A 72089-nucleotide genomic window follows, 5' to 3' on the forward strand; every position below is an offset into this window, starting at 1 on the left:
TATTCGCTGGCTATTGTTTTTTTGGTTTCCTTCTTGTCTCTCATGATTCCTAAGGTTATTAGCCTAATCAGATTTATGTGTGGCTAAACCTCTTAGCTAGGGCTAAGAGGTGAAGCTTGTAGTGAGATGGGAGACTTTATTTTTATGCCTTTGATTTAATTTGTTGAACTACTTTGAGTATGGTTCAGTCAGGGGAATGCTTTTAGTTTTTAATGGTTTGTTGTGACTAAAATTACAATAGATCTGCGATGGCTTTGAGTTTTTCTTTCTCCTTTTCATGTTTATGAAGTCAGGAAGCCCTGTTGTTCATCATTGTTCCATGGGCATGGTCGGATGACAGTACCCTCCCTAATCTTCATACATTGATTGATCGGTTGGTAATTAGTTTAATTCTGTTGATTGCTTTGTCTCCTGGGCATGGTTTGGTGATGGAATCCATTCTAATTCATATACCTTTTATCTCGTGAAAACTAATTCAAGTAAGTTCAGTTTAATTTCCATGATTTTTGATGCAGGCATAAGATCTCCCTGATCTCTACAAGTGGATCCTCTGAATCCCTAGTTTCCTTCCTCTGAATTCATTAAGTGTTAGAGTAGTATTTCACTATTTTTCCTCAAATTACAACTCAAATCAGATTTCATCTCATTCTAGTTATAGTTCTAGTTATTTTCAGAGAACGTACAGATATCAGTCCCTTGGGATTCGACTTCGGTCTTACCGAGTTTATTACTACATCACAACCCTATACTTGGGGAGTGAACATACTGCAACCCCGTCACTTTATCTACTAATCCCTATTACTTAGTGTTGCAATCCCGTCACTTTGTCTAGTGAACCCCATCACTTTGTGCTGCAACCCCGTCGCTTTGTCTACTGAACCCCGTCACTTTGTACTGCAACTCCATTACTTTGTCTACTGAACTCCATCACTTTGTACTGCAACATCATCACTTTGTCTACTATACCCCGTCACTTTGTACGCAACATCGTCACTTTGTCTACTGTACTCTGTCACTTTGTGCTACAACCTCATCACTTTGTCTACTGCTCCCCATCACTTTGTACTGCAACCTCGTCACTTTGTCTAGTGAACCCCGTTACTTTGTACTGCAACCCCGCCACTTTGTCTACTGAACCCCGTCACCTTGTACTACAACCCCGTCACTTTGTCTATTGCACCTAGGGGTGTGCACGAGTCGATCTGAGTCGAACTGGGCTCAACTCGGCCCAGCCCGGTCACCAGTCACACCCAGCCCGGTCACCGGGCCAACATGTCTAGCCCGAACCCGGCCCGGTCAGCAATCGGGCGAGTTCGGGCTAGTTTCGAACCTTCGAGTTCGGGCCAGTTTCGGGATGAGTCGGGCCAAGTCGGGAAAACCTATAAAACCGAAAATAGCTGAAAACCTACAACAATAACATAAGAGTAAGAAAAAAAATTAAATCCCTCTTTAAAACGTCCACAATTTAAAGTTGAAAATGGGATCGTACGTCCAAGATTGGATCCAACGCCATCACCAATTAGTTTGAAAATAAAAAAAAACAGCTTGAGATGTCATCCATGGCTAGATCTGATTCAGAAGTCGCAAAAAGAAATAACCAAAACCCCTTAAAATAGTAGGTCCGCTCGAACCACAAAAATAACTGAAAATCAGATCGTAAAGTTAGCATCAGTAGATCGCATATCTCTACACAGATCTAACCTCAACAAAAACTGCTCGAAAGTCGATCGTAGATACAAGATTCAATACAATAACATGAAAAAAACCACAAACTTTGCTGCAAGTCCAATCATAGATTCAAGATCAAATACAATAAAATAAAACCTTGTCGTAGATTAAAGATCCACAACAATAACATAAGAAAAATAATAAAATTCACAATAAATAAATAAACAACTCAAAAGACTACATATAAAAGCTGAAATCTCGATCGTAGGTTCAAGATCATATTCAATAACGCCACGACATAACAAGAAAATCAGAAACAGATAACGGAAATCTCATCCACAGTAAGATCTACATCGTAAATAAAAGATAAAAATACCTAAAATCCCCTTAAAATAGTAGATCTATTGATGTAACAACATCTATCTAGATCTAGGTCGTGAAAAGAAAATGAAGAAAAATAAAATTTCCGAATTTGAAATCACAGAAAGGAAAGAAAGAAAACGGACATACCTTGAGAGAGAAGGGTTTCAGAAGCTTTTTCTTTTTCTTTTTCCTTAAAACAAGGTATATATACCCTAAAGGGCGAGTCGAGTCGGGTTTCGGGCCGAGTCGGGCCGAAGTGGGACCTATCTGAGCTCGACCCGAACTCAGTTTCGGGCCGAAGAAAATGGCCCGTCCCGACCCGAACTCAGTTCCGGGTCGGGCCGAGTCGAGTGAGTTAACCGGGCTAGCCCGGTTCGTGTACACCCCTAATTGTACCCCGTCACTTTGTACTGCAACCCCGTCACTTTGTCTACTGTACCCCGTCACTTTGTACTGCAACCCCGTCACTTTGTCTATTGTACCCCGTCACTTTGTACCGCAACCCTGTCACTTTGTCTACTGAACCCCGTCACTTTGTACTGCAACCCCGTCACTTTGTACTACAACCCCGTCACTTTGTCTACTGAATCCCGTCACTTTGTACTGCAACATCATCACTTTGTCTACTGTACCCCGTCACTTTGTACTGCAACCCTGTCACTTTGTCTACTGAACCCCGTCACTTTGTACTGCAACCCCGTCACTTTGTCTACTGCAGTACAAAGTGACGGGGTTCAGTAGACAAAGTGACGGGGTTGTAGTACAAAGTGACGGGGTTCACTAGACAAAGTGACGGGGTTGCAGTACAAAGTAATGGGGTTCAGTAGACAAAGTGATAGAGTTGCAGTACAAAGTGACAGGGTACAGTAGACAAAGTGACGGGGTTGCAGTACAAAGTAACGGGGTTCAGTAGACAAAGTGACGGGGTTGCAGTACAAAGTGACGGGGTTCACTAGACAAAGTGACGAGGTTGCAGCATAAAGTGACGGGGTATAGTAGACAAAGTGACGAGGTTGTAGCACAAAGTGATGGGGTATGGTAGATAAAGTGACGATGTTACATACAAAGTAACAGAGTTCAGTAGACAAAGTAACGGGGTTGCAGTACAAAGTGACGGGGTTCAGTAGACAAAGTGACGGGGTTCACTAGACAAAGTGACGAGGTTGTAACACTAAGTGATAGGGTTCAGTAGATAAAGTGATGGGGTCGCAGTACAAAGTGATGGGGTTCAGTAGACAAAGTGACGAGGTTTGGATTGGATTCAGTCGTAATAAATGGTAGGCGTGACTCTCTCTACTATTTTCTGTGGTGGGGTCCACTCGAGTTTTGGATCTGATTCATTCTTTGGCTCATGCCCTAAAATGATCTCTCCAAATGGATGGACGGTATGGATACAAAACATACATCATAGTGGGACCCATATAAATAGGTGACATCACTTCAGTAGCGAGTCTCACTAGTCAATGTTTCACTGAATCCCAAATGGAAATGAAAGCGGATTGGCTACTCCCCCCACCACCAGCCCGGTGGTGGTGGTGGTGGTCGATACTCTATGGGCCCCACCATGATGTATATGTTTCATCTATTCCGTTAATCTATTTTTACATATAATTTTAGGGGTTGATCCCAAAAATGAGAGGAATATAAATCTCATATGGACCACACCACAGGAAAACAATGGTGATTGGATATCCATCATTAAAGTCCTCTTAGGGCCCACCGTACTGTTTATTTGACATCCAATCTGTTGGTTTGGTCATAAAGACCCAAATGAAGGGAAAAGCTTGATCCAAAACTTTTATGGCCCCCCAAAAAGTTGTTAATGGTCAACATTCATTCAACACTATTTCATGTAATGTGTTCCACTTGAGATTGGGTTATACCTCATTTTTGGTCTTAGACCATAAAATGATCTAGAAAAATAAATGGACGGCATGGATGAAACACATACATCATGGTGGGCTCACATAGTACCAAGTGGCAGGGGAGTAGCTAGTCCGTTTCTAATGGAAACCATGGATGCGAATTCATCGGAGAAAGCCTCTTGCATGAAGTTCCAGCACCGGGATGTATAATGGGGTCCACCATGATGTTTGTAAGAATTTCAATCCATTCATCCATTTTTAGAGCTCATTTTAAGACATGTAACCAAAAAATAGGATGATCAAAAACTCAACTACGCCAAACAAGATGAAACATTGGAGAAAGAAATTCCTACAATTGAAACCTTCTTAGGCGTCTTGATGTTTATATGCCATCCAGACTATTTATAAGGTCATTTTTACTAAGATGAAGTGAAAATACCAAAATATTAGACCGATGCAAAACTTTTGTGGCCATATAAATATTTCAACAGTGGACACTAAATCCCCATTGTTTCCTCTTGTGTGGCCCATTTGAGTTTTGTATACACCTTAGTTTTTGTATTATGTCCTAAAATGATACCTAAAAATGGATGAACGGGTTGGATTTACCATGAACATCGCAGTGGGCCCATCCGGAATCCTTGTGCAGGATCTTACTACAAAAGGCTTTGGCTTGGAAATCCGCATCCCCCGTTCAAATTGGATTGCGTACGAGTCTTATCGCACTGAGTAAACTCTGTTGGACCCACTGTGAATTCTTGTGGTTTATCCATGCCCTCTATCCATTTTTTCAAATCATTCTAGGGGTTGAGCCCAAAACTGAAGTATATCAAAAGCTCAAGTAGACCATACCAAAGGAAACAGTGGAAGTATTGATTTTCACCATTGAAATGTTTCTAAGCCCCCAATGATAATTATTTTTCATCTAAACTATTTGTAAGATCACAAAGACATGGATGAATGGAAAAAAACAAATATCATCATGATATAAAACGTCTGTGGGCCCCCAACAACTTTTCAATGGTAGAATTCAATTCACACTGTTTTAGGTGGTGTGGTCCACTTGATCTTTGGATATGATTAATTTTTGTTGTAAAACCCTAAAATTAGATGATAAAAGAGATGGATAGAGTTGATGCAATGCACGAATGACGACGGTTTACTCTCGGTACGCTTACCGTGTTGAGTTACTCAGCACGCAAACCGCTTCAATTTAACGTCCATTATACTTCTTATTAAATGTATTTTTTTAATATATTTAAAAAATCTGATGACATGGCACTTATAGTGACGTTGACCAATAAAAACGCAGGAGGCAGGGAGTTCCTGCCTCCAGGAGGCAGAGGATCCACACTCCTTGCACGCGAGCTGCCAAGGTCCCCTTATGGCCTGAAATGGCTAAACAAGGCCAACTGAGGTTTCCTTTTCTAGGTTGGGGAGGGCGGCGACGCAGCCGCTGTCTCCTGGCTGCATTGAAGACCCACCGCCAAGCCTCCTCTCTCTCTGCCTATATAAGGAGAGGCCCAGCCCTCTCAAACCTCACATAGAAAGAAAAGTAAGGGAGGAAATAGGGAGAGAAAAGTGAAGAAGAAAAACAGAGGGAAGAAAGGGCATTTTCGGTGAGCCTGGCACTCACTGCCCCAACTCAGTCCATGAAGAACGGACCGAGCTGAGTCAGTGAGTGTACACAGCAACACCATTTGAGAAAGGAAGAAAAGAAGGGTAAGAAGTAGGTGAGACTGGTGAGTGTGTGCGTGACAAACTAAGACCGGGTCGGACCCAACTGCACCAGGTAAAACTTCTTTCTCTAGGAGCTCTAAAAATGAACTTGAACTAAGCTCCCCCATGCCCCTCCTGCACCTCAAACAAACCACCAAACAGAGCCCTATTCGTAGCTGAAGAACACCTATAGCAGGAACCATACATAGAGCCGAAACAGGCTCTATTTTAAAGCTCAAAATGGCCTGCGTGTAGGCACTGTGTTAGGACCGAACGTGGCCGGGGTTTCAGGCCCTGCTTAAGGTCAAATAACGTCATGCAGATGGTCCCAGCTAGGGGCTGAAACTCCATCCAGAACCAGCTCACAAACGACTCTGTTTGAGCTGCAATGAGTCTCAGGGAGCGGACTGATATCAGTTCAGAAACTCGGCTAAAAACGCCCCTGCTTCAGGCCGCTCTTTAACGGAGAAAGTGGCAGCCACCATACCTCCGTTTGGGCGCTGGTATGAGTTGAAAAATGGCCCAGAAAAGTGACACGGTTGAGCTAGAAATCAGAGCCGGGAATGGTCTCCAAAACGGCTGAAGCAGGGACCGTTTTCACGTTAGGAAGGGTGTTGTACACCAAATACAACTGGGCCTTGCCAAATGCAGGTGGCCCTCACCCAAAACAGATGAGCTAATGCAGGCGGGCCACACACAGTGTCAGCAGGTGGACCCCACCCCACCACAGTTGGTAGGCCCCATAAGTGGACCCCACCTTGGTGAGGCGTTCCATCTGGGCTGTTCATCAGTGGACGTAAGTCCCCGGATGTTTTGTTTTTGTCAGAAAAAAAATAAAATAAAATAATAAGTAAAATAAAATATACAATATGTATCCGTGTATACATGCACCACGCCAGGGTGCTGTCATCCAATATCCAAACCGTCCATAAATGGACGATCCTGATCGTCCAGTGCTAAACGTTGCCACATCGAAGAAGAGAAATACACACACACACACACACACACACACGCACACACGCATCTGGACGTGCATGCAAATTGTAAGATATCAAGTACCCCAGATGCATGAGATAGGGAATACGTGGATTATGTCCAAGACCGTCCATCCGTTCCAACTTCAGCTGGTGGGCCGCACCGTCGAGCCATGGCGGGCTGCACCAAAAATCAAATCGTCCACCCATCTCGTCAGACCCTGCACACTTTAAGAAAAGAAAAAGAAAAAGAAAAGGAGGAGTATATATGTGTATACATAACACATGCACTTAAAAATTTATGATAATAAGTGATATCATACCACTATAAATGGTGGGTCCCACAGTGTGGACCCACCTGTGGTGTGGATGGCTGGAGTACTCTCCAGCAAGTATAGTATATATAGTAATATATATTAAATGGGCCCCACATCCACGTGGGACCCACCTGTTGCATGAACGGCTGGAATACCCTCCAGTACAAGTTAATATAACAAAATGCCATATGGGCCCCACATGCACGTGGGATCCGTCAGGTATAAATGTGCTTACATAAACACATAATATATGTGTGTGCCACATCACGTGGGAAAGCATCAATGGCGGGCGTGCTCCATCCCAGCCGTCTGTCCATTTGATGAGCTCGTCCATACAGCGGTGGGCCACGAAGGGACCTCACCCTGATACATATGATTCATCCAAGCCATCCATCAACACAGTAGGTCCCACCATTGTAGAGTGCTTCATCTACACCGGTTGTACTGTATATCCCAGCCTAATGTAAGTATTCACGCCACTCATATGACGGTTACACCTACCATTAACCCATGTGCCCTTCATCCACACCGTCCAATAGGTGCTGAACAATGTCTAGAACAGTGTCTAACTGCATTTGAGCAGCACTGAACTACCTGCACTGCCATTGGGCAGTGCCAATTCACATAAACAACATTTAAACAACACTGGTTTACATGTGACAACGCTAATCATCATTAATAAGCCCTGTGCCCCAAAAGGGTGATAGAGCACAGTGCCACACATGGAAACCTCTCTTTATGTAAACCAACCCTCACCTGAACCCAACCATGGGACCCACCAAGTACATATGGGGTCCATTTGGGAGGACCAATCCAACCCCTGGTAAGGATGAGCTGGAATCCTGTTAGATCACCTTGTTGAAATACATGGCATGCCTAACACAAGCCTAGAAGGCCTTGTGATGTACCCCTTTGAACTTTGTTAGATGTACAAAGCCATACCTGACAAAGATAAATTACAATCTTAGGAGATTCCTTGAGCAACTGCAAGCCACAAGAAGACCCGGACCGAGTACGTGGACACTACCATACAGGTGATGATTCTTCCCCTTGAGCTTTCCATTTTCCCGTTAGCTTAAGTCATAGTTTTTATTTTAACTTGTAATTGATATCTCCATTTCTTAGTCACATGTGTTAATTATTGGAATTAAATTTCTATATTACATGCTTAATGTTTATCCTGCATATTTATTCATACTTGTGGATTGCTTATGGAACTTGAATTGGTACACCAGTGGGAAACCCCCACCTATATGTGTACACCCATACTTGGGATGTAACCCGACTGGTTGTGATAGTAATGGACCTTCGGCTTAGTGGTTATTGAATGGTGGTTTAAATTAACCAGTGATGTGAGCCTACCATCTAGGGTTGTTGTGTCTAACGGTTTTCAAGGATGGTCTTTTATCGCATGATTTTGATACTCGCCCTATGTGGCTTATTTTGATATTTGCCTTATGTGTCTTGCTTTGATATCGCCGTATGTGTCCTTGTCTTGGTATTTTCTCTATATGGGCTCGATGTTTTTATATGGTGCAACCATGCAATAGCAAGCCCCATATGTTGTAATATGATTGACCACTAGTCGATGATTTTTCATTAAACATCCTAAGGTGGTAGCCTCATGAGCCGGGGATGGTGGTAATGGGACACTATGCTTGAGCTGTCAGCCTACGCTGGGCTATACGCTCCCCGTAGTGACCTTGAGCTTACTTAAATTGGCTGATTGTAACTGGACTAATAACGGTTTGGCTAATCATGCATCCATAGCATGTTGGTGATGACGGGTGGCTAATCTGGATGCTGTAGCACGTGCCCTTAGGATCTTCGGGGTATCGTTTCGCTAGCTCCCAAACCACTAACTATCGACCCCTGTCCGACTGGATGATTTTTTCAGGTCGATGATTTGCATGGGTGACGAGCCCAAGTCCGGCTGGATGTGCATCCCCAGGCCGATGTGCATTCATGCATCCATGCATTTAAAAAGATTGCATCATATATTATTTTGATTGCTTTGTTGTTTTATAACTATGCTTACCTAATGTGGCGGTGTGTAATCTTGAGGGAAATTCACACTGAGCTGGCCACTCATCCATCAAATATACAACCGTACAGGTAGAATAGGTGGCCTAGATGATGTATATGATCAGACTTGATGAGGAGTTGTGCAGATGCCATGAACGCACGACCGTATTACTAAGAGGAGCTGCGTGGTCATGTGGCTTACATTTATATGCTTTCTGTTATTTCTTATGTATGCAAATCTTGTAATCGTTAATGTTGAGACATTGGGTTGTATAAGTCATTATGTGTTGCTTGTATAATTGAATGATAATGAAATTTCCCTTATGTTGATTTATCCACTCTACGCTCATCTGCTTACTCTGATAAAGAAAAAAATACGTGAATTTGACCATCCTTTAAGGTTAACACTCGTGTTTTTGGGAAACGAGTCATATACTCGAGTCCTGAAAACACGGGGCGTTACAACATATGACTGGAAAACTGGACAGGGCTTGGCCGGCTAGCAACTGGGTAGTTCAGCCAATTCTAGACGATTTGCTCCACTTGTCCATCAACGACCTGATCTCCCCCGAAGGTACCAATCCTTGGTCGTCGATTATAGAGTTGCTCCCGGTGGGGGTGAAGGAATATATCATTCAAGTAGGGCTATGTACGTCAGATCATCCAGACTAGTACCGTATCTGGCCGTATGATCAATCAAGTTGTTACTCAGTTAAATCCAGGTGGGCTGTGAGCAAATCTACAGGGCAGGAAATTGCTTGGGCTAAGAGTATCTGGCATCCTTAGATCCCTATCAAGATTTCCTTATTTCTTTGGAGGCTTTTCCAAGGGGTCATCCCTATGGACGACAGGATCCAGTTGCATGGGATACCCCTTGCTTCAAGATGCCAATGTTGTGACAGCGATCAAAAATTTTCCCTCAACTTGAAATGTTGGAACACCATCTCATTAGAGGGGCTATTGTGACCAAAGTCTGGAAAGAGTTCAGCGATATTTTTGATATTCAGCCCATCTCTCTATCTTCAATTGGAAATCGTTTCTTCCTCTGGTGGAATTCCAATCATCCTGGTGGAGGGCCATCTCTTCTTCGCCGCATTACTCCGTGTCTGATAATATAGGAAATCTGGAAAGCGAGGAACTCAATCAAATATGATGGGATCAGCCCAAACAACAACAAGGTAATTAGTCGCGTTAAGTGATTACTTGGAAATTTATTTCATGGTTTCCATACTTCAAATCCGATCTTCCTCCGCCTTGGTTTGCCACCTAGTCCCCCTCCGCCCAAATCATGTCAGTTTGTTAAATGGTCCAGACCTCCAGTGGGATGGGTGAAAATTAATATAGACAGGGCTGCAGTTGGGAACCCTGGCCTGTCTGGGGGTGGTGGCATTTGCAGAAATGCTAACGGTGAGCTAATTTTCACTTTTTACTTGGGATATGGCCATGACTCGAATAACAGGGCCGAACTTTGGGCCCTTCATGATGTTATGCATTTCAGTATATAACAGGGTTTTCATGAGGTGCTCATTGAGTCAGACTCTTCATTTGTGGTGGAAGCAATAAAGGGGTCCTCGCATTTTCATTGGAAGTGGGATTATTGGTTATTGAGAATCAAAAGTCTTTAGATGAAAGGGAACTTTTCCATATCCCTCATTCCTCGTGAAATTAATGGGCCAGCGGATGGGCTCGTAAGAGCGGGAATGGCCAATCAAGGTATTTTCTGGACGGACATGATGGCCGCCCTCCCTAATAAAGGGTCTTTGCTTTCTTGACAAAGCGGGAATAGGAGCGTTAAGGGAGTCTTGATTTTCCTGGTTTTGTCTTTTCTGTCTAGCTATCTGCTCTCTGTATAGTGATATGATAGGCGGCCGGGCCCCTTTTTGTTTGCCCGTGTCCGCCCGAAAGTTGTTTTTGTAAGTTTGTTGATGGAATGAATAGATTCACAACTTTTTTTTAAAAAAAAGAGATATAATAGACACAGGTTTTGGACATAAAGATATATCTGTTAACAAATTTCTAAGAAATTCACTTCTGATCCTGCATTTTCTAAGGTGACAAACTCGAATTTCATAGTAGATCGAGCAATACAAGTTTGTTTAGAAGACTTCTAAGATACTACACATCTGCCAAATGTGAAAACATATCCACTTGTGGATTTTAATTTCTTTCATCTGAATCAGTGATCCAATTGGCATCACTGTATACTTCTAACATAGGAAGATAACTGTTCACTCCTTAAGTATAGGTTTGTGATGTAGTAATAAACTCGGTGAGGCCAAGGTCGAATCCCAAGGAACTGATACCTATATGTTATCTGAAACTAAGTAGAACTAGAACTAGGCTAAGACGAAATCTAAATCAAATAAATTTAAGAAATAATGGTGAGATAATTATCTAAAACTTAAAGAATCCAGGAAAAGGAAACTAGGGATTCAGAGGATCCACTTGTAGAGATCAGAGAGATCTTATGCCTGCGTCAAGAACTCAACTGGACTTAGAGTCCCATCTTCATCCAGTTGAAGAATGTAACCATGGAAATCAAGACTGAACTTCCTTTGATATAGTTTTCAAGAGATGAAAGGTGTATGAATTAGAATGGATTCCATCACCAAACCATGCCCAGGAGACAAAGTAAACAACAGAATTAAACTAATTACCAACCAATCAATAATGTATGAAGGTTAGGAAGGGTAGCGTCATCCGACCATGCCCAGGAGACGATGGTGAATAATAGGGCTTCCTGACGTCATAAACATAATAAGGAAAGGAACATACTCAAAGCTATCGCAGACGCATTGTAATTTTAGTCACAACAGACCATTAAAAACTAAAAACATTCCCTTAATTAAACCAAAATCAACATCAGTTCAATCTAAACAAAAGGCACAAGCTTCACCTCTTAGCCCTAGCTAAGAGGTTTAGCCCAACATGATTGGACTAGATCTCACAAAATTAATAAAAAAGAAAAACAACAAATAAAAACTCTAAAAAAATACTCTCCCTGTTTGTCTCTCTCTTACTGACATCCCCCAAAACTTGGATGTCCTCTCTCTCATCTCTTCTTCTAGTTTATAGCCAGCAAGGGAGATGTCGGTGCTGCTGAAGTTGGTTTTGTAGCCTTTACGCATCACCATGCGCATGCGGAAAAACAACGCAAATCAACTTGCGTTTGGCTTGAATTTTTGGACTGTTGACGTCCCATCTTTGGTTCTGACTACATTGTCATGGCATTGGCCACCTGTTGCAACGTGTGGACGGTCTGGATCAGATATCCGACCGTGATCTCGTTCACAAAATGATCGTCAAAACTGGACAGCGTCCGGACGTGCGTAGTGCGTAAGAAGTGCGAAATTTTGGATTTTCGGCGTCAGTGGGGCCCATGATTGATGTCATCATCGAGATCCTATCCGTCCATTGAATTCCTCTCGTAATTTCAGTCGGGAAGGTGTATTTTTGGCCTTCTTTTGATGTGGACCACAGGATCTTTTATTCCGCCGTCCATCCTGCATTTAATGGTTAGGATCTTATAATCACTTGAATGGTGTCAAAAGGTTACCTAGTTGAGGTTAATAAACCCCCTCTGTACACAATGGACGGTCCAGATTGATTATTTGGATGAGGAGTGGGCCCCACTTAGAGAAATCGGCGGACGCTGGTGCGTTCGCAGTTGTTGGTGTAGAAGGAGTCGGGTCAACCGACTTTGACCCGTTCTTGGTTACTGATGCACGGCTGGTGCACTTGCACCCTGTTTACACTCGATGTGCATATGGGGTCCACTGTGATGTATGTGAGCAATCTGCTCCGTCCATCCTCTTTGTCGTCTAATATGAGGGTTGAGACCAAAATTTAAGCATATCTAGATCTTAGGTGGGCCCTGAATCGGAGATTCCTGGCCTAATCTGTCCATTGGGCCACTTCCACAATAATCCAATGGCTGATTTTTAATGTGTACTGGTCCTCAGGCCATTTATGAAGTTTCTAGCCGAAGCCATTTGAGCTTCGGTTTCTCGATTTTCTTGGATCTCTGTGTAAGTTCGTCGATCTTGGTCCCCTGGAGTCCATCGCTTACCTTGGTGATATCAGAGCATTAAATCTCAGCTTTTAACACCCTTTTCAGTCCAAGCTCGTAAATGTACCTTACATCACAAACATGATTAAATTGGACCGTTAAACAGTACCATGTTCGTAAATCCAAGCAATAACTGAGGTATGATATGCAATATTTGACCCTCAACAATAACATGTATACTGAATAACATATGTAATAGTACCTTTCAAGTATTTCAATATTCTATTCAATGCATTCTAACGATCATATATAGAATTATGTATATCTACTTAACTTACCTACTGCAAATGTAATATTTAACTGTTTTAGTTTTAGATTGTATTGGGCAATCAAAGCTAATACGAATCTGATAAATACTTTGCTTCACCACTGATGTAAATATCTCACCGATCGATACTCTCTTTTTAAGCAAAATCATTTGTAACCAATCTATCCGTGTACCTATCCAGTTTCTTTTGGTAAATCCACTTACAATCAATCACTTTCTGCCCAACAGGCAGCTCTACTAGCTCTCATGTTTGAATTTTGTATAGAGCGAGAGTCAATCTCATCATGCATCACTAACATCCACTTCTCTGCATCTCTTTCTTCTAGTGCTTCCTGAAATTTCTCTTAACAGGTGGCTGCTCCATCTTTACCTGTACCTTTAATTGTGGCTCAGATTCTTCAAGTGTTTCACCTTTATCTGTTTCGACATCAATAACTAGCTTTTTCATTTTATTGTGCCTATCCTTCCAAAATAAGAAACCTTTATCAAACTTGACGTGCAGGCTAAATATGATTTTATGTGAAACCTGGTCATACAATTTGTAACATTCACCCATTACCATAGCCGATAAAAGTACACTTCTTAGCCCTATGTTCTAACATACGTCTCTAACTGATGGTACATGAGGGTAAGCATTACAATCAAATATCTGCGTCCCCAAGTAATCAACTACTTGACCACTTCATACTTCTTATGAAATTTTACAATTAATAGCTATAGATAGAGATTGATTTACTAAATAACAATCCGTAAAGATGGCTTCAACCCATAGCTCCTTGGCCAAGCCAGAATTACTTAACATACTATGGGCTCTTTATAAAAGAGTTTGATTCATACTTTTAGCACCACCATTCTGCTATGGTGTATGTCTCACTATTTTGTACCTTACTACCCCTTCACTCTTACAGTATTGGTTAAATTCCTTTAAAGTAAATTCACCACTGTTATCTGTCATCAGAATTTTCACTTTTCGCCTTGTTTGATTTTCAATCATTACCTTCAAAGTCTTAAAAGTGGAGAAAACACCGGATTTATGCTTCAGAAAATAACACAAACCTTCTTAGAGAAATTGTCAATGAATGTACCAAAGTACGATGACCCTCTTGCAAAAACAATAGGTGATAACCTCAACACATCAGAATGCACAAAGTCTAATTGACCTTTACTAACATGTATCCCAATTTTAAAGCACAACCGTGATTGTTTTCCATATATGCAATGCTCACATATATTTAAATAAAAAATTTCAAGACTAGGAACTAAACAATGGTTGAGAAATACCTTCATGCCTCGCTCGCTCATGTGGCCTAGGCGCATGTGCCACAAATGTATTGACGTGGACTCCACTATAGACGTTGAAGATCCATTTGATATAGTATTTCCGATCAACTTATAAAGATTTTCGCTCTTCTATACTTTTGTAACTATGAGTGCCCCTTTTAAAATCTTCAGGACACCATAATCGACGAACTTACACCCAAGTGTATCTATAGCTCCCAAAGAGATTAAAATCTTCCTCCAATCCAAAATGTGCCTTATATCAGTCAAAGTACGCTCTAACCCATCAAACATCCCGATGCGAATCGAACCAATTCCGACTATCTTACAAGCATGATCATTACCCATAAGAACTAAGTCACCATCATATTCGCAATATGTGGTGAACGAACTCCGATGAGGACACATATGGCACGATGCCCTCGTATTCAAAATCCACTCTTGATAGAAGTAATCGGTCTTGGACAGTGACAACAAATCACAGCCATTCAATCCTTCACCAGATTCTACTGAATTAGCTTCCTTCGATGAATCATTTATTATTTTCTCATTCCAGATTTTGGGATATTGATAGTCCTTCATCTCCTATCCTCTGACAATTCTAGTACTTCAACTTGTCTTTACTTTTCGACTTAGATGTATATTGCGACTTCTTCTTCTTTCACTTATGCACTCTTCTCTGAGCAAATAATGCATCCATAAAAGTAGTATCTTCGACTCCGCTCTCCTTTCTCACATTATGTCAAATTTGTGAATTTGTGATAGATTTTGTCCGTTGCGCCAAACTTTTTAATGGAAACTGGCGGTAAGTGGTGGAATTTAGCGACGGATTAAGTCCATCACTAAAATAAGATTTGCGACGGATTTGGTCCATTGCAAATTAAGATTTTGTGATGGATTTTGGTCCATTGCAAAGTACTACCCAAAAACCAACTTAAAAACAATTAGCGACGGATTTTACTTACTTTTGTGATGATTTATGGTTCGTTGTAAATTCGCTTTTGCCCCAGCCTATACACACACACACACACACACACACACACACACACACACACACACACACACACACACACATATATATAATTTGTAGAATTTAGTTGTTTGATTGTATTTATTTGTCTAAGATTATTTTTGAATCAATTGATTGAATGCATTGATTTTTATTTATATATCAATTGAGTGGAAATTATTAATAATTTTTTTCTTTAAAACTGATATTTAAATGCTTTGCAATATCACATGAAAAATCCCAATATACATCTTTAGTATTTTATTTGAAATCAATATTTTAGAAAATGAAGTTTTAAAAAAATTGATATTAAAAAAAATGAGATTTGGCTAAACAATTGACTTTTTGAAAAAGAAAATTGAGAAGTTTAAAAAAAATATGATTTTGAAAAAAATAGTTGAGAAGTTTAAAAAAGCAATTAACAATGTTTGAAAAAAATTGAGATTTTGAAAAAAAAAAAAACAATGTATTTAATAAAAATCTAGATTTTGAAAAAAAATTAAGAAGTTTGAATAAAATTGATAATTGTGAAAAAAATAGATTTCGAAAAAAAAATGATATTTTGAAAAAGAAAATTGAAAAGATTAAAAAAATTGAGAAAAATTTGACAACTTTTTTTTAAAAAATATATTTGTTGAAAAATAAATTGATATTTTATATTTTGAAAAGAACATTGAAAAGTTCGAAAAAAAAAAAATTTAAAATTGAAATTGGAGAAGTTCAAAAGAATAGAAAATTTGAAGAAAAAATGAGATTTACAAATTAAGATTTTAACAAAAAAATTGACATTTGAAAAGAAAAATTGAGAAGTTGAAAAAATTGTGATTTTGAGAAAAAAATAATGATTTAAAAAAAAAAAAAACCAAGATTTTGACCAAAAAAAAAATTTCATTTTGAAAAAGAAAATTGAAAAGTCGAAAACAAAATGGTGATTTTGGAAAAAATAAAAATAAAAATTGGCGTCTTGAAATTATTGAGAAGTTTGAAAAAAAAAAAAAGATTTTGGGAAATTTTTAAGATTTTGAAAAAAAAATATAATTTGTATTTTGAAAATTTTTTTATTATAATATTTGATAACAAAAATGATATTTTGTTAAAAATTTTGAAAAAAAAAAGTAAGATTAAAAAATGGACATTTTGACAAAAAATTAACATTTTGAAAAAGAAATTTTGGTTATTTTTTTTTAAATGATTAAAAAAATGAGATTTAAAAAACACTGAGAACTTGATGAAAATTTAACATTTTGAAAAACAAATTCAATAAGTTAAAAAAATGATTTTGAAAAAAAATTCGAAGGTTTGGAAAAAATGACAATGTTTGGGAAAATTTGAGATTTTAAAAAATTTTGAGAAAAAAAAAGAAGAGATTATGAAAAAGAAAGTTATATAGTTTGAAAAAAAAACAATGTTTGAGGTAAATTGAGGTTTTGAAAAGAATTGAGATTTTTTTAAACGGCAGAGATGTTGAAAAACTGATATTATAGCCCAAGTATAATGTAATGTAATTACAAGAATAACTTATAATGATGGTATTGATCAAATTCTATGATCAGGCCATCCTAAAGTCGATTTGAATGGTCAAATATGTTTGGAATGTGCTAAGTAGAATAAAGAACAAAATTAGCCTAATCTAACATGAAACAACTCAGATCCATTCAAAACACTTTTTAAATGGGTATGATTAGTTTGTCTAGATGTTAACAGATTTTAGGAACAGATGAACGGAATTGATATACATAAAATACAACAATTTGGCTCACGGTTATTTATCACTATTTTTATTAGTATGGCCCACTTGTGATTTGGAGCTTCACAATTTTTCAGATCACTTCCTAAAATAAGATCGTAAAACATATGGACGACGATGTGGATTTACAAAAAAATACAACAAGGTGGGCCCTACACAGTTTCGTAACACCCATTAAGAGAGACCGGATTAGGTGCGGCCCAGACCTCACCCAATACAGTGCAGACCTAACTGTGGGGCCCACCTTGATGATGTGTAGTATATCCATGCTGCCCATCTGTTTCTCTAGCCCATTTTTGGGCAGTGTATCAAAAATTATGCATATTTAAATCTTAAGTGGACCACACCACTGGAAAGAGTGGTAATATAGCTTCTCACCATTAAAAATTATAAAGGGCCCGTTGTAAGGTTTTAATAGTGTTTATTCACAATCCAACTTGTTAATAGTGTCAAGAAAATCTTGATGAAGGTAAAATACAAAGATCAAATTGATCCAAAACTTTTGTGGCCTGCAAATTTTTTAATAGTTATTCATCACTGTTTTGATTGGTATGGCCCACTTGAGATTTGGATCTTCTTATGATCTGAAATCACATCCTAAAATGTGATGAAAAATATATGGACGGTGTGGATATACAAAAAATACATCAAGGTAGGCCCTATACGGTTAGGATAACACCCATGAAGGAGTTACTTAAGTAATAGCTAACATGGATCCTTACTCTTGCTCGGGTGGTAGACTCCCAGGGGTTTCAACACCCAGTCAAGGGTTCGAGTATCCATAGGTGGTGAAATTCCACTAGCGTAAGAGAAATGAAGTAATAGCTAATCCGACCCATACACGGATTAGCTACCGACCCCAACAATGTTTATACGTTAATACAGACATGTTTAAGGGAAAACATAAATATTAGCTTGATGGAAAACTTCTATGGCCCAAAAATTTTTAATGGTAGGCGTTCAATCCTCACTATTTTCTGTGGTGGGGTCCACTCAAACTTTGGATCTGACTTATACTTTAGATCATGCTATAAAATTATCTCTTCAAATGGATGGATGGCATGGATACAATACATACATCATGGTGTGGCCCAGAGAATGTGGTGACATCACATCACTAGCAGCTTAATTTCAAATTGCATATTACTCGGCACATTCTTACTATACTGAGTAAACTCTGTTGGGCCCACCATGAATGCATGTGCTTTATCCATTCCTGCCATATATTTTTTTTAAGATCATTTTTGTGGTTGAGCCCAAAATTGAAGCATATCCAAAGCTCAAGTGGACCACACCAAAGGAAATAATGGAAGTATTGATTTCCACAGTCGAAACCTTTCCAAAGCCTGATCTAGTGATGTTTATTTGTCATCCAACCTGTTCATAAGATCACACAGACATGGATGAAGTGAAAACACAAATATCATCTTGATCTAAAACTTCTGTAGCCTCCAAGAACTTTTCAATGTTAGACGTTCAATTTACACTATTTCTGGTGGTGTGGTCCACTTGAGCTCGGTATGTTTCATTTTTGGGTTAAAGATCTAAAATTATCTGATAAAATGGATGGACGAAGTGGATAAACCACATGCATTCACGGTGCCCCCCCCCCAATCCTCTCCTCTCTTTGTCTCTCTCTTGCCCTCATCCCCTCCCTCTCCTTTCTCTTCCTCTTGATTTCTCTTCCTTCTCTCTCTCTCTCTCTCTCTCTCTCTCTCTCTCTCTCTCCACCCACGATTCCACTCTCTCTCTCTCATAGCACACCCCTAACCTCTGTGTGTGTATGTGTGTGTGTGTGTTTGATCCATCTCTGTGTGTGTGTTTGATTCGTCTCCAAATGAAGCTGAAACCCTAACCATTGATCTAGACTGTTAATGAATGCCCTACCCACACACACCCTCTCTCTCTCTCTCTCTGAAGCTCGGTTGAAGACTCATTCACGAACATGCGGTATCTCTCTCTCTCTCTCTCTCAATCTCTCAATCTCAATGTTGATTTAGGAATTTGTGGATTTAGTAATTTGTGGATTCCCGATTCGATGTGGGACCCTCATTTAGGGATTTGGGGATTTTAAGACTTACGGATTTGAATGTGGACCCCGAATTGGAATTTTTCTGATTTTATAAATTAGGGATTTGGGGATTTTAGATCTGTAGTTTTTTGGAATTAGGGCTTTCACCTTGTCTTTTATTTGTTTATTTCTCTTTACTTTCTTAACAGTCAAAAGTCCAATCCATTGATCTAGCCTATTCATTAGGTCTATGACACATTTCATGGGGTTGCCATGTAAACTGTTGGTCATAGGCCTGTGGGCCCACTAGTAAGCAATCACTAGTAGGTGGGTCCCACGAGTTTAGGCCTCTTCTGGCTTCTTCCGTTTGAAGATGATTTTCAAATATAAATTTGAATGAGGATGAAGAGATAGATATAAGACCGAATAACTTCTGGTCTCATCGAAACTCCCATCCTTTCCTCTAAAAAGGATGAGGCTCTCTCATAAAAAAAAAATCATCAAGAAATATCAAGTAAAAAGAGGAATAGTGGTTAGTATATAGAAATTTGTCCGTTTAGCTTGTCCTTGGGACGATCTAAGCCATAGATCGTAATCCAGGGCCATCTATACCGTTGAATCAGATGGGTGATTAGACCCATCTGCTCAAGTAGTGAATAGGCGGGCTACTGGATCTGGACCGTTCATCTTCAGCTTTATGAAGGTTCCATATCGTGTAGACCTTCAAATCTTGAGGGCTCACACTTCCACACATTCTATTATAAACATCATACCAATCTGACAAATATCAACCATTTGATTAATGGCCTTTAATACAGACAGTCAAGATCATTTACGCACAAATATGCCTAATAAAATTTTTTTGATCCATCTATTTACTGGGGCTAATAATGGATTGAGCATGATTCTAAAGAACTATTTTTGTTATGAAGTTGTAACCAACCCATCCATGGCTTGGAAAAAAGGATGGCTATAAAAGATAAGGTTGAACTAATCTAATTAGTGTAATGTTTGCATAGTAGTGCATGAAATGTATTCTGAACTTAATAGGCAGTTTAGATTATATTGGTTGATTAAATTGTCCAAGTAAATTGATGGAACTAGGAGCGCTATAACTTATAGTGCTTTGATCAGAGATAGGCTCCAAGGAAATAAGGAATTTTTTGTGGAGGTTCTCATTGAAAGACCATCTTCATGGTAAGATGGCAATGTGTCCACACTTCAATTTAGGATATTTATATATATTAGTTTAGTTTTCTATTCATGCCAACTGAGCATCCAAACACACCCAAAATGATATTTAATCATGTTTATGTTTATGTCTAATTCCTTCCTCTTTGTTGAACCTATAAATCTTTAACGAATTGTAAGTTCTCAAAACCTTGAATTAATATTGATTAATTTATATTTTGTCGTGGAAGTCCAACTTGTAACTCCTCAGAACTTACTCTACTGTAAGACATTACGGTGCATGATGGTTCCCAACTGTTTAAGTTGCAAATTATTATAAAGAGTTAGTTGGATATCTTTTGGGGACATGATATTCTTGTAGCTTATGGTATGGTGCCCCAATATTGGTTATATAGTACTAGTATGTAATAGATAATATTAGGTCCAATATTGCTTGTATGAGGCTAAATATGTAGTATATATTACTAGGTTAATTATTTGTTTCTACATGGTCAGATTTTGAATTGTGTTTCTTTAGTTTACACATTTTGATGTGTTTATGTATGTATGTGTTTGTGTATGTACGGTTGTTTATCCTCTCGCTGTTGAAACTTCGGAGACTAGGGTTTTGAGAGAGCGGGAGAGGGAAGAGCTGATAAGATGGTGGAGAAGATGGCCAAAGGGAGAAAGGAGGAGGTAGTGACAAGAGAATACACTATCAATCTCCACAGGCGTCTCCATGGATGCACCCACTGTTGTCATGTGCGGTCGCATATGCAAATATGCGATCGTATATGCACATATATTTGGCCCGATCGCATATGCGATCCTTGCACATATGCGATCGCATAAGCCACATGTGCCAACATATGCGATCGCATATGCGATGTATGCGATCGCATACTGCATATGCGATCACATACTAGCCAACGGTCAGATTTCTAATAATTTTTTAACCATTTTTTAAAAAAAATTTAAAATCCGGATTTTTACTCTATATATATATAAGCATTCCTACTTACAAAAAAAGCTCAAACTCTCTCTCTATTCTCTATTTCTCTTACTACATCCTCTCTTACTAAGCACTTAACATTTTACAATCTACATTCTACATTCCATCCACTCCTCTCCATCCATATCCATTTTCATATTTCTTTTCTTTTCTTTCAACTTTCAAGAATCAAGAGGGTACAACAAGAATCAAGAATTAAGATTCAAGAATCCAAGATACATGATACATGATACATGATACATGATATATCATTCATACCATCCATATTCAAGATTCAAGATTCAAGATCAAGAGTCAAGACAAGAGTCAAGAGACTCCTCACTCATCTAGCCCTCTCCAATCTTCATCCACTAAGTTTTCTAAGTTCTAATTTTGAAGTTCTAAGTTTCTAATTCTAAGTTTCTAACAACTTCTTTCTATCTTTATATATATATATATATTGTTTGTTAATTGATTTGTTAGTTGTTGCAACTTACAACAAGTTACAACAAGATTTCAAGATTACAAGTACAAGACTACAAGTTATAACAAGATTTGAAGTTAGGAACCTCTTTTAGATTTGTTAGTTGTTATATTTGTAATTTTTCTTTTATTTGTGTAAATCTCTCTCTCTCTCTCTCTCTCTCTCTCTCTCTCTCTCTCTCTCCTCTTTCTACAAGTGTAAGTGTGTAACTCAACTCTCTCTCTTTTTCTCATTTTCTTTTCCCTCTTATTCTCCCTTTCTACAAATGTATGTGTGTAAGTGTAACTCAACTCTCTCTCTCCCTCTTCTTCTCCCTTTCTAGTTTCTACAAGTGTAAGTGTGTAAGTGTGTGTGTAACAGTGTAAGTGTGAGTGTGTATGTGTAACTCTCTCTCTCTCTCTCTCTCTCTCTCTCTCTCTCTCTCTCTCTCTCTCCCTCCCTCCCTCCCTCCCTCCCAAGTCCCATCTCTTTAGGCTCTTTAGTCTTTACTCCTACTTACACTCTTAGTCTATTAGATCTACTTCTTTCTTACTTCTTAGTTCTTCTTCTTATACTTCTTAGTCTCTTACTTTACTTTTCTTTTTATTTGTAGTTTACTTTCTAGTTTCTAGTTAGTAGCTAGCTAGTTACTTTTTAGTGCTAATAATACACACACACTACCACTATCCACCATCATAATGTCTTCTTTCCAATCTTCCTCTTTGAAGCCCAAGTCGAATGACCCGGATTGGAAGTATGGGCACTACCATAGTGCTACTGAAAAGACTCACATAATATGTGAGTTATGTGGGTTTGTGAGTTTCGATGGCATTGCAAGGCACAGGCGACATCTTGCACATTTATCGGGGTCAAATGTAAAAGCACGCGAGAAAATTACTCCAAAAATCTGAAGAGAGATCATGGAGTATATGGAAAAATAATCAAGAAAGAAATGCGATAGTGCCCTACGTCAGGAGGAATATTTGGAACAAGATGCATATGAAGATATAAATGTAGTTAATGTAGATGAAGCTAGTCCCACTCTCCCTACTTCAACAGGCCGGTTTAGACCACAAGTACAACCACCGAAAAGAGCCCAAGGGCATGGGCCCATAGATAGATGGTGTAGACCACACCCCGAGGATGTGGTCGACCAAAGGGGTAAAGGGAAAGGGCCAGCTCAAATAACTTTAGAGAATCGGTATAAACAAAAAGATAGGAAAACCACAATTTAATATATTACTAAGTGGTTTTACCAAACCGGCGTTGCTTTCAACGCCGTTAAATCGAAAAGCTTCAAGGTAATGATTGAGGCTATAGGTCAGTTTGGACCTGGGCTTAAACCTCCTTCATATCATGAAATGAGAGAGATGTACCTAAAAACTGAAGTTGAATATACACAATCCTTCATAGCTAAATATAGGGAATCATAGAAAATATATGGTTGTTCACTAATGGCCGATGGATGGACCGATAGATCCGGTCGGTCTCTCATTAACTTTTTGGTAAATTATCCAGCTAGGACAATGTTTTTGAAGTCAGTGGATGTGTCGGGCCATTCACACACAGGAGTATTTGTTTAACTTACTAGATAGTGTAGTTGAAGAAATAGGTGAGGACTACATTGTACAAGTAATTACAGTTAATGCAGCCTCATATGAAATGGTTGGTCGTCTTCTTATGGAGAAGAGGTGACGTTTATTTTGGACTCCCTATGCGGCCCATTGTATTGATCTTATGTTAGAAGATATAGGTATATTATTTATAAACGTGATTGCGATGACTAAAAGAATTACGGTCTTTATGTACAAACATGCCATTTTTCTCAGTTGAATGAGAAAACACATTGGGGGTAACTTACTACGTCCAGCAGTCACCCGTTTTGCTACAGCCTTTTTAACACTACAAAGGCTACATGCAAAGAAATTAGAACTTAGAAGCTTTGTCGTGTCAGCCGATTTTACAAGTGGGCCTTGGTCAAAGAAGACTGACAGAAAACGGGTTTAACAAACAATTCTTTCTCAAAGTTTTTGGACTCAGGTGGTAAAGGCGCTAAAATCATCCGAGCCCTTAGTCTCTGTGTTGCGATTGGTGGACGGGGATGAGAAGCTCGCAATGGCTACATATATGACGCGATGGAAAGGGCGAAAAATAAGATCATGGACCATTTTAACTATAGAGACTGTGATTATAGGCCAATTTTAGATATTATAAATAGAAGATGGGGCAGCCAAATGTCATCCCCATTGTATTCAGCTGCTTACATCCATAACATAGATTGTTTATTTGCTTCTGCTGATCCAGTAGAAGCACTAACTATGCATATGGTTGGATTTATTGATGTCTTGGAAAGAATGATTCCAGATAGAGGAGAACGGGACAAGATCTCAACTTTGCTGGACTTCTACACAAAAAGTGAAGGGATATTCTTAAGGGATATTGTAATAAGACATCGGATAATGAAATTACCCAGTAAGTACTTCTATGAATGAATGTTACTATGTTAGTGTAGGTATGTCAACTGTGTACTGAACTCTTACAAAAAGTTTTTCTACAAAGTGTCTCTAAGAGATCTAACAATTCTAACCTATACTTAAACTGTTTTTCTCAGCTGACTGGTGGGCTGCCTATGGAGTGGACCTGAACAGGAAGGATCTAGTTTTAAAGAAGCTGGCTACAAAGATTCTTTGACTCACGTATTCTGCCAGTGGTTGCGAGGGCAATTGGAGCACGTTCGAGTCGGTAAGTAAAAGTTTAGACTGTTTAGTAATTGTTTTATTTTTTTGTAAACTTTAATTTTTTAGTGGCCTAAGCTAAATTAATTACCTAAATAGCTAATGCCAAATGCGCTTTCTTTCTTACAGATTCATACCAAGAAAAGGAATCGCCTTGAGCAAAAAAAGCTTAACGACTTGGTTTTCATTCAATACAATCAAAAATTACGAGAACGATTCCAAAGTAGGAAAGAAAAGCCCGACTTCTTTGACCCTATCTGCTTAGATGAGTTGGATGTAGATAAAGAGTGGCTCATAGAGACGGAGGACCCGGTATTTGTTGGAGAGGATCTGACATGGGCACAAGTTGAAGATACCACATATGGATCGACATCTGGTGAAGGTAGTAGTACCACTCGAAGGTGAAGGACGGGGGGAAGCCGGGGGGCGAGTAGTAGCCGTCAACCCGTTGATGAGATTGAAGAAGGAGAATGTGATAATGATGATTAAATTGAAGATCATCCACCATTGGATGTTGATGAAGTATTAATACGTACATATGACGAAGAAATGGAAGAAGAAAAAGTGTATGTGGAAGAAGTAGATGACTCAAATGATGATGATGATGGTGGTGGTGGTGGTGGTAGTGGACTTGGTGGTGATGTGCCACAATGGATGCTAGATCAATGTATATCATGATTATTGATTAATGATTAGATAAATAATAAATACATAACTTCTTAATTTTGTTTAATGGTTGTCTTGTCTCATAAGTCTAAGTGTGTTAATGTTGTCGATTGTTTGTTGATAACTTGATATTGAATTATTGATAACTTAATATATTATGTATTGTATTTGTATCACTATCATGTACATGTAGCGTTGAATGTTGAATATGGATATTTGATATTTGTTATTGTTATTTATTAAATGTAAGTATGTAACTACTAGTACTAATTAAAATGTTAATTGTTAATGTTAAGATCATTTAAGAAGTTAACTATATTGTAATTTGTAAATTACTAAATTGTAAATGTATGATGCATGTATCATGTATGGAGTATGGTTTTATTTTTATTTTTACTTAAATTAAATGTATTTCATGTCCCAATGACATATAATAATTTATTTTGATTTTTCTGATTTTTTTGAATTTTTTCTGATTTTTCTGATTTTTTTTTTTTTTGAAAAAATGCGGAAAAATAAAATAAAATATGCAACCGCATATGCGATTGTGCGATTGCATATGCGCACATGCATATGCAATTGCACAGGGTCGCATATGCTATTTGACAACATTGGATGCACCTTCAAGAAGATGGCTCCCAAAGCCATAAAAGAGATACAGAAATTTGCACAGAAGACGATGGGGACAACCGATGTTAGGGTCGACGTGAAGCTAAACAAGCACATATGGAGCAGGCATATCCGGGGTGTGCCTAGACGTGTCCGCGTGCACGTCGCTCGCAAGAGGAATGAAGAGGAAGATGCTAAGGAGGAACTTTATTCATTGGTCACTATAGCAGAGGTCCCACCTAAAGGGCTCAAGGGATTGGGAACGAAGGTCATCGAAGAAGGAGATTAGGCTCAATAAACTTTAGTTTTAAGAGGTACTTTTTTTAGATTTATGTTTTGATTTTTTTTTATCAGTGCATTTTGGATGTATTCCGGATTTTGAGATTGCCCTTTAAAAGTTATGTTCGGCCAAAAAATTTTTTTTAAAAAAATGTATGGTTGTTTATCTCAAATAAGTTACTTAATATTTAGAATGGTACTTGTGGCACATATGTGCTATTGTTATCTTTTTTAATTGTTTGAAAAATAATTTCCAGCAAACCATGGATGGGTTCTTGGTGTCAAATTATTGACTAGTCTAAAATTGGTCATTTGACACTCCCAATATATAAAGATAAGATTATCATCTGAGATATTCGTCGAGGATCTCAGGAAGTTAACTACGACATGTTCGGAGGAAGATCTCTTCTGTAATACGCAATCACCATCTAAGTGGCATTAACATATATGTCTCTGATACCAAAGGTTATAAATAAAGGCCTCCTCTATAGAAAAAGGTATGAAAAATATTCCGATTCTACTACGCCTCCTGCAAGTCCATATCATGACTTAGGCATTGGAGGATTCCCAGCTTTAACCGGCGCCCCCATTAATGTCTTCTCTTTTTTTCTAATAAATCGTAGGTACTCCAGCTAACAGGAGGTGAGCAGGATTGACTAGATTTTTGCATCAACAAAAATAATGGTGAATGACCATTATGAACTTTTTGTGGGCCACAAAAGTTTTGCATGGAAAATAAACATAATGGTGGGCTCCATGAAAGTTTTAATGGTTGGCATTCAATCACCACTATTTCATGTGGTATGATCCAATTGAGATTTATATCTGCTTAATTTTTGGGACCATGTCCTAAAATGGACTGTAAAAACTGATGGACGACGTGGATATATGACAGATCATCAAGGTGGGCCCATGGTAAGGATAACACCTACTAAGATGTTACTAGGAAAACACCAAATCCACTCCCATGAGGAGCTCCTTGGCTGTCGCTTCTCAATGACATATGTTGTTGCTCATAAAACACGTTGATTTTCTCTTACAAAGATAGATTGTGTGTTATGCTGCCCAACTTTTAATGTATGTAACCTCTCAGGCCCCATCATGACTCATGTCAGATCCACACCGTCCATCAATTTTTTAGATATTCTAGAGCTTGACTACGAACACAAGGCTGGCCATGTTCTTGCTGCATTGTTGAAAAGGCTGGCCATATTCTCAAGAGGGGATCATTTGTTCTCCTTGTGTACGTGCTACATAGCACTCACACTCACCCTCGGAACAAAGTTCTTTTTAGTTGAATTCAGATTTTTCTTGCTGGTGTCACAGCCGTTCGACAATCATACTAATTATGTTCTTTGGAGTTTCTTTATTGGGCTTGGGTCGGTTGGCTTCCTCACCCATGGCTTATCGCTCTTCTACTCAATATACAAAATGACCACAACTCATTGTTTTCTACGAGCATGTCATGAATTATGCAGTAGGTAATTTTTATCTTTTGTATTATTATTATTATTATTAGACATTGAATTTTCTATTAGGGGTTGTTTGGATGCCTGTAATTAAAGTCCTTAAGTTGTAAAGGGATTACAAGTAATCTGATTACAGGGGCTATTTGGATGCATGTATTTTCCTATAAAGGGTTTATAGGCTGTAAACATATTACAATGTTTAGGTATAATATGAAACCTGATAAAAAGTCATGTTTTAGAATACAGGTAAAGTCTTTACAGGTAAAAAGGAATTATACATGTTAGAACATAATGGTTAATATACAACATGCCCCAATAATCAATTCTTTCAAAGTAAGGATTATAATGCCTATTTTGGCGGGCTTCATGTATTATGATGTCTTTCAATAAGACCCATAAACCAATTTTTTCAAATATATTGATGACTATTTTCTACCATTGATGGCATTTGGATAGCTACCAAATTCAGCTAAATCAACATCATCACAAATTAATGGAAAACAAGAGAAATCAATTGTCTTAGTTGGAGATCCTTTTATGGTTAAAATTGATCAAATCAAATCAAACGGGTTTGTTAGGTTTTTATTGTTCTTTTCCACCTTCATCATTTGAGATTTTCAATCAAGCCAACATGAGAACATGTCGGAAAAATATGATCCTTCAAGCAATTATCTTATTAAAATGTATACATTTTGTGTCAATACAATATTATGAGACGTAAGCCATTAATCTTTTCATCAATTAAACCTTATCATTAATTCATGGATTGGTTGCTATATTTGGACTTGTCAATGAGTTTCACATACCCAAAAGAGAAAATCGAAATTCAATAGAATTCATACCTTCATGGAGGTTTGCCAACAGGATGTTTGCTTTGGTCCTATCATTTGGACTTCTAATGACAGCATTAAGAAGCCGAAAAGTACAATCATGGCAATATGGAGTTGGTAAGTATAGCTACTAAATTCAAGAATATTCTTTGAACTTGAGGGAGTTCCTTGATAATATACAAGAGATGTTTGTAATTAATGCATGTTTGACATGCTTGGATGGTAAGATGACAATGATGTCACACTTCAATTTTGGCTATTTACTATATATTTAGTTCAGTTTGCCATTCAGGCCAACTGAGCATCACCTAAAATGATATTTAGTCCAATTTCATATTTAGGCCAATCTTTTAAAATTTGTGAATGGGATTCTTATTAAACAATCGTGTGATTTTTTTTGCATCACTCTCAGGTGTAACATATTCAAAATAAAATAAAATATAACATTGTGTTTTATATTTGCAGAAATTGTTGCAACGAACCAAATCCATCGCTAATTTCTGAACAAGAAAAATCGACGGATTTTTTATTTTTTGCGACAGATAGGATCTGTCGTTTATTTGTGACAAACTAAAACAGTCATAGATTAGCGACGGATCCCATCCATTAGTTTTTGGTGATGCAACAAACACCGACAAACCATGCAACAGAGCAAGTCCGTCATTAATTGTGTTTTGCGATGGATTTGGTCTATCATAAATTCACGATTTTGGTGTACTGATATATCTTGGGTTTAACATAAAAGAGTAGGGCATTTAAGCTTTTATACCTTGAAGCTGATTAATCAGAAGATTCTAGTAGATAGTTTACCATATATTGAAATTAAAAATGACATTTGCTTGGGTTATGCATTGGGAAAATATCATCGTGGAGAACAATGGCGCCCTTTGAGTTGATCCATAGTAATATTTGTGGAAAAATGCAAAACCCATCTCTTAGTGTAAGCTTGTATTTGATCATCTTTGTTAATGATTATATAAGAATGATATGGGTGTACTTAATGAACCATCCACCCAAACAGTGAGATTTTTAGTGGCAATTTGGAGTGCCGCCACACCCATTTGGACCACACTTTCCTGTTTGAACCTCACATGCCCAAGTTCGAGGCCGATTTGACGTCAAATTCGCCCAAGGTGGAAGTTGTCCGTACACACCTATAGCTCTCTTCCGATGTACAGAATCCCTCTTCCTTGATGTAATCTCACACTTGCTACGGCAAATTGGTGGAGATAGGGATCTATGGCCTGAGTTCGTCTAGTCCCAATACATCTTTTCCAGTCATATCTTGGTGTGTCATCGAAATATCCCCTATCTTCTGTGCTTCCAGGGGTCCCAAACTCAACCAATCGGTTGTCCAGAAGTTAACCTCTCCAAGGCCAATTAACCACCTAGAATGGTTATTAATAGGGGGAACAAAATTCTAATTTTTTTTTCCAGAAGGGGAAGGGGGAGGATGCCTTCAAAATTGCGTTGTTACTAGCATTGATAAACTCAACCACATACTTTGTCCTAATGAAAGATCCCCACATACTTGAAGGGCTACTAAATCACGTGGACCAACGAGCTTTATCTTGAGACTCATCATGATATCTTTGAGCTTTCTACTTCCTAACCCTCTTTCTAACTTTGACAAGTGTTTCTAGGTCAACCAATGTAGCTTCTTCGGCCTGCCTCCCATCCCCATAGAAAATCTCTAAACAACTTCTCCAGTGAAGTGAAGACCATAGCCGGAATGTCCGCTGCAGTAAGAGTGTGGATTGGAATATTGGAAAGAACATGATTGACGAGTGTCAACCTACTCACTTGAGATAGAAATTTGGCGAACTAACCCTAAAGTTTCTGTTGGATTTTTCCTAACAGTGGTTGGAAAAATATAGCTTTGGATCGCCCTTTGAATACTGGCACACCCAAGTAAAGGAGCGAGGCTGAAGATCTAGGAATGCCGGTCAGCTTCTCGATTCTTCTGATTTTATTCCCTGACAGCTTGGAGGACACAAACAGTTTGCTCTTAAGCTTATAAAATTTTTGGACCGACACCCTTTCGAATTGGAGCAAAAAATTACTGACCGCCCTCAAGGAGTGCTGGCTGCTCCCATTAACAAATATAACTATATCATCTGCATAGAGTAGGTGGGAAATTAGAGGGCAACCTCATCGCATTTGGAAGGGCTTGCAGAATCCTCTTTCAACCAACCTACAGAAACTCTGGCTAAAGGCTTCAACAACTAATTTGAATAAGCTTGGTGAAGTTGAGTCTCCTTGACGTAGGCCACGAGAAGATTTGAAGAAGCAGTAACTGTCCCATTTATAAGCACTGAAAACTAGCAGTTATTCCAGGATTTTTCAACTAGCTGGATCCACTCCCAACTTTTTTTTTTTTTTAACATAGAACCGTTTACTATTACCAATTGCAGTTCTTGAGAGATCAAAAACCATAACCAGAGATCAAAAACCATAACAGGACAAGAAAAAAAACATAACCAGAGAAGAAGATAACCAAGTCCTATGCAGCATCCCTGTGCACATCATGTCCGCCGTGGTTGTTCCTTCCAAAACTCTGCAGCAAATTGAGAAGGCCATTGCAAACTTCTTGTGGGGCTGGCGAGAAGGTAGAAACAAGCTCCATTGGAAGAGCTGGGATTCAGTCTCTACCCCTAAGGCTGAAGACGGCCTAGGCATCAAAAAGTTGAAGGATGTCATGCGGGCGCTACACCTCAAGATGGCGTGGAGGGTAAGGAATATCAGCGAAGAAAATCTGTGGGTGAATTTTATGCAGTCTAAATACCGAATGCCTGGCCCGAACCCCTCTGGTTTCAGATCTAGCGGTGGATGCTCGCCGTTCTGGAATAATCTGGTGAATTTATTTCCTATTCTGGAAAACCATGGCCAGCGGGAGATTGGTCGTGGCAACTGTAATATGTGGCGGTGTGACTGGGTAGGCCTGGGGCCTTTGCAAGACATCCCTTCTTTTATCATCCCTACTGATCAATGGGACCTCCTGGTGGCTGATTTTCTCGTTGCTAATGGCTTAAAGCAAAACACGCCTCTTGAGCTCCCTGCCTCGATTCGGGCTCACATCGTTAATGGAGGCTTTTGCACTTCCAACAGAGACGATTCTTTCATTTGGCCTCATGGCCCTAGTGGGATCTTTTCCGTTAAATCAGGATAGGAGGTGGTGAGGACGCATAGACAAAGGCTGCCCTGGGCTAAGTGGGTGTGGCACCCATTACTTCCTCCTAAAATCTCCATCTTCCTTTGGAAAGTTTTGATGAATGCGCTCCCCGTTGATGAAAATGTTCAAAAAAAAGGAGTCTCCCTAGTATCGAAGTGTGAGTGCTGCAATTTGGGACAAGATGAATCTATGTCCCATCTTTTCCTGCATGGGTCCCTAGCGCAGGAGATTTGGAATCTTGCTGCCAACATGCTGGAGGTGTTGTCTGTGTCTCAGTCCACCATTCTGGATCGTCTCTTGTGGTGGTGGTCTCTCCCTTGCCCTCGCCGTTGTGCTTCTTCCGCCTTTCGATTAGTGTCGGCCTTCCTCTTATGGGAGATTTGGAAGGCCAAGAACGAGTCAAGATTCGATGGCCGCAAAGTCTCTGTTCTAAGAGTTTTCCATAGAGCTTCTTGGTGGCCGCAGATTTCAGCCACAAGGCACTGGACTCCTCAGGCTTCATCATACAACACAGTAGTCCTAGCCTCCATGCCTTCCTTTCCTTCAGCCCGATTCAAGGTCGTGAGGTGGAAAAAACCACTATTCGGTTGGTGCAAGCTCAATGTCGACGGATCTACCATCGGGAACCCGGGTCCTGCTGGGGGTGGAGGCATTTGCAGAGATCATAACGGATCCATGATCTTTGCTTTTCAGAACGGATATAACATAACATCTAACAACAGAGCTGAAATCAGGGCTCTCCATGATGGAGTGGAGATGTGCACCCTCCACAGGCTGCCGAAAGTTGTCATCGAATTTAACTCAAGATGGGTCATCGATTGCATTCTTGGGAAATCTTCTGTCCAGTGGAAATGGAACTATTGGATTCATAGAATAAAAAATCTCCTATCCAGAGGGTCCTTCTCCTTGGCCCTCATCCCTAGGGAGGCCAATGGCCCAGCAGACTGTTTAGCCAAGCAAAGCGGCACTTCACAAGAATCCAGGCACTTCTCGGTTCCCTCTGATCTCCCTTCTCTTGCCAGAGGTTCTTTCTTTTTGGACAAAACCGGGCTGGGATCTATTAGAAAGGAAAGATTGGTCATGTACAGGATATGATAGGCGGGCCAACGGTATTTTTTTTTTGTCTCTGGTCTTAGCCCGAAACCCCCTTCTTGTAACTTTGCCTAATCAATGAAATTCTAGTTTTTTTTTTTTTTTTTTTAAAAAAAATTTATTTTTTATAAGTCATTCCTCTCCACACACCATTTAACACAAGGTAAAGATAACCCATCCATAACTAGTACTAGTAGTGCTGCTACTTAGTTACTCCATTTTCCATCTGGAGCAAATTAAGACGCCACTCTATTAACGATTAGTTTCTCCAGTTGATCTGAAGCACGCCCACCACCACCACGATAACGAGATCCTCCATCTGACCCACCATATCCACGATCCCGTCCACCTCAACCACCACTGCAACTCTAACCTCCTCCCCCTCCCCCTCCCCCTCCATAGCCATCACTGTTACGACGACCACTGCTACGGAATCCTCCGCCACCGCCACCGCCTCCTCCGCCGCCGCTTCCCCTGGACTGGGCCTCGTTGACAGTGATGCTCCTGCCATCAAGGTTCTGTCCGTTCATCCCTTCAATGGCATCCCTCATGGGCTGTTCGTTGATGAAGGTGACAAATCCAAAGCCCCTCGATCTCCCCATCTCATGGTCGCTAATAATCTTGGATTCGATAACTTCTCCGAATGAGCTAAAAGCCCTTTTGAGAGATCGAGGAACTTTAGCAGCACTTCCACTAGGAAACTCCAATCAACACTGTCATAGGTTTTCTACATGTCCAACTTTAGTAAAATGTTCCCTCTCGTCACTTTTCTATCAATATCCTGAAATACCTCTTGGGCTAGAGCTATGCTTTTCATCGTGGAGCGGCCTATGACAAAATCCCCTTGCTCTACTGAGATAAGCTTGGGCTGCAACACATTTAACCTATTCGCAATGACTTTGGAAAATATTTTATATAAAAGTTACAAAGACCGATGGGGCGAAAATCTGAGAACTTATTTGAATGGGCAGATTTTGGGGTGAGACGGGCAGGATCCATAGATGATATGAAAGCACATACACTCTCTCTCTCTCTCTTAAAAGTAGGCACTCCCAAAAGAAAGGTTTTATCATCTTTGAGAGATGATGGGAGTAATTCAGGAAGTGTATTAAGGGGGAGTGTTGAATTAATGCACTTTCAGTTCAGTAGATATATGTGTTCCAATAAATGTACATGTACTTCATGAGATATAAGTATTTGTTCTAATACATGCACATTATAGAATACGTATATTTGCTCCAATACATGCACGAGAAGAATGCTAACGGTTTTGAACATGCATCTATTCATGCATAAAAATTTGTGAAAATGTGCATGTCTCTTAGTTGAAAAGGCACATGCTCTTAGTTTTTTAATGCACCTATTTAAGTAGCTTTTCTTTGTTGAATGTACCTAAAAGCCTATAAATATGCCTATGCAATTCATTTTCCAGTATAAAGAAGCAATACAATAATTCTCTTATTCTCCTCAAAGTTATCTTTTTCTAAACCGAAGGCTATATTAGCCCACAGACATTTTTTGTTTTCTTCATTTTGTGAATGTGAAATAAGGAGTTATATATATGATAGGTGAGGCCTGTTATTTTTGTGAAGCACACCCGAAGGAATCTATCTATACATCCTTTTGAATGGGAAAAGATCAAATGTTTGGTGAACCAGGAACGACAGCTTACAGTGCAGATGCATGATTTGGGGTTTTAGCCCCACTTGATGTGTATTATATAGGTATTCAGTAACCGTTCTAGAGATGGGGCCGCCATGGATAGACTATCAGAGAAATCTTTATCCCCACAAATCATCTTAACCTTTTTAATAATGAAGTCGAATGTAATGCTTTGGTCACTTTATGTTTTTAACTATCTATTGATCGAATCGTTTGTGGGGAGAGATTTTGCACGGAATCTATCTATCATTAAACCATGAAACACCCCAAGCAGAAGGAAACTTCATTCCACATTGAATTAGAAAAAAGGATACATTTCATTGCCAATTTTGGCAATTGTATTATTCCACACTCATTGCAGCAAAAGAAACAGAACAAAGATGGTGAATCATCTGAACCATATCACTTCTACACATTTGTTCACTAAATGCGCCCAAAGATACCATTTCTATGACGCATGGATGGGCCTTCATGAGCGTTATTGATAGAAACCGGACCATCAGGAAGTACAGTGTAAACCACCAGTGGGCTTCTCACGACATGAACGCCGTCCTTCCATGCAATGTAACCAGAAATTATGGGCTGCTGAGCAATGACGCCTCCGCTCACCTTAACTGAAAATGATTTCGTGTCACCCACCGATGTGAAAGAAAGGATGGACGGTTCGACAGACACTTGGAAGGATGGTGCATAGACAGTTGCATAATAGGTAGAGTTTGGAGACCCAACATTGGTTACTGTCCTGTGAAAGGTACCCCGAATGGATTGGCCATCTGGTATAGACAGTGCAAAGGATGGGTAGTTGAGGTCCCAAGCATTGCCAGTACTGTTGCCAGAGCATGTGCTTGAATCGCCGGTCACAATCCTCAATGTGGTGGTGTTGTAGCCCGAATTGCAGAGGAATTCAACGTAGTCTTGCTCGGTTGCATTATATACTAGCCCGGGATTTATGGCTGCCATGGGATTGATGTGGCCGGATCCGTAAGCAAATTCCGCATCTTCATTCTTCCTAGCGTCCATGACGTAAGCTGTCGAGGATGAAATGGCAGCGGGTGGAATTGGTTTATTAGTAAAACTAAAAGACCCTGTACAATGTATTTTTTGTGTCTGAACCAGGCTGTTCATCAGGTGGGCCCCACTGCATTTGGTCTGGTCCAAAAATCAGGCAAGTCGAGTTTTTTTTTTTTTCAAGTAGGGCCCATGGTTTCTTCCAACCATTCATTTCTTTCAAACAAGCGTGTGCACCTGATGAACATGCCAACTAGATTTCCGGTCACAGCTCAACACACCTAATATATGGCTCAAAACACATGGGGAAGAGGAAGTCATTTAGATCACCTGTAGTCATGAGTGCGGATTTGATCGCGGCGGGGGACCAGTTCGGATAAGCAGCTTTGACAAAGGCGGCAGCACCGCTGGCATGTGGGCAAGACATTGAGGTGCCCGAGATTATGTTGTACTTGACGCTGGTGGTATCTGCATAGTAAATGGAAGGAGGGGCGACCGGTGACCAAGCGGCAAGGATGTCTACGCCGGGGGCTGTCAAATCCGGCTGTCCATTCATCCAAAGTTCAGTACATTAGAGGTTTCTCCGAACAGCACAAGGGAAGCATCCAATAATCCACATTACCTTGAGAATGTCTGGAGTGATTGGGTTGGGTCCTCTGGAAGAGAAGGAGACGACGCGGGGAGCGGAAACATCTTTCCATGTCTCGCCAGCAAGGATTGTTCCGATGGGGTTGCTGAAACCATGCAGTTTCATGTTTAAAAGATCCTTAGGCTAATGGTGTGTTTGGATGCAAAATCGAATTGAATCACGATTCATTCCTAGGTGGCATGACACCATTTTAACCCATAGTGAGCACAATCACAATTCAATTCGAATCAATATCCAAACGCATCTAAAAGACGTTTTTTTTTTTTTTCAAAAAATGCTTCTGACGTCCCTGTGGAACAGAGATGATTGGGGTATTGCTTACTCAGTAGATTGAATGTAGTCCAATACTTTCTCACCATCTTCGACACTGAGAAGAGTACTTGGCAATGGGTAAGAGAAGGCGAAATCAGAGTATGCACTGTCAGCCATGATGTTGCCCAATCCTCCGGCCTCCATCACCCCAGAACCATCATAGATGTAGTCACAGAGGACGACCTTCCCTCGCACTTCATATGAATTGAGAGATCCGGAATCGCAGGATCTTGAAATATCAGCATTTGCACCGGCCGATGCATTTGGAGCGGATCCTCCATATATCATCGGGTATGATGTACCATTGAGTTCAAATGGATTGATGGCGTTTCCCTGCCGGCGAAAAAAGGAATGATATCAGGAAAAATCAGATTGAAAACTTCATCCCCACGGTACACAATGCAAACATGTACCGTGATCAAAACATCTAATATGATGGGTCACCATGTTGATGGGCCGTAGGCCAAAATTCCCCATGATTAGACAATTTCAACCATCCGATTGTGGTGATTTTTGCAGATTGAATTCGAGGCAATGCTCATTTCTAATTCAATCATCTTTTTCTTTTTTTTTTCCCGGCCATTGATGGATCAAATGTCCATATGGGATTGTTTTTTAGATGTGGTCCCTACATGCCAAATCAAAGATCCTGATCACTGGACATAGATAGAGATTATCAATATGGTTTCATGGAGTAATCCACATGACTTACAGTGAAGGTCTGTCCATTCCCAAGCACCACTTGGGACACAAACTTCCGGTCGATTGTGCTTGCAGCCACCGTCAAAGTCCAAGGTGCGTAGTTGGACACGGATACTGGGTATGGGCCAGAGTTTCCAGCTGAATTCGAGGTCAAGATCCCATACTTCATTGCATGGAATGATCCAATTGCAATGGGGTCATGGAAGTACGGTGATGGATAACCAGATCCAAGGGAAACCGATATGATGTCGACACCATCTGCTACTGCATCGTCAAAAGCAGCCAAGATATCAGCCAGGCCACATCCAGACGACCAGCATACTTTGTACACGGCAATTCTAGCTTGCGGGACTGCGCCTCTTGCAATGCCTTTGGCTAACCCATGGTAGCTTGCAGGTACAGCTCGGCCTGCTGCTGTGGAAGAAGTATGGGTCCCATGTCCTTCTGAGTCTCTCGGAGATTTGAAGTCTGTATCATCATAGTAGTTATCGCTGTTGTAGTATCGAGCTCCAATGAGCTTGCTGTAAATCCAAAAATTCCATTAAAAGATCTAAAAATTAACACGAAGAAACATCTACTTGAAGAGAATATAAATTCTATTAAACATTCACTTGGCCAATGAATTTTATTTGTGGGGCTCACCTTAGATGATCCAAAACACCACGGTGTCCCATGGTGAGTGGGAGCACTGTAAAATCTTCCCCATTGGTGGATCCTAACCATCCGGTATGACCCTCTTTAAATGCAGGTCATTGCTTTATTTATTCATTTTCATCATCTTCATTGAATGGCTAGGATCATCTAAAAGGGGAGATATTAAGGCATGCGATGCCGCTTACCTGCCTTCAGCAAATTTAGAATTAAAGGGGGGAGTAAAATTACTTGTTGCAGGTGAAGTTATCTACAGTCTGGCAAATCCCTTTCCATTTTGCCGGAGGAGCGCCGAACCCAACATCGCTGAAGCTCTCGGACTCAGGCCAGACACCTATGGACGCCAAAAACACAACTAAGATACTGGAATTTGTGCATTCTGATCATACTTATGCATGCATCTAGTTGCACCAAATATCAGGAAATTTCATGGTATTTTATGATTAATCAATCTAATTTTGGTGCAAATTTTCAAGATATATCGTGAAATTTGGTGCATAGTCTTAAAGGGTGTGTTTGGTTGCACCAAATTTCATGATATATGCATCCAAACGCACCCACAAAAACTATGCTAATCTTGATTTTTAATCATAAGATTCAAATCAATTTCTTGAAGGATTAAGGTATACTACTTCAAGTAACGCATATACCTGTATCTAACACTCCCACAATAACATCTCCTTCATGAGGAAGGTTCAAATAATTCTGCGGCAAGCCCGTGAAATCCCATGATCTTGTAGTGTGGAGCTGCAGCTTGGTGTTAGGGAGTACCGAAACGACTCCTTCCATCTCTGTAATCACAATCTATAGTTAAAATTCCCATTCTTTCTCATTGCCTATTGCATCCTCTCCATTGATTTCATTCATTGCATTGGTACTTTCCAAAAGTATAGCGATCTTCTTACCTGAAAACATGGCTGCTTCTTCCTCTGATAATTTAGCGGCGAATCCATTGAAACTCTTCCCATAGCTATAGACTAATGACTCTTTGGCCTTGGAGCTACTGCATACATGCAATTTCAAAAGAGAACTCCCATTAATTTGGGTCTATGTTGAGAAACAAGACGGTTGTTGTTATCAGTTCTCTCCTAAACATATGCATTTGTTTACTAGGGCTCAATTTCAGTGCACGCATTATATACCACATATCTCACCATCCAATGATGGCAGGCAGGAATCCTGACATGCATTTCGAAACGGGGGTTTTTCAAAATGCATGTTGGTATAATCCCATTTCACAACTTGTTCTTGGATTCCTGCCAGCTGCTACTGGATGGTGGGAGGTACTCGGTTACAGTACAAGCGGTGATGATTAACACATTTTGTGTATACAATTTCCTTCTCATGTTATCATCATCGTCGTCATCCAGTTATTGGCAGTGGTAATAGAAATGGTAGAGGCGTTCGTCGTATATGAGTAACCTTCCAAGAACATCTTCCAGCATGGTGTGGTGCGACGCCACAGACACTCCTTCCTTGGGAAGATTTCCCATGTATACAACATAAACCTATACAAAATACCCATTTTAGTTCTTAATGATTCTTTATGTGAAAATTATGAAATAAGTATAGAGAAATGAATGTGGTTTTACCTTTCTTTCCTGGCAATGGCAAGTAAGCACAATTACAGCGAACAAGAGGGGGTAGAAAAGGGAACGGAAGTTGGCCATTTTTCCCTCTTGCTAGCTACTACTGAGTGGAAGAATGAGTTGCATCTTACGGCAGATGTTGCTGCTATTTATAATCATTTTTCTGGTGACAACATCCAATTGCAGGCCATAATACGTCAATTGCTGGCTCTGGTTAGTAATCATCGTCCCATTTCAATTAAGAAAGAAAGAAAGAAAGAAAGAAAAAAACCTGCCCTCAAGCATCAAGCTGTCTCTTTTTCTTTTGTTCTTGGTTGACTTGTATGGATGATGAATTTTCATAATTAAACTGCATTTTCATGGGTGAAAGCATGCCAATGCGGCCCACGTCTGCAATATCTAAGTCGTTTATCACATGGATCCTGCCGTGTGGGTGGGCTGGTCTGATCTTTAGATGGAACAACACATGTTTGGAAAGAACGGACGGTTATAAAAGATCCATATTCAGTGGTCATGTTCGTCCCCACCTGATGACCAGACTGATCTTATTTTCTGGCCAGGACATAAACAAGTGGGGTCCCACATTATGCATGGCTTGGATGTTAGACACGTTTGCCACATTAGCACGTGCAGCCACGTGTAGAAGGGTGTGTAGGGGGAGCAAGCCACTGGTCCAGTACTTTGCATGGATTCAATCTACATATGTTACGAAAAAACAAATAATGGCAGTTTTGGTTAATGCAGGTTATGCGGACGCGATTTTTCTACGACTACGCCGCCCCTTCACAAAAGAGGTCTACCACTATGATTTGTGTGACATCCAGTCCATCGATCATTTGGGTCAGCCATGTTAGCAGGCGAAAACAAAAATCAGGTGGATATAAAACTCAAGTGGACCACACCACAAAAGAATGTAGGGATGGGATGCCTACCATTTGAAGCCTTATCGGCCCCAGCAAAGTTATGAATCGTGTTGATATTTGGGTCAATTTATCATGATTGGAAGCCCCTTATGCAGGGTTTGGATGGCATATAAACATCATGGTGGTCCTAGGAAGTATTTAACGGTAGGCGTTACGTCTCCAATTTTTCCCAGTGGTATGACCCACTTGAGTTTTGGAGCGGCATGATTTTGGCTCACATCCTAACATTAGCTCATGCAAATCATGTGTGGAGCAGATGTCACACACACATCACGACCGGTCCCATGGAAATTTTCGGTTGCACGGGCTCCTGAGAACAATTGATGTTGGAAATTCGGTCCGGCCTTCAGCTCTGCTTCGAGTGATCCATCATGGGTACAGAGCAGAAACAGAAACAGAAACAGAAGAGAGAAAGTAGAGTTACTTCGGTGTTAACAAGGTCAAAATGAATTTTTGTCTGTTTCCTTTGTCAACTTCTGAAAAGTCGATGCCCAGACAATGGTCGCCACAGACGCCAACTCAACCAAGGCTACATAATCTAATGTAACCCTAAGCAATGTGGAGCCCACCCTAAAATTTCATGTGTCTGATCCAAAACTGAAGTAGGCAGCACCATACGAAACATTAATTGCAGATGAAAATGCCCACCGTCTAAATCTTTCTTGGGTCCACCGTGATGTTTATGATAGATTAACCAGTGCAGGTGGTCTGTGTCGAAGGCACAGTGATTTCTGTGCCATCCCTCTCATGGGTACAAGTCATTGCCGATCACACCGGCTCACAAAAAAACTCAGATTCTCTATCGGTAGTAGACAGCGCACTCCACAACATAACTTTTAGCATCTAAAACTTTCCCATTAGATCCACACTGTTCGTCAACTTTTGCTAGATCATTCTAGAGGAAGGGTATAAAGCACATCCAATGCTCAATTGGACCACACTATAGAAAGCAGTAGGGATTGAACAAACTACCATTTAAACCTTCCAAGGGTCAAGCGTGAAGTTTATTTGCTATACAACCTGTTCATAAGGTTACACGGACCTAGATGAAAATAAAAAAAGAAAAGAAAAAACAAATATTAGCTTGATCGGAACCTTCTGTGCCCCCAAAAGGTTTTTAACTATAGGCATCAAATTCTCATTCCTTCCCGGCTCACTTGAGGATTAGATTCATCTTGATTTTTTGTCATACCCTAAAGCATATGAAAAATTAGATGGCTGGTGGGGATTTGACACATACATTATGATTGGGCCCATGGAAGTTCCACATGTCAACACTTCCAGTTTTCTTCATATGCAAAATGTGTTGCACCACGCATCAATTGAATTTCATGAGGTGTGAAGTCAGAAGGAGGACTAGGAATCCGGAAATTATCAGAAGTAATGCATGCGTTTCAGATAAAGATGGCCTGGACTTTGAAATTTCAAAGGGACTCCAGTTTTTGGGTAGCATTCATGGTGGCAAAGTATGGTATGATGCATGATTTTTCGACCTCAAGAATCAATGATGGAATCGGCTCTCCAATCTGGAAGAAAATGAGGAGCCTACTACCATTTCTAAATGATAAGGTTCAATGGAACATAGGAGAGGGGGACTGTAGGTGTTGGCAAGAAAATTGGACCGGTCTTGGTCCTCTGCAAAATTATGTGACGGGTGACATTCTAGAAGAGATCAAAGAGCTAAAGGTGAAGCAGATTTTAGGTCCGGCAGGACCTCTCCCTCCAACAGTGGTATTCTCGATGCTTCCTCAACAAGTTGTAGATGTAATTTTTCAAGGGGGATTCTGTCTATCAGAGGGTCCAGATTCTCCTGTGAGGTTGTTCACTCCATTAGGAAATTTCACAGCAAAATTGACATGGGAAGTTAGCAAGCCGTTTTCTCCAAGGAAAGAATGGGTGAGGTGGGTTTGGCACGGTCAGTTACCTCCAAAAATTTCGTTGTTTGTTTGAAAACTCTTCAACAACTCTCTCCCGGTAGATAATGTAATTCAATCAAGAGGCATTTACTTAGCATCAAGGTGTGTTTGCTGTAGAGAAGGTTCAAAACAGGGCCTAGCTATAAAATCCTTGGCACACATTTCTGGACAGTGAGGTAGCTGCAGCGGTGTGGAAATTTTTTAGGAGGGCTTTTCGTATCAGCGTTATGTAGGCTCCCTCAGTGGAAGCCAGATTTTCGCAATGGAGAATGGCATACACAACCAGCAACTCTCGCCATATCAACATGATTTTAGCACCAGCTTTTATCTGGTGGGAACTGTGGAAAGCAAGAAATAAGGCGGTGTTCGATAGTAAAGCTCCTGCGGCAGGGTTAGTGATCGCTCGTGTTGCCTGGTGGTTATCCAGACAGGGTAACAAAGTTGAAGGGAGAAGGACAGGTACGCTTTCAAACGTTTACCCGCAACCACCTATAGGTTCAGGCGGAGTCAGGAATGGGAGCCGATATATAGTTAAATGGTATAGACCCCCTGTGGGATGGGTCAAAGTTGACGTTGATGGATCGTCTAGAGGAAACCCGGGTCTAGCACGGGGTGGCGGAGTCTGTAGGAATGACAAAGGTGAACTCATTTTTGCTTTCTCTGTAGGATATGGGGTGATGTCTAACATTAGGGCTGAGGTTAGAGCAGCCCACGACGGGCTAGCTATGTGTATAGAAAAAGGTTTTTGTGAAGTGGTGGTAGAATCGGATTCGGAGTTGGTGGTCAAGGTGGTTAAAGAGAACTTAAGCCTGAGTTGGAAATGGAGAGGCTGGATGGCCAGAATAAACCAGCTCTGCCAAAAAGGGTAAATAGTTTTTTAGCACATTTTCAGGGAAGGGAACGCTCCGGCTGATGCGCTAGCCCGCGAAGGGAGTTCTTCCCAATCTCAATTTTGTAGCAGTTCTTGGGCTGAGCTTCCCCAACAAGTGCGTGGGTTCCTTGTCTTAGACAAGGTGGGGCTAGGTTCTATCAGGGCGAGGAAGTAGCTTTCCAACTCTCCTTTCAGTGGGTGGGAGGTTTTTCCTCAGTTTTTTCTTGTTCTGTTTTTCAGGGTTTTGTGGATTGTGGGATTGGTTTGGCCTGGTTTTTTGTTACATTAGGTCTTCGCCAGGTCCTTTTTCTCCTGGGAAGACCTGAAATGTAATTTACTGTTCAGAATGATATATATGAATCAGGATTTCTCCAAAAAAAAAAAAAAAGTGTGAAATTTACATGGCTCCATGATGATGTATTTCTTAGATCCACTTCATCCATTTTTTCAAATCATTCTAGGTATGAGCCCAAAAACAAGGCAGATTCAAAGCTCATGTAGACCACAACACTAGAAATAGTAGGAATTGACACCTACCCTACTGTTGAATACTTCCTGAGGCCATAAAAGGCTCTGATCAAGATGATATTTATTTATTTTCCTTCATATAGGTTCATGTAGATGGTCTTAAACTTTATACGAGCATGAGTCTCACAAACATAGTAGTAAAAACATACTCTAGAGTCATAGAGGAGGCAGCAACCAACTCCCAAACTACAGCCCTGTGGACGATTTGGTATTGCCTTCAAGCTATTCAGTCCCTTCTTCATAATATCCCACATTTTGTGGTAAGCTAATGCGGTGGCAGATGCCTTTACAAAGATGTTGAGTGGTGGGTGTCCCAAATGTAGATACTCGAGTAGAGCTAATCTTCCCACCCCTATTAAAGGTCTCCTCACTCTAGATAATGTGGGTTTGGGGGTGATTAGAAAAGGTTAGTTCTTCTATGGGTTATACGATAAGTGAGGCCATCGTTCTTTTTTCTTGTGACACCCACCCAAAATGTATTTTGTTCATATAAAATAATAAAGTTTTCTCATTTAAAAAAAAGATCCATGTGACCTTATGAAAAGGTTAGATGGTGAATAAACCTCACGGTGGACCCCAGGAAGGTTTCAACGGCAGTCGTTCAATCCCGTTAGTTTCTCATGTGTGGTCCACTTGAGCTTTGGATGTGTCTCATTTGTGGGCTCGTGCTCTAGAATGATTTGAAAATTTTAATGGATAATGTTGATGTAACATCTCGATTTCATGTAGCTAATTATATGCACACCTAAACATAAATATCTACATCATGAGGAATACAGGGAAAACTTAAACATAATGAATTAATATAAATAGTAGAATTAATTAAATTTTAGAGACGAAATTTTGTTTAAGGAGGGTAGATTATAACACCCTGAACTTTTCAATACTCGAGTATTGAAAGTTCTAGAGTGTTACCCTGAATTTACTTTAGTATATATACATGTTTGTGTCAGTAATTTAGCCTATCCTAACCTTACGTTTTTTTTTTTAAAAAAAAATTTATTTAAAAAGGCCTTTGTTCATTGATCAAAGATAATTACATTGTGAGATATTCGGGCGGGTTCGAGAACAAAAAGAGACAAGGACCTGCCTATCATAAAAGGAAAAAACTAGGGAAGCTATCTCACTATACAGGACAACCGGGCTGCAAGGCAGACGAACAAAAGGGCACTGTTGCGGCCACACAAAAGCGGACAAAACCAAAAGGAAACCAAATGGAAGGGGACTATCTACTAGAGCCGAGACCTGGGGAAGGAGGGCCTCTAAAGGTTCCAAGCCTCACCTTGTCGAGGAAGATCGCGCCTCTAATCTTTGGCGGGAGGGCCGCAGCGTGCTACGTAAAGAAGGAACTCTGGGTCTTTTTTCTCCAACCTAAATCTGATAGTTGGGAATAATTTTCCTCTATATATCAAGTCATCCGACCGTTGATTTTAAGATAGAATCATCATATATCTAAGTATTCTCACTTGTCCATTATAACTAACTGTTCCTTCAGCTATTTAACGCTGGGTAAAGATATCCAACCGTCCACTTTGAGTTTGGACCACCCAATCATAGTACACTACTACCTGATCCCTACATCCACTCGTACACATATCGAATCAAGATTATGGTCTGTTCATCTTGTTTGCCACTTATGAATATACTTAACCGACTATCAGAACTACAATTCGAGGAACTTACACATGTGAACAAGCCACTTAAATCTAATGGTATACATGTTCTACCTCTTTATCACTCTAAAAACCCACTTTGTGTTCATCTGTTTATAAAATTGATCGTACCTCCACCTGTATACATGATCAGAGTACTAACCATCAAGTTTTACTATTTTTAACATGTCATCTGACCATCTATTACGTTAGTTGATATACGTAACTTCCCTTAATTAATTTGGTGGGTAACTCCTTATTCATAATGATTTAAATATAAGTTCTTTTGTAAGAATTGCTTAAAAACGTACATATGACCATGTAGAACCATTATATTTTCCAAAACTCTCATGTTAACAATAATTACAAAAATGTTGTTAACCTACACCCTTGAGTTCTACATCACAGGGTTTTCATGATTCGTTTGATGTGAAATTTTGTCCCATGTCTATCTATCATAAATTAACGATACAAGTCAAATTTCAGCCCTTAGATCATTATAAAAGTGGGCCAATTAACAAATCAGCCCCTTAATAATTGATTTTAGTGTCCATCGAGTGATGAAAGCTCGTACGTAATCGTAGTAGGATATTTTTCTTTATATGAACAACTTGGATTGCCCATCATATTGACCAATTGTGAAATGTGAGAAACCCACTGATTGCCTGCCTCCAAGTGCAGAGGTTTGTAAGTAATATCCCTTGAATATAGGGTCGATCCCACATGGAGATGAATTGCGAGAAGGATAAAATCAAATGCAAAACAAACTAAGTAATAAAAACTAAACTGATGATTTGATTTTGAAAGTTTTGAATGGATGTAATTTAACTAAATTAAAACCTTTTTCATAGGGATAGTCCAATTGATTGACTAAGTCCAGAATTCATTCATTAGAGGTATTCTTCTCTCTGGTGGGGGAGGTGTTGAGGGTCAAATATTGCATATCAGACCCAGTTGCAGCATAGTTTTACACGCATGATACCGTTTAATGGCCTAATTAAATTGTGTTTGTGATGCAGAGTGTATTTACGAGCATGGACTGAAAAAGGATGCTTAAAGCACGGACTTAACGCTCTGATGACACCCAAGGCAAGGGACGGACTCCAGGAGACGAAGATCAATGAAATTATGCATCAAGGATCCGAGGAATGCAGGCCATTCATGTTAAAGAGGCCCGAAATTGGTGAAAAATGCAAGATCACATAGTTCTTGCCATCTGATTGGCTCAAAATTTCATACATGGCCTGAGGGCCATAAATTAACCGTACACTTCAAAATTCAGCCTTTGGACTCCTAGGGAAGTGGCCCAACGGATAAATCAGGCCATAAATCTCTGATTCGGGGCCCATTTGATCACTGGATATGCTTCCAACTTGGGCTCGACTCGTGAAATTATCTGGAAGAAGGGACGGATGGAGTGGATTGCTCGAAACATCACGGTGGGACCCATTTACATAGGATGAGTGGACATAGCATACGTGCAACAGAGGTGCACCGAACGCTAAGTCGGGTCAAACCGACTTTGACCCGCAGCATTCGACTCTCCTTCACAGAGAAGGAAGTCTCTGTTTTTTCCGCAGCAGGGCACCCGTTGCTGATGAAGTGGCCCACCATCATCATCGTTTTTGGTGATCCAAGCCGTTCATCGTGTGAAGACCACGATTTTATCCCAATACTCACTGTTTTTATTTATCTATGCATGCCGCCAAGCTCACATCTACAAGAATTCATCCTTGCGTCGACCGACGGTGTGGCCCATCCGAACCACGGTTTCTCTCTAAACTCGGGATCAAGATCAAGGTCAGATGCAGAGGCTTTTATATTGGATTGTACTCTCCATATGATCAGTCTAAGTGGACCCCACCATGCATCAGCGCACCTCTGTTGCGGACGTCCGTAAAAACCGAACGTCGCCCGGCCTTCTCAGGCTGTTGTGTGAGCTTGATCAGCATCGGATTGGTAATCCGGACCATCCATGAGATTTATTTGGTCCCCATCATCACAGCCTAGGTGGAGAAATTTTGCAGTCCAAGTTGAGATCAATTTCGAGCGTTTAAACGTCGGACGAACGACGGCGAGAAAAGTCAGGTGGACCATATCAAAATCACTCCAAAACCTGTCATTCCCACCCGAAATCTTGCCAAAAAGCTAATGGACGGAATGGATTTGCTCTCCGACGCCGAACAGGAACCCACAAATCATCTCAGCGCAAGCCGTTTGCGCAGGCAGTGCGTCCGTGATCACCGGACGCGGTTCGATGAAGTGGCCCACCGGAATGACCCATTCGACCGATCTGGACCGTCCGTATGAAAGCCAAGGAAGAGTCAAGCAATGCCACAATGCCAAAATCCAAGGATATGAGCGGTATGTCCCGCACTTTCTATCGAAATACAAGTGAGTTGGCGGGTATTTCTGCTGCGAGAGGTGTTTCGCACGCGGCCTGCGTAAAAAAAAAAAAAAACTTGCGCACTCTCCAGCCGACTTCTCCAGGGCACTCTCCAGCCACCGTCGGGAAGACTAATAAAAAGGGAGGAATTCTTTGCTGGGGCAGGGAACTAAGCGAGAGGATTGAAGAGAGAGTGAAGTTTTTTTTTTTTGTCTTCTTTTGTTTCCTTTTATTTCTTTCCTTCTTGTTCTTTACTTTCTCTTTTTATTTTTTATTTGCCTTAAGTTTAGCCCATATCATGTGTGGCTAAACCTCTTAGCTAGGGCTAAGAGGTGAAGCCTGTAGCAAGATGGGAGAGTCTACTTTGTGCCTTTAATGCATAAACTGAATTTGATATATTTGATTATTCAAGGAATATTTTTCCTAGTCTTTTATGGTCTGTTGTGACTGAAATTACAATGGATTTGCAATGGCTTTGAATATTTCTTTTTCTTTTTTTTTATGTTTATGAAGTTAGGAAGCCCTGTTGTTCATCATGGCTCCATGGGCATGGTAGGATGACAGTACCCTTCCTGATCCTCATACATTGTTGATTGGTTGGTAATTAGTTTAATCCTGTTGTTGGCTTTGTCTCCTGGGCATGGTTAGATGATGGAATCCATTCTAATTCATATACCTTTCATCTCTTGAAAACCAGATCAAATAAGTTTGAATTCTATAATCCTTGATGCAGGCATAAGATCTCCCTGATCTCTACAGTTGGATCCTCTGAATCCCTAGTTTCCTTCCTCTGAATTTCTTAAAGATTTAGATAATTATTTCACCATTATTCCTTAAATTTCTATTTGGTCTAGATCAAATCTTAGTCTAGTTCTATTTCTACTTGATTTTAGATAACGTATAGGTATCAGTCCCTGTGGATTCGACCTCGGTCTTACCGAGTTTATTACTACATCACAACCCTGCACTTGGGGTGTGAACAAGTTTTTGGCGCCGTTGCCGGGGACTGACGGTTACGTTTTTCTGAAATTAATTAGTTTTAGAATTAAGTTAGGATTAGGATTTTACTTACTTTAGGATAGAAGTTTTTATTTTATTTTATTCTATTTTTAGAACTTAACTTGTTTCCTGTTTTATAGGATCTGGACATAAGTTTCTAAATTGGTAATTCCTTCCTAATCTCTCTACTTTTTCATATTTTTAGAATTTAGGGTTTAGAAACTAACCTCCCTATTTTGTAGGCCTTTAAGATAGAAATTTCTAATTCGGTAAGCTCCTTCCCTACTTTCTATTTTTTTCAGTTCTCTTTTAATAATTTACTTTCTAGTTTAGATCTTCCGTAATTTACTTTAGAAATTTCTACTTTCTTTTAAGAATACCTTCTTTTAGAAATTAATTTACTGTTATTTTTCTTTTAAAGGATCATTCTTCTCTTTTTAGAATCTAACTTATTTTTGTTTTATTTTGCAGGTTTTTAACTTAGGACTCCAATTTGGTAATTTCTTTCCAACTCTCTCCTTCTTTATAGATTTCTTTCCCTTTCTTAGGATTAGGTTTTTAATTGAGGGCTGCGAGTGTTTTCATGCCCAAGTGGGCCCGTGACGACACTCGACGTCTCTTGACTGAAGGAGGATTGGTTGAGGGGTTGACTATCCATCGCAGGACTAGACACCGCTCGAAATCCCCTGAGTTAACTGAAGTTATGGCTGAACACCAACCTCCTCTACTTCCACCCAGGGTGGAGGATACCCAAGATGAGAATGAGGTGCAACAGGCACCCCCGCCTCGTACTTTACGAGATTTTCTACAACCGGCGGGAGTGAGTACGCCCTCATGCATGATTTTTCCTGAAAACACAGGACAAATGGACATCAAGCCAGGAGTTATCCAACTCCTTCCCAAATTCCATGGACTTGAATCTGAAAGTCCATATTTACATTTGAAAGAGTTCGATGAAATAATAGCTACATTATGTTTTCCTAATGTATCTGAAGATACAATTAGGCTGAAACTCTTTCCTTTTTCCTTAAAGGAGAAAGCTAAGACGTGGTTACATTCACTGCGTCCTAGATCCATTGGCACATGGAACGACATGCAGAGGGAATTCATAAAAAAATTCTTCCCACATCATAAAACGATTACCCTCAGAAAAGCAATCATGAACTTTGCCCAAAAGGAAGATGAAACATTCTTCCAATGTTGGGAAAGGTTCAAAGATTTGGTCAGTTCATGCCCACAACACGGATTTGAAACGTGGCGCATTACAAATTTTTTCTACGATGGACTGACATCTTCCATGCGCCAAATGGTCGAGACAATGTGTAATGGAGAATTCATTAATAAAGATGTCAACGAGGTATGGGACTACCTCGACAGTTTGGCTGAAAAAACACAATCTTGGGACTATTACCCAAAGTCGAACACCACGTCTAGGCCAACTCAATCAAAGGAGAAAGGTGGATTATATCTCTTGAAAGAAGAGGATGATCTCAAGTGTAAAGTGACTACGCTCATAAGGAAAGTTGAGGCCATGGAAGGAAAGAAGGATAAGGTCAATGAAATTGTTTGCGGCATCTGTGATTGCAACATTCACACAACTGAAAACTGTCCTACAATACCTGCCTTTCGAGGAGTGTTGAATGAACAAGCCAATGCCGTAAATAACTATCAAAGACCTTTTACTGGACCTAACTCCAACACATACAATCCTGGCTGGAAAAATCATCCAAACATTAGTTGGAGGAATGGACAAACGGCGACTCCTCCAGGTTTCTTCAATCAAAATCCAAATCAAGTGAAACCTCAAGAGGAACCGGTTCAAAATCCCATACAAGAGCTGGCTCAGGCAATGCGGGGAATCACAGATTTTATGCAAAAGATAGATTCTCGTATGACGGTTATAGAAAAGGGGATGCTTCCTGCACAACCTCTCCCCAATCCTAAACCGCAGTACGAGAATAATGATCCCAGCTCTTCAAATCAGATGGGACATGCTAAATCCATCACCACTCTTAGGAGTGGGAAGATCATTGACAAAACTCTTCCGGTTAGGCCCGACAAGCCTCAAGAACCAAAAGAGGACAACAATGATGGATCCAATGATGTCCCACAAAAAGTGGAACCGAAACTTCTAGAGAAGCCAGTTGCTCCATTCCCCCAACGGTTGGTTTCACCAAAACCTCTCTCTAACTCTCAGGATATCCTAGAGGTGTTGAAACAGGTGAAAGTCAACATTCCTCTACTTGATGTCGTTAAACAGATACCTTCATATGCCAAATTCCTAAAAGACTTATACACGACCAAGCGACGGAAAATTATTCAAAAGAAAATCTTCTTGACAGAGAAAGTGAGTGCCATCCTGAAGCAAGACGTGCCGCAGAAATTCAAGGATCCCGGTAGCCCAACCATATCATGTGTAATCGGGAACCATCGAATTGATCACGCACTTCTTGACTTAGGAGCGAGCGTCAATCTAATTCCCTACTCGGTATACAGACAATTAGGTTTTGGGGAATTAAAACTCACCCTAACCACACTACAACTTGTCGATCGCTCTGTTCGTGTACCAAGAGGGATAATTGAGGATGTGTTGGTCCAAGTTGATAGATTTTACTACCCTGTAGACTTTATCATCCTGGACACTGAACCCATCAATAACATGAGCACTCAGATTCCCGTCATTCTTGGTCGCCCATTCCTTGCCACGTCAAATGCAATTATCAATTGTAGGAATGGTATTATGACTATGTCTTTTGGAAATTTGACATTGGAGTCAAACATTTTTTTCAATAACGGCAGCAACTCAGAGGATGATGACGATTTCCACGACATTAACATGATTGACTCTTTCGTGGAAGATACGACACCTCTGACCTTATCCTCCGACCATCTAGAGACGTGCCTGGCCCACTCCCATGATTTTGATGATGACATGATTAGGGAGACGTGCGCCTTGCTTGATACTGCACCGGTACTTGAAGTTAACCGATGGAGGCCACAATTTGAAGAATTACCACAAACTGATGTAGTGCCTCTACCGTCTAACCTCAAGCCGCCGAAGCTTGACCTAAAACCGTTGCCCTCTGATTTGAAATATACGTATTTGGGTCAAGATGAGACATACCCGGTGGTGATCTCTGCCCACCTGGAGAAAGAACAGGAGAGTATGCTTATATCTACTCTCATTGAGCATAAAGGAGCCCTGGGATGGACGATAGCGGACCTCAAAGGAATCGATCCCTCGATTTGTACTCATCACATATACCTTGAGGATAATGCAAAAACCGCTCGGCAACCACAACGTAGACTAAATCCAAACATGAAGGAAGTGGTTAAAGCCGAGGTTCTTAAACTACTGGACGTGGGTATTATATACCCTATATCTGATAGTCAATGGGTGAGTCCAACTCAAGTGGTCCCTAAGAAGTCCGGAATCACCATCGTAGCCAATGCTAATAATGAACTCGTGCCAACTAGAGTCACTACTGGTTGGAGAATGTGCATTGACTACAGGAAGTTGAATACCGTCACGAGGAAAGACCACTTTCCCTTACCATTCATTGATCAGATCCTGGAAAGGTTAGCTGGTCATTCCTATTATAGTTTTCTTGACGGGTATTCGGGCTACAACCAAATAGAGATAGCCCCTGAAGACCAGGAAAAGACCACATTTACATGTCCCTACGGCACCTTTGCCTATCGAAGGATGCCATTCGGACTATGTAATGCCCCTGCCACTTTTCAGCGATGTATGCTTAGTATTTTTTCTGATATGGTGGGGCAATATTTAGAGGTCTTCATGGACGACTTCTCTGTTTATGGTCCATCTTTCAGCAAGTGCTTGGAAAGTCTTAAATGTGTGCTGAAAAGATGTGAAGAGAAGAACTTGGTACTCAATTGGGAGAAGTGCCATTTCATGGTTCAGAAGGGAATTGTCCTTGGGCATATCATCTCGTCCAAAGGAATCGAGGTAGATAAGGTAAAAATAGATCTTATCTCTAACCTACCTCCACCCAAGAACATCAGAGACGTGCGATCCTTTTTAGGACACGCAGGATTTTACAGGCGATTCATAAAGGACTTTAGTCTTCTCTCTCGTCCTTTATGTAATCTTCTTCAAAAGGATGCTCGAGTGGACTGAGCAGTGCCAGGAAGCTTTCACCAAGCTTAAGGGCACGTTAACCACTGCACCAATCATGCAGCCACCCGACTGGAGCCTCCCTTTTGAGCTTATGTGCGACGCTTCTGATTATGCTCTTGGGGCGGTCCTAGGCCAGAGAAAAGATAAGAAGCCCTACGTCATTCATTACGCGAGTAGGACCCTAAATCCTGCCCAGGTGAACTACTCGACTACGGAAAAGGAACTCTTAGCTGTAGTGTTCGCCTTGGACAAATTTAGGTCCTACTTGATCGGATCCAAGATCATTATCTATACAGATCATGCGGCACTTAAGTATCTTCTTTCTAAGAATGATTCTAAGCCCCGCTTGATACGATGGATCCTTCTACTCCAAGAATTCGATTTGAAAATTAAAGATAAAAAGGGAGTAGAGAACGTAGTGGCCGATCACCTTTCTCGCCTTAATACCTCTGATTCCCTTGAGGCGACCCATATCAATGATATGTTCCCTGATGAACAATTGTTCAGAGTCTCCCATTCACCTTAGTTTACTGATATTGCTAATTATCTTGCTACAGGTTCCATACCGACACTTTGGACTGCACAAGATAAGAAGAAATTCTTTACTGAGGTATGCAACTTTTTTTGGGACGATCCATATTTGTTTAAATATAACCCAGACCAAATCCTAAGGAGATGTGTGTCAGACGATGAGGATCAGAGTGTCATCTCCTTCTGTCACTCACAGGCATGTGGTGGTCACTTTTCTACTAAAAAGACCACGGCCAAGATTCTGCAGTGTGGCTTTTATTGGCCCCCTATATTCGGGGACACTCATGAGTTTTGCAGGCTTGTGAGCATTGTCAGAAATTGGGAACATTGTTCCATCGAAATATGATGCCTTTGAATTCCATCCTTATCATAAAAGCATTTGATTGCTGGGGCATTGATTTCATAGGACCATTCCCCCAATCCTTTGGAAATCTGTCAATTTTGATCGCTGTGAAATATGTCACTAAATGGGTCGAAGCGATTCCGTGTCGAAAGAATGACCATCGCACGGTCATTAAATTCCTGAAAGAGAACATCCTTTCTCGATTCGGAACGCCTCGAGCCATCATTAGTGATGGGGGCTCACACTTTTGTAATAGACCATTCGAGAGCTTAATGAAGAAATACGGTATCTCTCATAAGGTGAGCACCCCATACCATCCACAGACAAGTGGACAAGCTGAGATTTCCAATAGGGAGATTAAACACATTTTGGAAAAAACGGTTAACCCTGATCGTAAGGATTGGTCAATCCGACTGACCGATGCCTTATGGGCATACCGTACTGCATTTAAAACTCCTATTGGAATGTCTCCCTTTAGACTTGTCTATGGGAAAGCTTGTCACTTGCCTGTGGAGTTGGAACATAAAGCGTACTGGGCGATCAAAAATCTTAATTTCAATCTGGACAACGCTGGCTCGCTACGCAAACTTCAATTGAATGAACTTGAAGAAATCCGGAATGATGCGTACGATAATTCGAGAATTTACAAGGACAAGATGAAAGCATTTCATGACCAAAACATTTTACGAAAATCATTCACGCCTGGTCAGAAGGTCCTTCTGTACAATTCTCGATTACATCTCTTCCCGGGTAAGCTTCGATCTCGTTGGACCGGCCCTTACATTGTTGTTACTGTTTTTCCTCATGGGGCCGTCGAGATAAGAGATCCCGACAATGGCAAGGAGTTTAAAGTAAATGGACATCGTTTAAAGCCATTTGTCGAGAAATTTGATTCCGAGGACATGTCCATGCCTCTGACTGATCCTGTTTACCAGGACTGAGCTCCTAGTCTGATGGAGGTATAGGTAGGTTTATCGCTTTCATAGGATTATGGTAGTTGCTTTGGTCTGGCTGAAGACGTAAACTTAGCGCTCCTGGGAGGCAACCCAGCTCTTCATTTCATTTCATTTTTATCATTAGTTAGTTCAATGTTTGTGGGTAACATTACTGCAAACCCTCACGAGACTACAACTCGTCCACTAGGGGTAACCTAGGGGTTTAAAGGCTTGTGGCATACGCTAAATGCAATCGAGAGCACCTACGAAAGTGGTATAGGTAGGATTTTATTTTGTGTTATTTTTTGTTACCTTTTCTCTCGTGCTGATTGGTGCCCAGGCTGTGATCTCTTGAAAAGTGTCTCTCTATGCATCATCCAGGTACTATCTTCCCATTACTTCTCATTTACTCTTTTTGTCCCATGTGCATTGCATGCTTATTTCTTTTACATTGAGGACAATGTAGATTTTAGGTTGGGGGTGGGAGATTAGGCTTCCTAATCAGTATGTTCCTAGTCTTGAGCAGAGATTGTGAAAATTTAAAAAAAAAAAATAATAATAATAATAATAAATTGTTTTTTAGAATTTCATATGAATTCGAAGCGATTTTGACGGCCATCTTGGATTTAGAACTACAAGATGCGTGATGTTGGTACTTTATGACTCTTGGATTCAGTCATCTATCAAATTTCAGAGCTAAGTTTGAATTGTTAATCCATTACTAGAATTTGTAGACATTGATTGAGTCATAAATTCGCAGGACACATCTCGCTTGCATATTAAGGTTTCAGTTCGATATTAACGGATTAACTTAGTAATCACTAAACATGAAAGGAACCAACTTGAAAAATTGAAAGGATTGGGCGAATGGTTTACACTATAGGTTTGCTCCTTATAGGTGTAGATTTAATTCCCCATGAATGATAAGTGAAAAAGTTGGATTTACAGTCTTTACCTTAGGTTTGCTCCCTATAGGTAAGGATTTGATTTCCCTTCTTAACATTACTTTCAATGGAAAAGTCAAAAATTAAAAGAATAAAAAGATAATGGGTGAGGCAAGTTCTGGTTATCGTGAATTCTCTTATTGGTTACCAATGATATCCTTAAATATCGAGGTGAATCTTAGTATTAACAAGTCAAGATTAGACTATACATGCATAGATCTCAACGGTTAGAATTTTTCTAATTAATGGAATAATACTTTGATTTTATCCTTAATTATGAAGTTTACCGTGCGCTGGAGTCTAGGAGAAAGTAATATCCAACAGTCATGAATCTAAAAATTCTCATATCTGGATTACTTCGCAAAAATCAATCGAGTTTATAAATTGTTCTGTGATTCTCAACTTATTTTTCGCATACTTTGCTCGGGACTAGCAAAATGCTGGTTGGGGGTTGTGTTGAGGGTCAAATATTGCATATCAGACCCAGTTGCAGCATAGTTTTACACGCATGATACCGTTTAATGGCCTAATTTAATTGTGTTTGTGATGCAGAGTGTATTTACGAGCATGGACTGAAAAAGGATGCTTAAAGCATGGACTTAACGCTCTGATGACACCCAAGGCAAGGGACGGACTCCAGGAGATGAAGATCAATGAAATTATGCATCAAGGATCCGAGGAATGCAGGCCATTCACGTTAAAGAGGCCCGAAATTGGTGAAAAATGCAAGATCACATAGTTCTTGCCATCTGATTGGCTCAAAATTTCATACATGGCCTGAGGGCCATAAATTAACCGTACACTTCAAAATTCAGCCTTTGGACTCCTAGGGAAGTGGCCCAACGGATAAATCAGGCCATAAATCTCTGATTCGGGGCCCATTTGATCACTGGATATGCTTCCAACTTGGGCTCGACTCGTGAAATTATCTGGAAGAAGGGACGGATGGAGTGGATTGCTCGAAACATCACGGTGGGACCCATTTACATAGGATGAGTGGACATAGCATACGTGCAACAGAGGTGCACCGAACGCTAAGTCAGGTCAAACCGACTTTGACCCGCAGCATTCGACTCTCCTTCACAGAGAAGGAAGTCTCTGTTTTTTCCGCAGCAGGGCACCCGTTGCTGATGAAGTGGCCCACCATCATCATCGTTTTTGGTGATCCAAGCCGTTCATCGTGTGAAGACCACGATTTTATCCCAATACTCACTGTTTTTATTTATCTATGCATGCCGCCAAGCTCACATCTACAAGAATTCATCCTTGCGTCGACCGACGGTGTGGCCCATCCGAACCACGGTTTCTCTCTAAACTCGGGATCAAGATCAAGGTCAGATGCAGAGGCTTTTATATTGGATTGTACTCTCCATATGATCAGTCTAAGTGGACCCCACCATGCATCAGCGCACCTCTGTTGCGGACGTCCGTAAAAACCGAACGTCGCCCGGCCTTCTCAGGCTGTTGTGTGAGCTTGATCAGCATCGGATTGGTAATCCGGACCATCCATGAGATTTATTTGGTCCCCATCATCACAGCCTAGGTGGAGAAATTTTGCAGTCCAAGTTGAGATCAATTTCGAGCGTTTAAACGTCGGACGAACGGCGGCGAGAAAAGTCAGGTGGACCATATCAAAATCACTCCAAAACCTGTCATTCCCACCCGAAATCTTGCCAAAAAGCTAATGGACGGAATGGATTTGCTCTCCGACGCCGAACAGGAACCCACAAATCATCTCAGCGCAAGCCGTTTGCGCAGGCAGTGCGTCCGTGATCACCGGACGCGGTTCGATGAAGTGGCCCACCGGAATGACCCATTCGACCGATCTGGACCGTCCGTATGAAAGCCAAGGAAGAGTCAAGCAATGCCACGATGCCAAAATCCAAGGATATGAGCGGTATGTCCCGCACTTTCTATCGAAATACAAGTGAGTTGGCGGGTATTTCTGCTGCGAGAGGTGTTTTGCACGCGGCCTGCGTAAAAAAAAAAAAAAACTTGCGCACTCTCCAGCCGACTTCTCCAGGGCCCTTCACATGTATAAAATACAGGAGAAAAGAGAGAGGGAGGATATTCAATTGGCAGGGGGAATTCTTTGATGGGGCAGGGAACTAAGCGAGAGGATTGAAGAGAGAGTGAAGTTTTTTTTTTTTGTCTTCTTTTGTTTCCTTTTATTTCTTTCCTTCTTGTTCTTTACTTTCTCTTTTTATTTTTTATTTGCCTTAAGTTTAGCCCATATCATGTGTGGCTAAACCTCTTAGCTAGGGCTAAGAGGTGAAGCCTGTAGCAAGATCGGAGAGTCTACTTTGTGCCTTTAATGCATAAACTGAATTTGATATATTTGATTATTCAAGGAATATTTTTCCTAGTCTTTTATGGTCTGTTGTGACTGAAATTACAATGGATTTGCAATGGCTTTGAATATTTCTTTTTCTTTTTTTTTTATGTTTATGAAGTTAGGAAGCCCTGTTGTTCATCATGGCTCCATGGGCATGGTAGGATGACAGTACCCTTCCTGATCCTCATACATTGTTGATTGGTTGGTAATTAGTTTAATCCTGTTGTTGGCTTTGTCTCCTGGGCATGGTTAGATGATGGAATCCATTATAATTCATATACCTTTCATCTCTTGAAAACCAGATCAAATAAGTTTGAATTCCATAATCCTTGATGCAGGCATAAGATCTCCCTGATCTCTACAGTTGGATCCTCTGAATCCCTAGTTTCCTTCCTCTGAATTTCTTAAAGATTTAGATAATTATTTCACCATTATTCCTTAAATTTCTATTTGGTCTAGATCAAATCTTAGTCTAGTTCTATTTCTACTTGATTTTAGATAACGTATAGGTATCAGTCCCTGTGGATTCGACCTCGGTCTTACCGAGTTTATTACTACATCACAACCCTGCACTTGGGGTGTGAACAGGAGGTGTTGTCATGGAGCGCTGGGAGGAAGCTTGGATGAGAAGAAGTCGTCCGACGCCTATTGCATTCTCCATTTTTGTAGGTAATCTCACATTTGACATAACCGTTGAAGACCTCCTCCGCATTTTTGGGAGGTTTGGTAAGATCGCTGAAGTGTTTCTGCCCAAAGACCAAACCCAGATTAAGCATAGGGGTTTTGCTTTCATAAGATTTTGGTATGAGCAAGAAGCATACGATGTCATCCAAACCCTAAATGTTAGAAGGATTGATGGGCGTATTATCACGATAGATTGAGCCAGACAGCAAAAGGGGGAACCTAGGGCAGAGGGGTCGAAGCACCGGGTGGAGATCCCTCCCCCAGCGGCTCCGAATCCACCCCAAACCCAAGTTCCTCCGAGTTAGGGTGCGCGCCCATTCTCTGGATTTTTGTCACCTAACTTGAGTTGTTGCCCGTTCATCATGAAGGCAAGCAAAGGGGAAGTGGAGACGATGACCAAATCGCTGGCCACAACCCTGCTCGTCCAAGTGGGCAGAGATGATATCTCCATTCTTCACCTGGTTGAATGCACTCGCAAGTCCCCCCTGGCGGCGTCCTTGGTGGATTTCACGAGGATCATCCTGGTTAATTTCCTGGTCAGATTTCAGTCAAAGGAGGAGATGGAAGATTTTGCAGGGGATGCAGCCCTCCTTAATGAAATGGGTATTATCAGTATAGAACCTTGGAGTGCTGATGCTTGCTCCCTGGCCAAAGGAATCTGGATTAGGCTGATTGGTATCCCACCCCGTGCCTAGTTCCCGTCGACCATTTCCAAAATCGCTAGCTCCTATGGTAAGGTCGTTGAGATTGATAGTATGGCGGCCTTGGGCGTTTTTCAGGCGTTTGTAAGGATCTGTATCCCCCTGCTCCCAGGGGCAGATCTCCATTCAATGTGTTATCTGAAAGTTAATGGCTCCTCCTTTCCTATAGTGAGTGCCATGGAATGCCAGGCCCTTGGTGGGATATGCCCCCAACCCCCAAATCCGGCTCCTAGGACTTCTAGCTTAACGAAATCTTAGGTGGTGCTGTCATTTTTCAGAGATAGTGGGATTGGTAGGTAAGGCCTCCCATCTGTTTGTGGAAATGCTTCTGAGAATCTTCCTTTGGCCCTGATTGATCAGAGGGGGACTTTGCTTGGCCCTGCCCTGCCCACCACTCGTATGGTCTCATCCCGACCTATCACCCTTCCTTCAACCTTGCCTAACACCTCAACCGTGTTAGCCGAGCCTTCAATACCCTGCCGGATTACTCAGGCTCCTTTGCCCCAATCTCTCACCTATTCCCCTCACCAAGTTGAGTTGCCTATCCTAACCCAGGCCTATCAATCGAATCAGCCTTGCCTATGCACTCACTCCAATTCTGAAGCCTCTCAACTCATCCCTACCTACCTGCCTTTACCCCCCCCCCCCCCCCCCCTCTAAGATCCGCCCACCCCTTCGACCTAATCCTAGAGGTTGCCCCAACCCTACATATCCCTTCACCTTATGACTAGTACTGCTTCCCCTTCCTCGCCAGTGCAGCTGCTAAAGAGGGCAAGTCCAGACTTCTCGACGGATCATATTCAAGGTCTCCATGATACAGGGCAGATCAGTTCCCCTCCTGGAATGGGCTCTGCTGGGTTGGGGGTAGTCGACCTGGTTGTGCGCCATCTCCCAGACTCGTGCGAGCTGCATCAGTGGGAGGAAGGTGAGCATGCTCTCCAAACGATTGTGCTGATTGGTGATAGTGATGCCCAACAGTTTCCCATTCGCATCAGAGATCCGATTTCCTCATCAGGCCGTCAGGAAGGAAGCAGCTTGCATATGAACCCCTCTCCAATTAGCCACGCTCAACTACAAATCCCAGTAGGGGGAATCAAATCCAGCAGACTTAGGGGTAGAGCCAGGTCATTCGGCAGTTCGCCCCTGCATCTAGGCAGCCCTTCAATTCAATTCTAGAAATTTCAGCAGCCCAGGTACTAGGTTGCTTCTGATCTCATCAGGTATATATATATAGCTACCCTATTCTATGTCAGGATATGAATTCAGTGAGGCCAGCAGGGGCAGGTCATTTGGAAGTGGACCTATCTCCCTACTTTGCGGAAGAAAGAGCTTGTTCAGAGTTGGAGAGAGGAGATAGCCTACTGGAGGATGGCCCATTGGACCGTCAAAATCAGAGAGAGGCCTCTTCTCCGTTGTTGAAGAGTCTAAATCAAACCAGCCACATTCTATTAAAGGGGGCTGAGAATCAGGCTATTACAAGCCTCCCCCTCGACCGAAATACCGTTGCTATTAGGAGAAAACCAACCAGAAAGAAGAAAAATCAGAGCTGGAACTCGACCACGATAACTGGAGAGGGAGATTGGTACAGCAGATTAAGAAGATTGAAAGGCAGGTCCATCAACTCTAGGTGTGTGACTGATGGATAAAGTCATAATCTGGAATGCCCAAGGAGTTGGGAACTCCCCAACAATCAAAAGCCTAAAGAAGTTAATCGGTAGGTTCAAACCAGTGCTGGTAGCAGTCCTGGAACCTATATTGTGCGAGCAGAGATGAGTCGCCATCGGTTTGAAGCTGGGCTTCCACAAATCCATCTCCAACGGGGATAAAGGGGGTAAAATCTGGGTATTTTTCCAGGATCACCTGCATATTTCTGTAACTTATGCATCCAATCAATTGCTTTCTATGCCTATTTCTATGCAGATCCTAAGTGCCCTCATTTATCTCTCTATCATATATGCGTGTTACTCTAAGATACTTAGAAGACCACTCTAGGAGGACTTAGCGAATATCAATAGAAATATGAATGGCTCGTGGGCAATGGGAGGAGACTTTAACGTTGTGGCGGATGCATCGGAAAGAAGAGATAGCAGAAACCCGAATTTGGCCAGTATGACAGAATTTGCAGATGTTATTCAAAACGCCGACCTAGTTAACGTAGGTTTCTCTGGAAATAACTTCACTTGGAGCAATAACAGGACTGCAAATGCTAGGGTCTAGGCTAGGTTTGACTGGGTCCTCATGAACGACAGGTGGGCTACTCTGTTTTCATCCTTCAAAGTTCAACATTTGCCCAGGATAAATTTAGACCATGCACCACTCCTCTTATCCTTTCCCTCCCATCATCAGCCCAGCATCAGGCCCTTCAGGTTCTTGCGCATGTAGACACTACATGAAGATTTCCAGCATGTGATTCAGAAGGCCTGGGAAGGAGAGTGTGATCCTCAGCCAATGATTAACCTGCAGCTTAAATTGAAGAAAATCAAACTCCTTAAAGTCTGGAACAGAGAGGTGTTTGGGGACATATTCTCGTAGGTAAATGAAGAGGAAGAGGAGCTAGTTCAGTCAGAATCTCATCTGCAGTTATCCACCGAGGAGTCGATCTTGCAAGAGAGCTTAGCTATTAGGCAAGAATTGGCGAATCTCCACTTGAGGGAGGAGGCCTTTTGGAAGCAGAAAGTGCGCAACTCCTGGTTGGAGGAAGGGGACCGTAATACTAAGTTTTTCCATGCGGTGACTACTGAGAAATGCAGGCGGGTTGCGATCTCCACTATCAGAGATGGGGACGGCAACGTTATTATGGACCGAGGTCTAATCAAAGCAGCGGCGGTGGAGTTTTTTGAAGATTTATTCAAGGAAACTCCCCTCTCTTCGGTGGAGAACTTCATTTCTGGGATCCCTTATGTCCTATCAGTGCAGGACAATGATCATCTTCTCCCCCCCATCATTGGAGAAATTGTGGGCAGCCGTCAACGACATTCCAAAAGACGGGGCTCTCGGCCCGGATGGGTTTTCCTCGGTATTCTACATCTCATGTTGGCCGATCGTGAGTCATGATATCCATAGAGCGGCTTGCGCTTTTGTTGAAGGGAGCCCGCTGCCGAGGGATTTTTCTTCGTCTCTTATTTGTTTGATCCCGAAAAATTTGGTGGCCACTTCATCTAAAGATTACCATCCATTAAGTCTTTACAATGTGGTCTACAAGATTCTCGCCAAAGCTTTAGCTTCAAGGCTGGACAAAGTCCTTCCCAATCTAATTTTAGAGGAGCAAGGGGCATTTGTGAAAGGTAGATTGATCATGAAAAATATTGCGATGGCCCATGAAGTGATGAGGAACATTGATAGGAAAGTTCGCGGGGGGAATGTCATCCTCAAGCTAGACCTGGAAAAGGCTTATGACAGGGTTAGTTGGAAGCACTACAAGAAACAGGGCTTTTATCGACGAAATTTTTTCCGATGACAATTTTTTCGTCAGTAAGTGTTTTACCGACGAAAAAAAAAATTTCGTCAGTAAAACACTACTTTCATCGACAATTTTTTTTCGTCAATAAATGTTCTCCCGACGGTTGAAAACCATCGATAATAATGTTTTCACCGACGAAAAATTTCGTCGGGAATAATGTTATAATTTTTAAGATAGAAAAATTTCGTGCCATCTTAAAAACTTTCGCACTAAGAGTTTTACCTACGAACCAAAACCGTCGGGAATAATGTTTTTCCCAACGAAAAAAACTTTTTTTGGTCTGTAAACGTTTTCTCGACGGCTGAAAACTGTCGGTAATAATGTTTTTACCGACGAAAAATTTCGTCAAGAATAATGTTATAATTTATAAGATATAAAATTTTGCGCCATCTTAAAAAGTTTCGCGGTAAGAGTTTTACTGACGAACAACCAAAATCATCGGGAATAATGTTTTTTACCACGAAAAAACTTTCATTGGTAACACTATTACCAATGAAATTTTTTTTCGCTGGTAAATGTTTTCCCGACAGCTGAAAACTGTCGGTAATAATGTTTTTACCATTGAAAATTTTCATCGGGAATAATGTTATAATTTTTAAGATAGAAAAATTTCTTGCCATCTTAAAAACTTTCGCGGTAAGACTTTTACTGACGAACCAAAATCGTCGGGAATAATGTTTTTTTACCTATAAAAAAACTTTCATCAGTAAAACACTTGTAGTGACGAATTGTTTTTTCATCGGTAAATGTTTTCCCGACGGCTGAAAACCGTCGGTACTAATGTTTTTACACATGAAACATTTTGTCAGGAATAATGTTATAATTTTTAAGATAGAAAAATTTTGCACCATCTTGAAAACTTTCGTGGTAAGTTTTACCGATGAACGAAAACCGTTGGGAATAATGTTTTTACCGACGAAAAAATTTTCGTCGGTAAAACACTACTTTTACCGATGAAAAAAAACTTTCGTCGGTAAAACACTACTTTTATTGACATTTTTTTTTCATCGGTAAATGTTTACCTGACAGCTGAAAATCGTCGGTAATAATGTTTTTACCAACGAAAAATTTCGTCAGGAATAATGTTGTAATTTTTAAGAGAAATTTTCGCGCAACCTTAAAAACTTTCGCGGTAAGAGTTTTACCAACAAACAAAAACTATCGGGAATAATGTTTTATCAACGAAATTCAATTTTTGTTGATAAAAACACTTTTACTGATGAATATTTTCATCGCGAAAAATAAATATTCCCGACAGACTTTTTTCCAACTGATGAAAACCGTCGGTGAAGATAGTATGTTTGTATGTATGTATGTATGTGTGTGTGTGTGTGTGTGTGTGTGTGTGTGTGTGTGTGTGTGTGTGTGTGTGTGTGTGTGTGTATATATATATAGTTTTTATATCATATGAGTGGAATTTTTTTATATATAATTAAAAAGTAATATTTAAATGATTTGCAATATTACATGAAAAAGAATATTGAGAAGTTTAAAATTTTTAACAATGTTCAAGAAAAATTTTGAGAACAAAATGATGCTTTTGAAGGCAAAAAAATCGGCATTTTGAAATCTTTGAGGAAAAAAAAAATAAAATATGTGAAATTTTTTGAGATTTTGAAAATAAAAATTCAGAATTTGTATTTTAATTTTTTTCTGAAATATTGCAAATCAAATATTTTATAATAAAAATGATATTTTGTTAAAAGAGTAAAAAAATATACATTTTGAAAAAAAAAATGTTATTTTTAAATGGAAATTGAAATTTATCTGTGAAAAATAAAATTACTAAATTATTAAGCACATCCACTAATTCAACCTTTAATCATTTTTGGACAATCTAATCAGTTTAGATTGAAGAGTAAATAACTTCAGATGTTTAAATCAAATTTCACTGAAATTGTTGATCAATCTTGTATGCCCAATATCTTTCTCATATGTAGCTTGATTGAGGCAAGTAACTAGTCAAATTGAGGGTATTGATCAGTAAAATAGAGTGAATAGACCAGACATGTAAAATGGGTCAAATATTCTGGCAAAAATTGTGACCCAACTTACTGACCTTGTAAGAACCTAAGAATTGATGTTAGTAAGTTTTGTGGGCCCCATCATCATGTGTGTCGAACATCAACACCGTGGATTCGATGTGTCCCCTTTAGGTTATGAGATATCTCAAAAATCATCTATATACGAAACTCAAGTGGGCCATACCATCTAAAACTATGTGAAGACATCCTATAAAATATAAAAACACTTGGTGGGGCCCACATGAGTTTTGGATGCGGCTGAAAATTGGTCTGACCCCTCATCCAAGTGGGACACACATAATGAGTGGGTTGGATATGTGAATCACATTTAGGCAGGCCCAATATATGATTATGAATGTTTTACGGAAACCCCTCTCCATTATATTATGTGGTGTGGCCCACCCAAGTCATGGATTGACTTTATTTTTAAGCTCTTGGCCCACCTAAATCATGGATTGACTTTCTCCATACGGTTCAACACTTTTCTCGGATCATTTTAAGATATTAACCAAAAAATGGGGCGAGTCCAAAGCTTAAGTGGACTACAAAGTGGGGACTGAATGTCCACCATTAAAAATAACATTCATAAAAGTTTTAGATCTAGTTGATATTTGTGTTTTCTCTTCATTTATATTTTTTTGATATTATGAGCATGTTGGAAGTCAAATAAACATTACTGTGGGCCCAAGGAAGGTATCAACGGTGGAAATCATTATTCCACACTGTTTCACATGGCATGGTACACTTGAGTTTTGGATTTATCAAAAATTTGGGATCAACCCACACTGTTCATCCATTTTTTGAGATAATTTTAGAGAATTATCCAAAAAATGAATCATATTCAAAGATTAAATGGACCATACCACAAATAAGGGGAACGGATTGGCTACTCCCCCTAACACCAACCAATGGCTGGTGCTTAGTGCTCTGTGGGCCCTACCATGATGTATGTGTTTAATCCATGTCGTCTATCTATTTTTAAAGATCATCTTACGACATAAGACCAAAAATGAGGCACATCCCAATATGAAATGGACCACATTACAGGAAATAGTGTCGAATGAGCGTCAACCATTTAAAAACATTTTGGGGGCCATAAGATCGAGATGATTTTTGTTTTTCCCCTTCATCTAGGCTTCTATGATCTAATAAACAGATTGGATGTCAAATAAACAGTACAGTGGGCTGAGGATTTTAATGATGGATATCCAATCACTATTGTTTTCATGTGGTGTGGTCCACCTGATATTTATATACCTCTCATTCTACCATGATGTATGTTTTATATCCACACCTTCCATCCATATGGAGAGATCATTTTAGGTTAATCTCCAAAGAATGAGTTAAATCCAAAGCTCCAGTGGACCCCAGCACAGAAAACAGTGGGACAGTGACGCCCACCATTAAAAACTTCTAAAGGCCACAAAAGTTTTATATCAAGATGATATTTGTGTTTTCCCTTATTTCATGTATTTTTTAACTTATCAACAGGTTGGGTTTTAAATAAACATTATGATGGGCCTTAAGATAGTTTCAACGGTGGGAATCACTCTCCCCGCTGTTTTCTATGGTGGGGTCCACTACAGATTTATATTTGCCTCATTCTTTAGCTCATGACTTAAAATGATATCTCAAAATGGATGGATGGTGTGGATATAACAAATACATCATAGTGGGGCCCACATAAATTGTGAGGTGTACGTGAGTGAAGGTAGGGCGTCCAGAAATGGATTGGCTACCCCCCGACACCAGCCAATGGCTGGTGGTCGGTGCTCCGTGGGCTCCACCATGATGTATTCATTTCATCCATGTCGTCCATCTATTTTTACAGATCATTTTACGGTATGAGACCAAAAATGAGATATATGCAAATCTTAAGTGGACCACATTCCAGGAGATATATGCAAATCTTAAGTGGACCACATTCCAGGAAACAGTGTTGAATGAGCGTCAACCATTAAAAAACATTTTGGGGCCATAAAAGTTTTGGATCAAGTTGATTTTTGTTTTTTCCCTTCATTTGGCCCTGTATGACCTAATCAACATATTGGATGTCAAATAAACAATACAGTGGGCCTTAGGAGGAATTTAATGATGGATATCCAATCACTATTGTTTTCATGTGGTGTGGTGCACCTGAGATTTATATACCTCTCATTTTTGGGGTCAAGTCATAAAATGATCTTTATATACCTCTCAATTTAGGTGCAGCCCTAACTGTTGGGCCTACCTTGAAGTAAGTATTATATATCCACACCATTCATCTGTTTTGTCAGCTCATGAAGCACATCCAAATTTCTGTTGGACCACACAACTACCTGGGTATCCATTCTTCCATCACACTCAGCCAGACAATTTTTCTTCTTAAAAACAGTAGTCAAGCTGATGTTTGTGTTTTTCCCCTTCATCTGGTTGGTGGTTGGATTGACAACTCCCCCTGACACCAGCCAATGGCTGGTGGTCGATGCTCCGTGGGCCCCACCATGATGCATTTATTTCATCCATGCCGTCCATCTATTTTTACAGATCATGTTACAGTATGAGACCAAAAATGAGATATATCCAAATCTTAAGTGGACCACATTCTAGTGTTGAATGAGCGTCAACCATTGAAAAATATTTTGGGTCCATAAAAGTTTTGGATCAAGATGATTTTTGTTTTTTCCCTTCATCTGGCCCTGTATGACCTAATCAACATATTGGATGTCAAATAAACAGTACAGTGGGCCTTAAGGAGGATTTTAATGATGGATATCCCATCACTATTGTTTTCATGTGGTGTGGTGCACTTGATGTTTATATACCTCTCATTCCACCATGATGTATGTTTTATATCCACACCTTCCATCCATTTGGAGAGATCATTTTAGGGCAATATCCAAAGAACGAGTTAAATCCAAAGCTCCAGTGGACCCCAGCACAGAAAACAGTGGGACAGTGACGCCCACCATTAAAAACTTCTAAAGGCCACAAAAGTTTTTGATCAAGCTGATATTTGTGTATTGCCTTATTTAATGTTTTTTCTAAAAAAAACTTTTGAACCTGTTGGATTTCAAATAAACATTATGATGGGCCTTAGGATAGTTTCAACGGTGCTTATCACTCTCCCCGTTGTTTTCTATGGTGGGGTCCACTGCGTATTTTAATATGTCTCATTCTTTGGCTCATGACTTAAAATGATGTCTCAAAATGGATGGACGGTGTGGATATAACAAATACATCATAGTGGGGCCCACAGAACTTGGTGACGTCAGTGTATTAGGACGTCTAGAGAGACACCCTAATCCACGCCATTCTCTCTCTCTCGCACCCTCTGCTCCCTTTGTCTTTCTCGCACCCTCTCATCTCTCTGTCTCTCTCACCCTCTCGTCTCTCCGTCTCTCTCTTCCTCTCTCTCTCTTAGATCTCTCCAACCTACTGTTGCCGCATGCCCTACCCACGCACGCCCTCTCTTTGTCTCTGAAGCTCGGTGAGGTATCTCTCTCTCTCTCTCTCTCTCTCTCTCTCTCTCTTCCTCTCTCTCATGTACCATTGCCAGATGCCCTACCCACGCACACCCTCTCTCTCTCTCTCTTGCTTCTCTCTCTCAATCTCTCTTAATCTCAATACCATTGATTTGGTAATTAGAGATTTAGGGATTTGTGGATTTAGGGATTTAGGGTTGGATGGCAAATAAACCTTCCATTGGACCCTATGAAGTTTTTAATGGTGTCCATGGACCCTACGACTATCAATGGAATGGGCCACGGTGGGGCCAATACATGTATATGCTATGGGGCCCACTATCCCACGTGACAGTGGCCCACCATAGAGTTTATTGGCCAAATAAACTAGTTGATTTGGTCACATAGACCTGGATTAAGGGAGAACAATAAGATCAGTTGGATAAAGAAAATTGTGTGAGCCCCACATAAAAAATGGTGAGCAATTCATCACTGGGGACTGCGGAATCCAATGTGATGTATATGTTCTATTTATGCTATCCACCACTGAGATCCATCCAGTGGGTGGACCACACCACAGGAAACAGTGGTGATTGAATGGGCCCATAGAACTTGGTCAGGTGTAAATATAGCACACATTCATGAGCATTTGATGTTATGCTAAATTTCACATTATATCAGCCCTTGATCATGTTTGAGTTTCAATGTTGAACAGGGCTTATTTCGCTGTCAGTTTACTTAATGTGATTCTTGAACTTTTGGATAATAAGCGGGGAGACAATCTAAGGATTCTTGGATGCCAAACGTTAACGAGATTCATTTATAGTCAAGTGAGTTTAGGATTCGTTTCATTTTAAGACATTTTGCCATATTTTAAGCAAATGTGAATTGAGCACTAATAGAATTGATCTTGAGTTTTTGAGTTTCGTGATGTAGAATGATTATTTTGCATTCTTACTATGGGTTGCAAGTAAAATATTTCTCACTATTGCTTGGATATTAGTATACTACCATCTTTTTTTTAAAAAATTATTTATTTAATATATGTAACGATTGTTTTTGTTTTCATTGTTACTGTTAATAGAATCATTCTTTGCTTGTATGCTTACAACATTTTTTACAAGGGGATTGGCAAACTATAGTGATCTAAAACAAGTTAAATGAACACTACAAGAAAATAGGCCTTTTGCCACAATTTTTTAGCCTCAATTGTTAAGGAACTGAGGCTAAAGTTCATTTTTCGCCTCAATTGCTAATGAACTGAGGCTAAATGTCTACTTTTTAGCCTTAGTTGCATGGGAACCGAGGTGAAAAGTCTACTTTTTAGCCTCAGTTGCATAGGAATCGAGGTGAAAAGTCTACTTTTTAGCCTCAGTTGCATAGGAACCGAGGCCAAAAGTCTACTTTTAGCCTCAGTTGCATAGGAACCAAGGTGAAAGTTTACTTTTAACCTTAGTTACATAGGAACCGAGGCCAAAAGTCTACTTTTTAGCCTCGATTGCATAAGAACCAAGGCCAAAAGTCTACTTTTTAGCCTCGATTGCATAAGAACAAAGGCGAAAAGTCTACTTTTTAGCCTCTCAATTGCATAGGAACCGAGGCGAAAAGTCTACTTTTAGCCTCGGTTGCATAGGAACCGAGGAAAAAAGTCTACTTTTTAGCCTTAGTTGCATAGGAACCGAGGCCAAAAGTCTACTATTTTTCCTTAGTTGCATAGGAACCGAGGCCAAAAGTCTACTATTTTGCCTCAGTTGCATAGGAACCGAGGCTAAAAGTCTACTTTTTAGCCTCAGTTGCATAGGAACCGAGGCCAAAAGTCAACTTTTAGCCTCAGTTGTATAAGAACCAAGGCTAAAAGTCTACTATTTTGCTTCTTACTATAAGTCAACTTTTTAGCCTCAATTACATAGAACCAAGGCTAAAAGTCTACCATCTAAACCATAGTTATCAATCATACCATCTTAGTACATATATCATACGTGTATGATATTTGGATCGTTCATCGGTCTAGACCTAGCGTGGATGGGGCCCACAGTAAGGAACATACCGTCTTGGGTGTGGTCGGGGCCACACAGAGTTTGCTCATGTTCAGCAAATGTTTAATGGATCTTGGCACATGTCGCGCGTGCACACTTATAAAAATTGGACCGTTGGATTTTTTATTTTGAACCGTCCAATAAATATCCACCAATTTAAATATCAGATAATAAAATAAGCATAATTTCTTGTTCATGATACATGTAATCTAGTTAGCATAAGTTCGATTGTTTAATTTGACTAAATTTATGCCAAATTTGTAATTTCTAAGTGGCCTGCATATCATCCAACACAGTCAAGTAGAGTATGAAAGTTCCCCCTTTCAAAAATAAATTAGGGTTTGGCAAGTCGCATTTGCTTTCACTTCCTCCCGCTTCTTTCATCCATTCGAAAAAATAATACATATAGAAATATCTCCGGAGAGAGAGGCGCTGCTATTTCAAATCGCCATTTTCACACACACACACACACACACACACACACACACACACACACACACACACAGAGCGGTGCAGATCTAGGGTTTCGTTTTTTTCGTTCTCAGAGATTTCATCAATATCAAGAGGTATTTCTCCTCTTACAATGGATATGAGTCTTTTCTCATCTCTATGCTGCTCTTACCACGTTTTAGGGTGTGTTTTTTTTTTTCCTTCTTTTATGTCGTATGCCGAGGAAGATTAGGGTTTCTGCCCTTGGGAGATGTTTCAATTTCATTTTGGTCGGTAACATCTCTCTCTATCCATACATCCGAGTGGATATGGCCATGGAAATGTCAGATTTCTTCTCAAATCTTGCATTTTCCTAAAATTAAGACATGTTTAAAGCCAGAGACAGACGAATACCATGCTTTTCGACGATTTTCTGTATGAGTACACTACGGAATTGTTAATTTCAGGCTTTCTGAAGGTTATTTTAGTAGATTCGGTGATTTTCAAGTTTTTTTTTTCTCAATTTGTAACAGATTCCGGGGTTGTTTCTGTTGTAATTGGGTTATTCACTACCAAAAAAAGGGGCAAAGGATACATACCACGTTAGTTATTTGCTACGAATATAAACCTTAGCTATATTTGCTACGGTTTTAATCCGTAGCGAAAAAGTTGACACACCATTAATAATTAATGGTGTTGTAAGGGGCTCTATGTGGCCTAAAAAAAAACTATATGTTCTATCTTAGCCATCCATATATTTGGAAATATTACTTTAGAGGATAAAAAAAAACAAATCAGCTAGATCGAAGGCTCAAGTGGACCACACGGTAGGAAACATGAATATTAAATTACAGTTGCTTCTTATGGTGTGGTCCACTTGTACCTTCAATATACTTTAAAATTGGTATCATAGATTGAAATAATTTAATAAAATTATTTATCGGATTGGATTAGCCAAATACATCTTGGTGGGCCCCACAGAGCCCTTCTCCCGACCATAAACGTCCGTAAATCTTATAAACACCCCAAATTTGGGCGTGCGCTCAGAACAGAGCCACGCCCAAACATGCTATTTCTCTCTCTCTCTCTCTCTCTCTCTCTCTCTCTCTCTCTCTCCGATCCCTAGTCAGAGCATTCCCTAATCCTCTCTCCCTTCCGATCTCTCCCTCCCGATCTCTTGCTCCCTCGCGCTCTCTCTCTCTCTCTCTCTCTCTCTCTCTCTCTCTCTCTCTCTCTCTCTCGCTGCCACTACAAAGGATTTCTTCCCCAAATCCAACAACCCATCTTTCCGGCGAGCATGAATCTTTCCAGCGAGCATCCCCTAAGTCAATCCCTCACCATTGTTGGTATATCTCTCTCAAACATTGAATGTTCAAGCCCTAATTTAAAGATTTCCATATTTTTTTGTTTTTTGTTTTTTGTTTTGTTTTGTTTTGTTTTGGTTTT

General features: G+C 40.4%; 3 protein-coding genes, 1 long non-coding RNA gene and 1 other non-coding gene across 5 annotated transcripts in view; 2 read left to right on the forward strand and 3 right to left on the reverse strand.

Moving 5' to 3' along the window:
* The first annotated feature begins 21111 nt into the window (after positions 1-21111).
* On the forward strand, positions 21112-26352 carry LOC131249898 (large ribosomal subunit protein eL31-like). Its single transcript, XM_058250637.1, has 2 exons — positions 21112-21216; positions 25926-26352. The coding sequence occupies exons 1-2, from the start codon at positions 21144-21146 to the stop codon at positions 26234-26236; spliced, it is 384 nt and encodes a 127-aa protein (XP_058106620.1). The 5' UTR covers positions 21112-21143; the 3' UTR covers positions 26237-26352.
* Positions 26353-33157: 6805 nt separating this feature from the next.
* Positions 33158-34548, reverse strand: LOC131249537 (glycine-rich RNA-binding protein GRP1A-like). Its single transcript, XM_058250342.1, has 2 exons — positions 34526-34548; positions 33158-33482 (listed from the first exon to the last, which is right to left on the reverse strand). Exons 1-2 carry the CDS (start codon positions 34546-34548, stop codon positions 33158-33160), a joined length of 348 nt encoding a protein of 115 aa, XP_058106325.1.
* Positions 34549-34874: 326 nt separating this feature from the next.
* On the reverse strand, positions 34875-39443 carry LOC131249538 (cucumisin-like). Its single transcript, XM_058250343.1, has 10 exons — positions 39366-39443; positions 39196-39281; positions 38679-38776; positions 38424-38564; positions 38005-38107; positions 37133-37643; positions 36431-36753; positions 36082-36193; positions 35790-36003; positions 34875-35479 (listed from the first exon to the last, which is right to left on the reverse strand). The coding sequence occupies exons 1-10, from the start codon at positions 39441-39443 to the stop codon at positions 34875-34877; spliced, it is 2271 nt and encodes a 756-aa protein (XP_058106326.1).
* Positions 39444-49778: 10335 nt separating this feature from the next.
* Positions 49779-49885, reverse strand: LOC131250190 (small nucleolar RNA R71). Its single transcript, XR_009173119.1, has one exon. It is a non-coding gene; the product is annotated as a small nucleolar RNA R71 (small nucleolar RNA).
* Positions 49886-71758: 21873 nt separating this feature from the next.
* Positions 71759-72089, forward strand: part of LOC131249899 (uncharacterized) — a 2246-nt gene continuing 1915 nt past the window's right edge. The window contains exon 1 of the long non-coding RNA XR_009172891.1: positions 71759-71989. This is a non-coding gene — a long non-coding RNA (uncharacterized LOC131249899). The remainder of the gene's footprint in view (positions 71990-72089) is intronic.

The sequence above is a fragment of the Magnolia sinica genome, chromosome 6, assembly GCF_029962835.1.
Source record: "Magnolia sinica isolate HGM2019 chromosome 6, MsV1, whole genome shotgun sequence".
NCBI classification, from domain to species: Eukaryota; Viridiplantae; Streptophyta; class Magnoliopsida; order Magnoliales; family Magnoliaceae; genus Magnolia; species Magnolia sinica.

Coding starts and splice junctions, on each gene's coding strand:
- LOC131249898 (XM_058250637.1), top strand. CDS start 21,144: ATGGTGGAGAAGATGGCCAAAGGGAGAAAGGAGGAGGTAGTGACAAGA. Junction 21,217..25,925: donor CACTATCAATCTCCACAGGC/GTCTCCATGGAT, acceptor GCAATTGCACAG/GGTCGCATATGCTATTTGAC.
- LOC131249537 (XM_058250342.1), bottom strand. CDS start 34,548: ATGGCGGCCCCATCTCTAGAACG. Junction 33,483..34,525: donor GCGGCCCCATCTCTAGAACG/GTTACTGAATAC, acceptor GGAGTTTCCTAG/TGGAAGTGCTGCTAAAGTTC.
- LOC131249538 (XM_058250343.1), bottom strand. CDS start 39,443: ATGGCCAACTTCCGTTCCCTTTTCTACCCCCTCTTGTTCGCTGTAATT. Junction 37,644..38,004: donor GATAACTTCACCTGCAACAA/GTAATTTTACTC, acceptor TTGGATTTACAG/CAAGCTCATTGGAGCTCGAT. Junction 36,754..37,132: donor GGAATGGACAGACCTTCACT/GTAAGTCATGTG, acceptor TTTCGCCGGCAG/GGAAACGCCATCAATCCATT.